This window comes from Mesocricetus auratus, unplaced genomic scaffold (genome assembly GCF_017639785.1).
Source record: "Mesocricetus auratus isolate SY011 unplaced genomic scaffold, BCM_Maur_2.0 Super-Scaffold_100021, whole genome shotgun sequence".
NCBI classification, from domain to species: domain Eukaryota; kingdom Metazoa; phylum Chordata; class Mammalia; order Rodentia; family Cricetidae; genus Mesocricetus; species Mesocricetus auratus.
This window is the reverse complement of record NW_024429202.1, coordinates 7,092,098-7,152,935: the sequence shown is the minus strand read 5'-3', so window position 1 is coordinate 7,152,935 and position 60,838 is coordinate 7,092,098. Positions and strand designations below refer to the sequence as shown.

The window sequence follows — 60,838 nt, the reverse complement described above, 5'->3', positions numbered from 1 at the left end:
AAGGGCACCTGTCTTCATGGGAGCTTAAGTAGCTCAAATTGCACAGGTCCAATTGATCGAGAAAACTCCCAAGAGTCCTCCTGTGCATTCATCAAGTCTGTCCTAGTTCACAGGTGCAGGGGAGCAGAGTGGAAGCCTATCAGCGGTGGAATTCGACTGAAATTAAATGAGAATCCCTGGTTTGCTGCAGCTTCAAGACGTGGGTCCCGGTATCTACTGCAAGGGATCGGGTAAACCAGCTGCGTTTGAGCCACTAAGAATGAAATGGAAAAGTAGTCTCATCGTTCAGTGTCCCAGAAAACCTATCCCTGACCTGTGCCGCTGCCGCACCCAAGCTGGTGTTCTAGTGGGGAAGACTGGGTTCTTACCCTCAGGGAGTTCCCACTCTGACGAGGTACACAGACTTGTATAAGAGATGATTAAAATACAATGCCATAAATTACACAAACCTCAGAGTGACATGGAGGAATATATTTTAGCTACCCTACTAGCCAACAGACTACGTTAAGAAACTGGAGGAGATCCACCAAAAATAAGCCTGCGGGAACCGGGTGTGGTGTCTAACCCTTGTAATGCCAGTGCTTGGAAGGTGTAAGAGTATCAGGAGTTACAGACCAGCTTTAGCTATAGCCAGTTTGAGACCAGTTTGAACTACACCAAGACGTTGTCTCAAAACAAAACAACAAGAAACTCACGACTAAAAAGCTTAAAAATAAGCTTGCTTGTCCCGAATGTAAGAGGCCCTTGGACTCCTCCAGTAGCACAAGTAAGTAGCCAATGAACCTTACACAGAGAGCAGTGGCCAGAAGGATGGGAAAGGAGGAGGCTGGAGAGATGGCACAGTGTTTAAGAGCACCTGGTGCTCTCCCAGAGGACCCTAGTTCGGTTCCCAGCACCCATGTTAGCTGGTCCACAACTGCCTTTAACTCCAGCTCCTGGGGATCTGGTGCCCTCTTCTAGGCTCTGTAGGCACCTGTACATGCAAACATACACACAATTTTAAATAAATATTTTAATAGAATGGGAAAGATAGGCTGGAGACAAGGCTGAGTGTTTAAGAGCACTCGATGCTCTTCCAGTGAACCTAAGTTGGCTTCCCATCACCCACATCAACTGGTTCACAGCTGCCTGTGACTCTAGCTCCTGGAATCTGATGCCCTCTTCTGGCCTCCACAGGCACTGCACACAGGTGGCGTGCACTCACATAGACACCTACACTAAATAAATAAATAAATAAATAGATATAAATGAAAAAGATGATGGGATTAGGAGATGTGTACAGTCAACAGAATTTGGTGAGTCATTGGATTGGAGGAGATGGTATAAGAGAAAGGAGGAGTTAAGGATGCCTTTCCTAAGTGATGAAAGATGGTCAGAGGACACTGGTGTCATGACGGCAGAAGAACTAAGGATTGGCCAGAGGCAGACAGATTACAATCGATACTGAATAGTAACACCTTGAGTTTGCAATTAGGAGGTGTCTGGTGATCTTAGCCTGGGAAGTGGAAGTTGATAGTGGGCTGAAGAGTGAGCATGAGATACAGACAGCAAATGTAGGATCCTGGCTCTCACACAGAAATAGCATTAGCTTTATGACTAACAGTGAGTTCAAGGCAACACACAGTGGACTGCATTTCTACTAGTATTTGCAGGGGAACAGCCTGGAAGGGAAAGATGGTTATTTGTGGGTGGACATTTGTTTTTCGTTTTTTAAAAAGATTTATTCATTTATTACATATACACCAGATTGAATTGTAGATGGTTGTCAGCCACCATGTGGTTGCTGGGAATTGAACTCAAGACCTCTTGAAGAGCAGTCAGTGTTCTTAACCTCTGAACTATCTCTCCAGCTCCTGTGGGTGGACATTTGTATGTAACTGAGGCAGGACAGCAATCTCCTTGCCCATACCCAAAGCCTCAAGATGCACTGTAGTCCTGAGGCAAAAAGCTTGCCTGTGACTGTGTCTTCTTTAAACCTACAGTCCTTGGTTCCTCCAGGAAGCCAGGGACAAAGACATACATTTAGACTGAAAATGGGATTTTTCATCTGTGTGAATCCAAGTCCCAGCACCTTCTTTTTTGTAGTTCCTGCTATAGGGTCTTGCTGTGTACCTCAGGCTGGCCTTGAACTTGAAATTCTCTAAAGAACTGGATTTAGAGATAAGTAGAACCATGTGCAGTCCTAGTACCTTTTTGTATACTGTTTTGTAATTTGAAATGAGGGGCTGGGAGTGCATCTCAGTGGGTAAATTGCTTGCCAAGCATGTGTGAGGCCCTGGGCTCAATCCCCATATGTAAGCAAGCACCGAGTTAGCCAGGTGCTATAATTCTCACACTCAAGAGGCCGAGGAGAGAGCACCATAATGGCGCATGCCTTTGATCCCAGCACACAGTAGGATCTCTGTGATTGAGGCCTGTCTGGTCTACAGATTGAGTTCCAGGACATCCAGCACTGTTACACAAGAATCCCTGTCTCAAAAAACCGAAAGAAAAGAAATCAAGAGAAATCCAGGCATGGTAGAGCACTTATAATTCCAGTACTTGAGACATGGAGGAAGGATCAGGAGTCTAGAGCCAATCTTGTCTACATAGTGAGTTCAAGACCATCCCTCAAGGAACTGAGAAGGAGCCGGGCGTTGGTGGCACATGCCTTTAATCACAGCACTCGGGAGGCAGAGGCAGGCAGATCTCTGTGAGTTCGAGGCCAGCCTGGTCTACAGAGTGAGTTCCAGGACAGCCTCCAAAGCCACAGAGAAACCCTGTCTCGAAAAACCAAAAAAAAAAAAAAAAAAAAGAAACTGAGAAGGAAGGGCTGTGAAGAGGGTGAAATCATTTTCATCATCAGCGTTTGCTGCAAAAGCCTGAGAAGGAGGCCACCCCTAGCACCCATGTGAAAAAGCTGAGATTTGGTGTCACCCATCAGTAATCCCTGCACCGACCCAGGTAGAGAAGAAAGGACTCCTCAGGTTTGCTGGAGGGCCAGTTCAGCCAAATTGGTTAGCTCTGGTACAGTGAGAAACCCTGCCTCAAAACAGCATCGTGGAGAGCAATTTCAGAAGACACATGTGTTCCATAACAGTAAATTCCCACAATAAAACATTCCATCATTGCTGGGTGGTGGTGGCACACATCTTTAATTCCAGCACTTGGGAGGCAGAGGCAGGCAGATCTCTGTGAGTTTGAGGCCAGCCTGGTCTACAGAGTGAATTCCAGGACAGGCCCCAAAACTATAGAGAAACCCTGTCTCGGGAAAAAAAATTCCATCCTGGCCAGGGTGGTGATGGGACACATCTCTGATCCCAACACTCAGGAGGCAGAGGCAGGCAGATTTCTGTGAGCTCCAGGCCAGCCTGGTCTACAGAGAAAGATACAGATCGTCATCTTGCAGGAAGCTCCTTAAGCAGGAAGATAAACCACTCAAAACAGCTCCAGGAAGTCTCTGAAACTGACAAGATTCACTAGGCCCCTCCCTCCCAGAGTAAGGAGCAAAACCCAAGAGTCCCTCTCAGAGAACTGAAGCCAAGTTGCAAAAAATAGAGTCTGACCAGATAAACTGTCTGGGAGAAGCAGAAACCAACCAAACTGCCTAGAAAAAGTTTGGACCAAATGAAGACACATGCAAAGGACACTTTCCAACCTAGTGAGCTGCCTGCAGGCAGTGTAGGCTGTTCGGGGTTCCCAGTCCTGTGAGCTGTCACCTCCGCTGGGGGTGGGCTTTGATGATGCAGCTGTCTTTGAGTCATTTCTGCTCATGTGAGTTCACCAAGCTGGAGTTTGTTGGTATCCATGCTTTGGTCTGTCGTGGGATCCCTATCTGGGGTGAGAAGACATGTATTGTGTCTTCACAGAAGAAGATTTATCACACAACAACCTGCCCTTACTTAACATCTGGCCTCCACACGAATGTCCACATATGTACATAAGTAAGATTACACCTATGCACATACATGGACACATGAACATACAAGAAGAGAGAGAACGGACAATTCCATTTGAGACATGTTGTCATGTATCCTAGGCTGGCTTCAAATTCGCCATGTAACTATTGCTTCTACCTATTAAATGGCAGAAAGACAGGAATGTATCACCACACCTGGTTTCAAAACCAGGGCCTCACCATTGCCAGACAAACACTCTACAAACTGAGTTACATCCCCAGCCCAGTTCCAGATATTTCCAGGAACTATAATCAGAAATTTAAATATTTTCTTATCTTTCTGGGGATAAAGACACCTTAATACATGTAATTCAGTTTTAATATTTAACTTTCAGATGTCTGATGTTCAGATTTTTCAAGAGTGTATACTATATAAAACAGAAGACTATCTCAAGAAGCTCAACTGCAAAGAAAGGGAGAAAGCCCAGCAATCGCAAACGCTGGGAGAAAATACAAGATTCAGAAAAAGGCCATCGCCACCATCCAAAGCATTGATTAAATGTAAGGAAACAAAAGCTCAGTAGCTGTGGATTAGAAATGTGGCATCATTGAATGTAATGGAACAGGAGAGTGAAGACGAGATGAAATCTAAGTAACAGTACAGGCTGTCCGCCCATTCCCAGCACAGAAGCCTCCAGCCCTTTCCCTCCCCTCTCTAGGGTAGAAACAGAGAGTGGGTCTCCGAGGGTTAGTAGGACAGAGCAACGGGTTTGGGGGAAGAGGTGAACTGCTCAATCTGAAAGTTCGGCTGGAGTAGGACAGTGAGCACGAAGGACCCACGCACTGATGGGTTTTGTCTACGCAGGGGGTGTGCGGCAGGTGTGGCAGCACCAAACCACGGGGCTACATTAATCACATGCAGCAATTCAGGCAGCAGCCACTGCATAACTACATACACAGAAGCATGTCTGGGGCAGTTTTATGAGCCTACACTCCCTCACAACGTTCACCGCAACCCTCAAGCCTCAGTGCCTACGGCTGAGCGGGACAAACTCCGATTTCCTCGGGAAAAAATGGATTCCTTCCACTTTTCACACCAGTCACTCTTGATCAGTCAAATATTGAGTACGTGTTACGGGGCACGATAACTGAGAGGGCGTTATTTACCCCACCGAAATGCAAAGATTAAAAACTCCTACACGCAGATTCAAAGGGCGCATGCGTCGGCGATGACGGAGGCAGCGGTCGCCCCGCCCTCTTTCCTGCCGGAAGCGGAAACGTCTCTCGCGCCGGTGAGCTTTCCGGTCGCTAGTTCCGGAAGTGGAGGTGCTGGGTTCTCAGTGGCCATGGCCCTTGCTGTCTTGCGCGTCCTCGAACCCTTCCCGACTGAGACGCCGCCGTTGGCGGTGTTGCTGCCGCCGGGGGGCCCGTGGCCTGCGGCAGGGCTGGGCCTAGTGCTGGCGCTGCGGCCGGCAAGCGAAAGCCCTGCGGGGCCCGCGCTGCTCGTCGCGGCCCTAGAAGGCCCGGGCTCCCAGGACGAGCAGCGGGGGCCGGGACCTCCGCAGCTGCTGGTGAGCCGTGCGCTACTGCGGCTCCTGGCGCTGGGCCCCGGGGCGCGCGTGCGAGCGCGGCCCGTGCGGCGGCCTCCGGCGCTGGGCTGGGCGCTGCTTGGCACGACTCCCGGGCCTGGGCTTGGGCCTCGGGTCGGGCCGCTGCTGGTGCGCCGCGGGGAGACCCTGCCCGTGCCCGGTTCGCGAGTGCTGGAGACGCGGCCGGCCTTGCAAGGGCTGCTGGGCCCAGGGACGCGGCTGGCTGTAACTGAGCTCCGCGGCCGGGCCAAACTAGGCCCTGAGAGTACGGACCACAGCCATCTCCCACCCCCGCCCGTGGCATCGTCCTTTGCCGCTTCCCACGCAGTCCGGCAACTTAAAGGAGTTTTGGGAGGGACTGGAGATGCACTGGGTGTGACCCGGAGCTGTCTCCGGGGTCTCGGACTCTTCCAGGGCGAATGGGTATGGGTGGCCCGGGTCGGAGAGTTACCAAACACATCCCAGCCGCATTTGGCTAAAGTACAGATCCTAGAACCTCGCTGGGACCTGTCGGAGAGACTAGGACCCAGCTCTGGGCAGCTGGGAGAGCCACTCGCTGACGGACTGGTGTTTGTGCCTGCTACTTTGGCTTTTAATCTCGGCTGTGACCCCCTGGAAGTGGGAGAGCTCAGAATTCAGGTCAGGAATTTCTTTTCCTTCTGCCCTCTTCCCTGTCTAACTGGATTGGAAGGCTGGCTGTAAAATTAGATCCCCCGTGCCTGAACGTCTTAAACCTTGCAATTAGTCTCTTAGCTGTGTGTACCCACTCTCTATTACCAGACTGTCTCCATAGCTTAGATGCATGGGAAGAGCTTGCATGGGTTCAGGTATGCTAATCTGTAACTGGGTTGCTACATTAGAAAGGGGTCTTGGTACCTTCGGCTTATGCTTTTCATTGACTTCCTGTTCTAACTTTATCTGATTAGATTCTACCATCCTTTACTTCAAGGCCTACATAAAAAATGAAAACTCTTTAAATCCTTTTATGATCTCAGTACCATAACTTTAACAATATTTCCTCTCCCTCTAGCCTTTTGAATCTTTCTAAGGATGCTTGTCTTAGTCGTTTTCATGATTACATAATCTGTGTACTCCTCAATCATGTATTGTAAATTCCTCCAAAGGGCTCTTTGTTATCTTTGGTACCTGGTATTTTAATATCTTATTAAATATATTTAAGAGATATTCTTGAAGTGTTTTGGTTTCTGCCTTTACTTTTAAAAGTACATACAATTTGCTTGTGGGTGGGGGACGGGACCGACACTACTGTTTAGTTTCTAAGTATATGTGTATACCTTAGGTTGGTGCTGGCTTGAAAGGAGTCCAGTAGCCACTTGAAATTAATCAACTAGCTAAAACAACACCAGTTCTTGAGTTGATTTAACCCCTCTCAGGTGCCCAGTGGTCATATGTAGAACAGAAGCTGTCCATCAGTGTGGAAGCTTGTTAGGTGCGTGACCAGTTAGTACTTTATGAGGTGGGCAGCTAGGGTGTGCATCAGTGAAAGAGCACTTGACTAGCACTTGCTAGCTTCCTAGCACCCAGACCACACCATCGTAACAGTCCTCGAAGACATCCCCACGTGAGTAACTTCCTTGTGACTGACACCTCATTCATCTGAAACAGCCCTTTCAGTTTGGTCAGGCTATATCTAATCCTGGCTGTGGTGGTTCTTATCTATAAACAGAACTTTAGAAGCTGAGTTACGGTCAACCTGAGCTACAGAATGAGACAACAAAACCATATCCTTTTCCCACAGCCCGAACTCAGTGTCTTCACAAAAGACCACTTAGTGTCAGTTCCAGTCGCTGCCTCGTGTCATCCAAAGAGCTTGTGGGGCAGGGCATGGCAGTGGTGCCCTCAATCCCAATACCGAGGAGATGGAGCAGCTTTCAAAGGCCCAGAGAGTCTCTTTACAGACAGCTTTTTGGTATACTAGGCGAGCTTGGGTGTCTGCAGTTTGAGTACCCCAAGCTGCTAGCCTTGATATTTGTAAAGACAAAAGGCAGGTGTAGACCCTGCTAGAGGGTAAAACCTGTCTCCTTGGAGGTTGTAAGCTGGTGATTGTTTTCTCCTTTAGAGGTACGTGGAAGGTTCCATCACCCCTGAAGACAGAGGAAGCTGTTCGCTGCTGTCTGGGCCTCCGTTTGCTAAAGAGTTACACATTGAGATTGTGCCCGCACCTCACTACCACACTAATGGAGATTATGACCATGCTCTTTTCCGGCACTTTCAGACACCCAGGTTAGCTGCCTACCCTTTTAAGGAAAAGAACACTCCCCTTGTCCCTCTGCTCCCATCCCATGCCTCAGGTCCAGGCACCCCACGGCTACTGCCTTAAGACAGCTGCATTATAGGCAGTGTTGTGGCAGGGAGCCTTGGAGTTTGAACATTCTAAGAAAAAGGACTATTTGTTTGGTCAAAGAGTATTCCAAAAGAGCCAGGGTGCTCTCCATTTCTAGTCTCTGATCCCGTGTCTAGTCTGGCCATTTCCCCAACTCAATCTCAGTATTGTTTCCTAGAAGATTGCTCACTAGGCCCAGAGGTGCCTGGCACACTCCTAACACTCCACTGTGAGCTAACCGAAGCCACTGATGTGTTGCAGGGTGGTCCAGGAAGGGGATGTTCTGTGTGTGCCAACGGCTGGGCAAGTGGAGAGTCTGCAAGGAAGCCTGGAGAAACTGCCCAGGTATGCAGCTGCCTCCTCATCTAGAGTCAAAAGCTGAGTGCAGTTCATTCTCCTCCCAATTTGTATGAAATAGTTTCATGCCAGAGGATATTTGGTTACTGCTGGAGAGGGGGAAAATGCACTTCCTGGTTCCTAAGTGGACATCACCAAAGACAGATTAAGAACTCTGCCCAGGGCTGGGGTGTAAGTGGTCAGGCACTTGCCTAGCATGTGAGAAGGTCTATATTTGATTCCTAGCACACGTGTGCACACAAAACACAACACTGAGTGAGCAAACAGTACTTTAATGCAGCCGGAGCTGCAGTTAAGAGTGGAGCACTTGCCTTGCTTACTGAGGCCCTGGGTTCAATCCCCAGCATATACAAGTTGGGGGGGGTGTACATCTGTACATGTAACATTTGGGAGATGGAGGTAAAAAGGTCATGAGTTCAAGGCCAGCCAGGCCTTCTGTGAAGGGAAGAAACTGTAATTGTACCCTAGGCAGTAGTCTTCTGTGTTTTCTAGACTGCTTTCCCATTTCTTGTATTTTTTTCTTTTATGTTTAGCATGTGGTGTGTGTGTGTGTGTATCTGAGTCTGAACACATGCGTGCACACATGAGTGCCACAATGCACATGTGGGAGTCAGGATTACTCTGAGGAGAAGGATCTCACCTACCTTATAGGGCTTGGGAATAGAACTTAGGTTATTAGATTTGGCAGCAAGTGCCTTTACCTGCTGCCCTGCTTTTGTTTTTTTAGGCTTATTTAAAAGATTTACTAAGGCAAAGAGAACCCTCGAGAGTGCCAGGGACTCTAAGGGAGGACTGCTCCCATCATATTAGGTAGCACGGTTGACAGAGAGGCTAGCCCAACTTTGACAGCTATCATTTGCAGGTTTTCTGCCTCATCCTGTATCCTATGCAAGTCAGATACCCTGCCAGAAATGCCTGGCTCATCTTTGTCAACATCCAGAGCTTGGCCCTTGTTGGTGCCTGGTGCTCCCTATGAGAGTAACCCTAGCCCACATCAGGAGCCTGGCTCCTAGGCTGGTACTTACCAGTCTCTCTTGCCTCTGTCTCTTGTTTAACCAGTGCCTGAGAGCTAGTGCTATGTGTGTGGTGCTGTGGTTGTTAGTGGTGGTGGTGGGGTTTTTTGATTTTTTTGTTTGCTTTTTAAGACATGGTTTATCTGTGTAGCTTTGACTGCCTTGGAACCCATTCTATAGATCAGTCTGGCCTTGAACTCACAGAGTTTCTCCTGCCTCTGCATTCTGAGTGCTGGGATTAAAGGCATATGCTACCACTGCCCAGCCATCACAGGGGTGGTTTTTTTTTTAAATTAATTAATTAATTAATTTATTTTTGGTTTTTACGAGACGGGGTTTCTCTGTATTGTTTTGGAGGCTATCGGTCCAGCCCAGCCTCGAACTCACAGAGATCCGCCTGCCTCTGCCTCCCGAGTGCTGGGATTAAAGGCGTGCGCCACCACACCCCGGCTTTATTTATTTTTTTAAGATTTATTTATTTATTATGTATATAGTATTCTGTCTGCGTGTATCCATGAAAGCCAGAAGAGAGCACCAGATCTCATTACATATGGTTGTGAGCTACCATGTGATTGTTGGGAATTGAACTCAGGACTTCTGGAAGAGCAGGCAGTGCTCTTAACCTCTGAGCCAACTCTCCAGCTCAATAGGGGTTTATTTTTGAGTCAGGGTCTTACTCTGTAGCTCAGAGTGACCTGACCTCAGATTCACTATGTAACCCAGAATGACCTTGAACTTGCCACACGTCTCCAGGTGTAGCCTCCTGAGTGCTAGGATTACCATGCCTGACTTAGTTGTTTTGTTTTGAGACAGGGGTACATATCTCTGGCTGCTTGGAAACCACATACCCATCTGCCTCTAGCTCCTGACTTCTAAAGATTTATAGGTGTGCACACAGTTTACATGGTGCCTCGATTTACCAGGGCTTCTTCATGCTAACTGCCAGCTAGTCACCCTCATCAGTTAGTAGCTTGAATGCCTCTGATTCATGGTGACACTGGTTCGGCGAGGCACACATTCTACCAACTGAACTAAACTCAAAGTCCCTGACTTGGTTTTCTGTAGAAAACCTGAAGCCACCAACACTCCATACTGTCACAGGAAAGCAGCTGGTAGAACACCCTAGACTCACCAGCAGGTTAGGTCATCCTCTGGACTGCTGCCTGTCTGTAGATACTGAGCATGGAGCCTCACGAGCAGGGCTGAGTCAAGGGCATGATGAAGGAAACCCAGGAGCTCCTTCAGTTCCCTAGAAAGGAATTCCACCATTGATGGACACTCTTCAGCCTTCCCTATGCTCTGCTTCACCAACCAATGCTACCTGGGAGTCCTCAGCTCCACTGCCTCCCCGCCCCCTGCTCCCTGGCGTTTGGAACACAACCTCAGCAGTGCTCTGGTACAGTCTAGGTGGCTGGCCTTTCTACTTCCTGAAGTGGAACACCACCCTCTGCTGAAGAAGGTGGACCCTTCCTAGTTCCCCACAGTGCTACCCCTCATTGCTTTCCTATGCACTGCTTCCAGGATATACAAACAAGATTTCTGGTGTGTTGGGGGCTGGAGAGATGGCTCAGAGGTTAAGAGCACCGCATGCTCTTCCCAGGGTTCTGAGTTCAATTCCCAGCAACCACATGGTGGCCCACAACCATCTACAATTCAATCTGGTGCCCTCTTCTGGCATGTAGGCAGAGCACTGTATATGTAATAAATAAATCTTTTTAAAAAAAAGATTTCAGGTGTGAGAGAGGTGCGAGGCTGTACACTCGGCTGCAGTAGGTACATCTTTCTGAACTAGAGCTCAGCTCAGACCCAAGCTTTCACCTGTACACACCACCTTTGCTGCTAGAGCGACAGCTTAGTAGCCGTGTGACATCTTCAGGAAAGGGGATTGCATCCCGAGGGGTCTTACAGGGGCCTAGAGTACAATCGTTCCTCGCATCTCACTGCCTAGGAATTAAAGAAGTCTCTGTCTGGGAGACTTAGTTCTAGCTGCTGTCTGCACTTACTCTCTTCCCGTTAGAGTAAGTACCTCTGATTCACAGGGACACAGGGTGTGACTGCTTAGCCCTGGTTAAGCCCTCAGATTGCATAAAATACAGATGCCTAACACACCCAGACCCACTGGGCTAGAACCAGGATGAGCCTGTAGTCTGTCCATCTTTTTTCTTTAAAAGAATGAAGTAATTATTTAAAATTGCATCTATTTGTTTATAAAATGTGTGTTCAGGAGCTAACAGAGGTCAGAAGCCAGTGTTCTACCATGTGAGTTCTAATTTAGGTAGTCAGGCTGGGTAGCAAGTGCCTTTATCTGCCAAGCTCTCGGTTTGGTCCCAGTGAGGGGGGCAGGGGGTGGGTGGGGGAGAGAGAGAGAGAGAGACAGAGAGAGAGAGAGAGACAGAGAGAGAGAGACAGAGAGAGAGAGACAGAGAGAGAGAGAGAGAGAGAGAGATTCTGAGATTGGAAGACCTTGACTACAACCTAGCCTCCCTCTTACACTCTTTTGGGAGTGGGTGAGTTTGAGACAGGGTCTCTCTGGGTAGTCCTTGCTGTCCTGGAACTTGCTATGTAAACCAGGCTGGCCTTGGACCCTCAGAGATCCTCCAGAGTCAGGGGTTAAGTGTATATACCACCATTTGAGGCCTCTCTTACCCTTTTAAAATGTACAATTCATGGTGGCATGTACCCATCATTCCACACACTTGAGAGACTGAGACAGAGGATCACTTCAAGTTAGGAATTTGAGGTTATTCTAGAAGACACAGAGACCCCTTTCAAAATAAACAAGTGTATAATTGTTTTTGTTGTAGTTACAAAATTGTGCGAACATCTTTAATTATTGAACTTTCCTAATCACAAAATGACACTACCCACTAGTAATCATTCCCTATTTCTTTTCCTGTCCCCCCAGATCCTGGCAGTTGCCAACCTGTCAAATACATGAAAAATATTTATTTCTAAAGCTTCACAGACAATTCCAGAATAGAGAATGACTCATCTCACTGAAGCATGTCTAACTCACGACCTTCCTGACAGCCTCCCCTGGACTAGAGTTAGATGGCATTTGTTGGATTACTGAATAAAAAACCAGGGAGACTTCTGTCTGAGGTCTGGGACCCTGTGAAGAGAGAGACTGTTCTGAAGCCAGGGGAAGTGGCCATAGGTTCAATACTTAGTGGTGGTGTCTTCACCTTTTGAAGTGGGTAGCTAGGACAGCTGCCTGTAGAAATGCCCTCCGGGGCCAGGCGTTGGTGGCGCATGCCTTTAATCCCAGCACTCGGGAGGCAGAGGCAGGCGGATCTCTGTGAGTTCGAGGCCAGCCTGGTCTACAGAGCGAGTTCCAGGACAGCCTCCAAAGCCACAGAGAAACCCTGTCTTGAAAAAAACCAATAAATAAATAAATAAGAAATGCCCTCCGGGGCTGTCTGAGGGTTGTAATGGGGTGCAGAAGGACAGACACAGCTACCCTCAGATGTGTTATGGTCCAGTCAGAGAGATTGGGTTGTCTGCTTTCTACCCTCCCCCGCCCCCACCACCACATCAGCCTCAGGGGACTCACCGGTGCTGCTCCTGTATGTTCTTTGTGAGGAAGCCACCTGCTCTTGGAGAGGGGCTCACGTAGACTCTAGGTCTTGGATTCCTTGGCCCTCTCTCTCTTGCAGGTGGCGGGAGGTGTTTTTTAAAGTGAAGAAAACGGTTGGGGAAGCCCCAGCTGGGCCAGCCAGTGCCTTCCTGGCAGACACCACCCACACCTCTTTATACATGGTAAGACCCTGGGCAGAAGGAGACCTGGCAAAGGGTGGGGGCACCATAGAACCATGGGCTTCCTACCTTTTGCAGGCAGGTTCGACCCTGAGTCGTGTTCCACTGCTGCCTTCAGGAAGGTCCACTCCTTGGGACAGCTTGTCTCCTCCAGGCCTGGAGGCCTTGGTGAAGGAGCTCTGTGGTGTCCTGAAGCCTCACCTGCAGCCTGGGTGAGTGACGTGTAAATCCAGGCTGTGAGAAGGGGGGCCTGCCCAGAGCACCCCTGCAGAGCAGTGTAGAGGAAAATAACTCCCAATGGTCTACCAGAGTGGGGGCCCACAAGCCTGGACCCCCAGGCCAGGCCACTGGCAGACTCCCAGGTGGCTCTCTCTGTGCCTGCTTTTCTGCTTGGGGAGCTCACGATCCATCCTGGCCTTTACCCTCCTTCCCCAAGGATGAAGTGGCCCAAGTCTAAACCCAGACCACTCCCTCTGCTCTTCAGACCAGAGCTACCAAGCTAGGCTTTCCTGGAGGCAGAGCGTCTGTGTCTTAGTGCGGTGTCTCTGCCTGAACTTGACAGACAGGGCCTCAGAGTGGAGACAGCCTGACTGGGGGGTAGGGAGGCACAAGCAGAAACAGTGCCTTTGAGATCCAAGGGTGCCTGTGTTACTGTGGTCTTACATTTGGGCAGAAAGTGGGAGATGGTGTTTATTCTCTAATTGCAGAGGAACCTTGCTCACGGGGACAGGCTGTGTGCTGCTTCGGGGCCCCCCAGGCAGTGGGAAGACCACCTCAGTCACGGCTGCTTGTAATCGCCTTGGGCTCCATTTACTGAAGGTGAGAACCCCAACCGCTTCCCCTCAGGCCAGAGTCTGCCTTTCTCTCTCTTCCTCTGTGTTCCCTCATTACCATCTAGCAGCCCTAACCCTTGAGCTAACCAGTAGTCCGGGCTAACACATAACCCATGCTGCTCAGTTACTCAGGCCCTCATATTCCCAGGAATGGATAGCAGGAAGAAAAGCTCCTGTGTGGCCAGTGCTCCTCCTTCACCCGTGCCTGCCCTCCATAGAGAAGGTGGTCTGCCTGTGACTCCTCCCGCTCCTCACTGACCGGCTGGCCTCTTCACAGGTGCCCTGCTGCAGCCTCTGTGCAGACAGCAGTGGGGCTGTGGAGACGAAGCTGCAGGCGGCCTTCTCCCGGGCCCGCCGCTGCAGGCCTGCCGTCCTGCTGCTGACAGCTGTGGACCTTCTGGGCCGGGACCGCGACGGGATGGGTGAGGATGCCCGCGTGGTGGCCACACTACGTCACCTCCTCCTCGATGAGGACCCCCTCAGCAGGTACTTACAGAGAGGCAGGTGAGGAGGGAAGGCCCCTCCTAAGTCTTTCGGCCCTAACTCCTTATTTCCTCACCCACGTTGGCTTCTCAGAAATCTCACTGAATTCTTAGGAGTCTCCAGGGGAAGCAGGGTGCAGTCTAGCATTTTCCAGGAAACACTGGGTTGAAGCCTTCGTCCTCAGTGGCCTCCCCCTGTGACACACAGATGGTGTCCCCACAACTTGTGCTGGGACTGTGGATGGCGCTTGTCCCTACCCAATCGTGACACCAACCGTCTCCACACCTCAAGAGCTGCCAGCCATGTTCTCGCTCTGCCCATTCCTCTGTCTGCAGTTGCCCTCCCCTCGTGGTGGTGGCCACCACAAGCCGCGCCCAGGACCTGCCCACTGATGTGCGTACAGCGTTTCCTCATGAGCTGGAGGTGCCTGTGCTGTCCGAGGAGCAGCGGCTCAGTGTCCTGCGGGCCCTCACTGCCCACCTTCCCTTGGGCCAGGAGGTGAACCTGTCGCAGCTGGCACGGCGCTGTGCGGTGAGGATCTGCACAGGTGCCTGACTCTGGGAGGTCACAGGTTCATTGCCACATGCAGGACTTTGGTGTCTTGTGAGACAGGAAACGACCAAAGCCTCTGCTCAGCTGGATCCAGACCCTACGGGCTCCACCAGCTACACCGTGCTCATGTGTCCTTTTGTATAATTCCCTAGGGCTTCGTGGTGGGAGACCTTTATGCCCTTCTCAGCCACACCAGCCGGGTAGCCTGTGCCAGGATCAGAGCCTCGGGGTAAGAGGAGCTCGGCGGCACAGGGGGAGGTGGCTGGTGAGGTGGGGAGAAGGTAATGAGACCTGCAGAGAGGTGGTCTTTTCTCTTGTTCTTTCTGTTCTTTCTGACAATCTTAATCCATAGCTTGGTCGGCTGGGTCTTTTTTTAAAGACAGGGTCTCGCCTTGGCTGCCCTAGAACTTACTGTGTAGTCTTGCAGGTGTAAGCCTAGCCCCATGTTTCTCTGTGAAGTTTGGCAGGTGGCTTCAGTGAGGAGGATGAGGGGGAGCTGTGTGCGGCTGGCTTTCCCCTGCTGGCCGAGGACTTTGGGCAAGCCCTAGATGAGCTGCAAACAGCTTACTCCCAAGCTGTGGGCGCACCCAAGGTGAGAACTAGGTCCTCAAGGTGGGGCCCTCGCTCCTTCCTGGCACCTCCCTACACTCCTCTGCCTCCTAGATCCCGTCAGTGTCCTGGCACGATGTGGGTGGGCTGCAGGATGTAAAGAAGGAGATCCTGGAGACCATCCAGCTCCCTCTGGAACACCCCGAGCTGCTGGGCCTGGGCCTGAGACGATCAGGCCTTCTGCTCCATGGGCCTCCGGGCACTGGCAAGACCCTCTTGGCCAAGGCAGTGGCCACTGAGTGCAGCCTCACCTTCCTCAGGTGGGCAGCGCTTGGAAGGAAATGTGGGAGGGAGGAGAGGGCAGCTGTGCACACTGCGCGTCTGATGGGTCTCACCCGCCCGTTCTGTTGCTCAGTGTAAAGGGACCAGAGCTCATCAACATGTACGTGGGCCAAAGTGAGGAGAATGTGCGGGAAGGTGAGTAGCAGGGAGGGCAGCCTGGGCCCTTCTCCAACTCCAGTGGCCCGAGTGCCGCCTCCCTCCCCCAGCCTACTGCTCATGCTCAGCCCAGCTGGGCAGTTGCCTCGGCTGCCTGGGCCATTTCCCGTGTCTCCCCTGACTTCAAACGTGTTGACACCACTCTCCTGCGAGCCTCTTTCTCAGTGTTTGCCAGGGCCAGGGCCGCTGCTCCGTGTATCATCTTCTTTGATGAGCTAGACTCCTTAGCGCCAAGCCGCGGACGAAGTGGAGACTCTGGAGGTGTGATGGACAGGTCAGGGACTCAGATGGGAATGCAGTCTGGGATCCCAGGTGGGGAGGGACATTAGTCTTCAGATGGGAATGCAGTCTGGGATCCCAGGTGGGGGGATGAGACATTAGTCTTCAGATCCGGAATGGAGTCTGGGATCCCAGGTGGGGGATGGGAGATTAGTCTTCAGATCCGGAATGGAGTCTGGGGTCCCAGGTGGGGGATGGGAGATTAGTCTTCAGATCTGGAATGGAGTCTGGGATCCCAGGTGGGGGATGGGAGATTAGTCTTCAGATCCGGAATCTGCCCTTCCAATTCAGGGCTAGTAGGATGGACACAAAAAGGGAGTTGGGTGTAGAACTTTGAGGAGGGCTGCCTTTGTGGAGAGGGACATGGGGCAGAGCTCAGCAAGGGACCTTGCTGAAGTAGCCTTCGAAGAGAAACACTGGCAGCCCGAGGGCACCAAGGGCTCTGGCCTTTGCGTCCTTCTACAGAGTGGTGTCTCAGCTCTTGGCCTTTGTCTCCTACAGAGTGGTGTCTCAGCTCTTGGCCGAGCTGGACGGCCTTCACAGCACTCAGGATGTGTTTGTGATTGGAGCCACTAACAGACCAGACCTCCTAGACCCCGCCCTTCTGCGGCCTGGCAGGTGGGTAGCCTGGGCCTCTCCCCAACCACACTGCTTTGGGCCTGTTTCTTGACCTCTGCTCTGTATATCTTTCATTCTCCTGTCTGGCAGCCCTGACACTTTCCTGTTTCTGTCTCTCTGAAGATTCGACAAGCTTGTGTTTGTAGGAGCAAGTGAGGACCGCGCTTCCCAGCTGCGAGTTCTGAGCGCCATCACACGCAAGTGCGCCTTGTCACAGGGCTGAGGCCTCGGGATGGCTAGGGAGTGTGCGCCAGTCAGTGTGGCTTTTCCGGGGAGCTGAAGCCAGCTTTAACATTTCTGTATCCGGTGACAGGTTCAAGCTGGAGGCTTCTGTGAGCCTGGTGAACGTGCTGGATCGCTGCCCACCCCAGCTGACAGGTGCAGACCTCTATTCTCTGTGCTCTGACGCCATGACAGCTGCCCTCAAACGCAGGGTTCGAGACCTAGAGGAAGGTGAGCCCACTCACTAGCCCCATATGGGAACCAAAAAGCTAGTGGGAGCCAGGCCTGGCCCTGAATTTCAGGGGGACAGCTGAGCAGGATGGGGCCTCCCCAGGGCGCTTTCCTCCTTAGGCACAGACCAGGCCTCGGTTCTTCAGCAAGGGTGGGCTCTGGCCTTACTCTTCCTTGCCTCCCCTCAGGGCTAGAGTTGGGGAGCTCAGCACTGCTGCTTACCATGGAGGACCTGCTGCAGGCCGCAGCCAGGCTGCAGCCCTCAGTCAGCGAGCAGGAGCTGCTACGATACAAGCGCATCCAGCGCAAGTTTGCCGCCTGCTAGGAGCTGCTTGCCATCCTTGTCTGCATCTGCCCACGTGGCTGGAAGTGCCTGCTGCCATGCCACCTGCAGCCTGCCTTCCTCCACATCCCATGTGAGCCATAGTGGGAGGCCCTTGTGTTTAGGAGGAGAGCCAGGCCTGGCAGCCTGGGGCATTGGTGTTGAGGCACCAGTTCTGCGACAGAAAATAAAGTCTGTAGTGCCCCCTGCTGGTGTTGTGAGAGGTTGCCGTGCAAAGGGCAAGGTTTTGGGAGTAGTAAGGTCTAGGGGAGGGGAGGGATGGACACCATGAGAGTATGTTACTTCTGAAAGAAACACAAGGCACAGGGGTTGAAAAAGGCACAGACTGTATTGCAGATCCCCACTTGCCTGCTCCCAAATCCCTGCACCCAGCCGCAGCATCCGTGTTAAGAGTTGGTCTTGTGGTGAGGACATGAGTTAGTCCCACCCCAGAGGTTGCCGTTGCCTGGGCAGGGGGCTTATCGGAGCCAAAGCCGCCTTCAGGTGGTCTTCTTGAGCACGTGGATGAAATAGCAGGGAATGTAGGCCTGGCCGGGCTTGTAAGGCTTGAAGTCGCCCAGGACGCTGTGTTGGCACTTGCCCCCGAAGGCTGCTTGGAGCAACTCCGTGAAGGATGCCAAACAGTGTGGGTAGTAAGAGAGCCGGAACTTACTGCAACAGGGCCCCCAGCCAAGCGTGAGGCCTGCTGGCCTCAGCTCTCCCTACCACCATGACCTCACTCCTGCTAAAACCATGCCATACCTGAAGCCAGGAGAGCCATCTCTGCCTGAGCCTGGCACCTGCACTGTGTAGTCCAGGGTTACCATGTGGACTTTGTTGTTCACGGCCAGCACTGACGTTGTGATGTCCTTGGTCAGGTCACTCTGTACGCAGTGGCCGCAACTACATTAGCTTCCATAAGCCACTATGGGGCTTCTGGCCTCCCAGCTCATACCTCCCACTCGGGCCAGCCTGACCTTATAGTAGATGTTCTTTCCTGGGGGAGCACAGCCCGTGCTGAGGATGTGGTCGTAGTTGCGGTGATCGATGACCAGCAGGCCCCCAGGCCGCACCATGCTGGCAATGTTCTTGAGCGCCAGCCTGTGCTCGCTCTGGTCACCTGGGTGCCAGACAGGGCCACAGACACTGTCAAATGGGGCCTCCAGTACCATCCGCCCTCCCGCCTCCCTCCCAAGTGCCAGCACTAAGGAAGAGGGGCCAAAGCAGGTCTGCCTTGTCAAAGCAGCCAGCCAGCCATCATCGGGAGTGGCGGAGACCAAGGCAAAATCCACAGCCAAGGTCACAAGCCCACCTTTGCAGTCTGGCAAGTGAGCAAAACTGTTCCCGAGGCAGATGACAGCATCAAAACCATCTCCTGCTGGCACATCTTTGTCCAGAGTCAGCCAGTTGGCTTCTTCAATGACTGGAGACCAGGGGAGGAGGACAGAGTCAGTGGCAGTACAGCAGCAGCCACCTCCACCCAGGGACATGTGGCGCTCATTAGGGACATGGAGGATGAAATGGGAGAGAGCCATCGCTGGGAAAGCTAGCTCTCCACTTACCGGCTTTCACAGGAGGAGAGACAGGATACTGTGAACAATTAAAAGTTCTACAGAACCTGTAAATGGCGTGTACCTCTAGTCCCTGCTGGTTGGAAAGCTGAGGCAGGAGAATCACTTGAACCTAGCCTAAGCAGAGCAGGCAACATGGGAAAACATAAAAATGCTGACAGTATGCTCAGTTGTCAAGTGTCTGCTCGGCATGCCCAAGATCAACCCAAGCATCAAAAACACAGCAAGCTCATCCTTAATGCCTGGCCTCTTACTCTGCTGTGGCAGCCTTCCAGTTTAGGAGGGTGACAGGAACTGTGGAGCCCAGGGCTGAGAGAAGAGAGACCCTGGGAATGTGGGGCTGGGCCCGGCTGGACCTACGTACCCCACTTGTCAAAGGCCGGCTCCCTCCTCCTGTTCCAGCGCTCCTTCAGGGCGTACTTCAGCATCTTGTCACTGGCATCCACGCTCGTCACACTGAAGCCCTCTTCCACCAGCATGATGGAGTCCACTCTGGGTGGGGTCAGAGATGAGGAGCTGAGAGGACCAGTCGGGAGAGTGTGGGACGCCAAAGGAGGCCGCCGTGCACGAGGCATTTCACCAGACATACTATTTCATAGGCCACACCTCTGCCTCCTGTCTCAGGCCACCTCCCCTGACAGGGCTTCAGTGTGCAGCCCTGGCTGGCCTGGAACTCACTCTGTAGACCTTGCTGGCCTCGAACTCACAGAGATTCATATGCCTCTGCCTACTGAGTGCTGAGATTAAAGATGTGTACCACCACCACCAGGCACAAGTATATTCCTTAAATATTTTTTTAAGGTTTTTAACCTGGTATACATAGTGAATTCCAGGATAACCAGAGCTACAAAGAGAGACCTTGCCTCAAAAACAATTTAATTTTATGTGTCTTGTTTGAATATGTGTATCATACATATGCATGTCTGCTGTCTACAGAAGCCAGAGGAAGATGCTGGGTCTCTGTAAGAGCCCAAGTACTCTCAACTGCTAAGCCTTCCCTCTTATTTATTAGAGATAGGGTCTCATGTAGCCCTGGATGGATGGCCTGGAGTGCACAGAGACCCACCTACGTAGGTCTCCCTAAGTGCTGGGATTAAAGGTATGTGCCGCCACCACCCAGCTTAAATTTTAAGTTTTAATTATATTTGTATGTGTGCTTGTGACTGCAGTGCCCGCCAAGGCCAGAAGAGATTTTATTCTCCTGGAATGGAGTTACAAGCTATTGTGAACCATTGATGTAGATGCCAGGAACTGAAGCCCTGTCCAGTGCAAGAGCAACGGAGGCACTTGGTAGCTCAATTATCTCTCCAGCTCAGTATTTTAAAAAAGAAATAATCCGGCCGGGCATTCGGGAGGTAGAGACAGGCAAATCTTTGAGTTCGAGGCCAATCCTTGTCTACAGAACCAGTTCCAGGACAACCTCCAGAGCTACAGCGAAACCATGTCTGGAAAAAAAAAATCAGAACCAGGCACTATATAAATGTGCATTTGAGAACTAGGCCTACCAAGGCTCCTGGAAATAAACTCAGTTAAGTGTCCTGTGCTGAGCCAGAGTATGGGCCCGACACTAACTGGAGCTTCCTTGGTACTAATTGGAGAAAATCACTACTTACCTCATGGTTTTTGTTGCGGTTTGAAACACATGTACCCAAAGTCTTGGTACAGCATTTGGCTGTGCAAACGTTGCACAGATGGTCTGTTCACACTGCCCAAGGCCATCACAGGAGGAACAGCGATAGGGCCAAGGATCCAGCTAGACTGGAAGTCGGGCTTTTACCCTGTCCCATGAATACTCTGCTCGCACCCTCGCCCCGGCCGAGTCTCCTTGGCCCCCTCCCAACACTATTTTGGCAGGTGCTCTCACCATGCCCATTCTACCCTAAGGGCAGGGACTCCTGGCCCGCCAGTGCTACCTGCCACGCTCCCACCCTCAAAGGCTGCCCCTGCTGGCCTTCCTGTGGTGCAGCGGTCCTGGCTCCATTTGAACTCACCCTGTACCACAGGCCACGTCCAACACCCGATGGCAACCATGCTGGCGCAGCAGCCCAAGCAGCCACGCCTTGTACTCTGCGGTGCGGCTGCGAGTGTCCCCGATGTACAGCTGCCACACCCGTGCGGCCTCTCCGTCTGCATACTGGTCCGGGAGTCCTTCTGCTGCCACCCCCAGGGAGCGGGTACGGTAAATGCTGTCCACCATCCTGACCTGTGCCTGGCTCTCAGGCCCCCGAGCTCAGCACTTATAATCCTCAGGCAGGGCAGTCCCACCTGGCCAATGGCAGGTAAGGGAGGGGATACGCCCCTGCTGGGCCCTGAGCCCCGGGAACAGAGCCAGGCTGCCTCTGCAGGGGGGATGGATGGCTCAGCCAGGCAATCCTGGACCTGGTTTTTCTCATAGTAAGATAGAACAGATAGGACGCAGTTCAGTGGCCAGGAGCTAGGAGGAGTCGAGAGAGGGTAGATCAATGAGTGGCCTTATCCAAGTGGGAAAGGAAGAAACCTTTGGAATCCATGCAAAACAATATTAGACCACGCCCAGCACAGTAGGGTGTCCCAATACTAGTAGTCCACAGAAGGAACACACCACAGAAGAGGGCCAGTCTTTCTCGGAATGATGGAGAAAGTCTTTAGGAAAGATGCTGATGTGCCCACTCAAGGACAAGAGCCCAATCCACTTGGAGATAGGTGTGTCTCTCTAGGTGACATCAGGCCCACTCCTTCCTCCATCCGTTTTCACGCCAGGAGCCTTCTGAGGTAGTTTGGGCCGTCCAGTCCCTGAGCTATACAGAGCACTATCCTAAAGGCTGGGTCGGTGAAACTGAGGAACTGGAAGAACACCACAATTGTGCTGTCATTTTTAACTTTGTAAAATAACGTGTACGGTTGCTTCGACTGCATAGATGTCAGTGTACTGCGTGTGTATCTGGTGCCCGTGGAAACAAGAAGAGGGCATCAGATCCCCTGGAACTGGAGTTACAGACACCATCATGTGGGGGCTAGGATATGGAACCTAGATCCTATTGGTGGAAGTGAAGACAGTTTTGTTTTGCTTTGTTTTGTTTTCTTCCCGAGACAGGGTTTCTCTGTATTGTCTTGGAAGCTGTCCTGGAACTCGATTTGTAGACCAGGCTGGCCTCGAACTCACAGAGATCCGCCTGCCTCTGCCTCCCGAGTGCTGGGATTAAAGGCGTGCGCCACCAACGCCCGGGCTTGTTTTGGTTTTATTTGTTTTTTCCAGACAGGGTTTCTCTGTGAAGTCCATCTGGCTGTCCTGGAACCCGCTCTGTAGACCAGGCTGGCCTCCAATTCAGAGATCCTCCTGCCTCTGCTTCCGCCTGCTGGGGCTAAAATGTGAACCACTGCTACCCAGCTGCAGCCATGGCTTTAACAGCTGAGATATTGCTCCAGTCCACCTTTTTTTTTTTTTTTTTAACTTTTTTTGTTAGTACAGAGCCAATCTCAATGGTTCTGTCCAGGCTCAAATAATACAGTCTCGGGGCTCAGTAGTCCTCAGACAGGTCTGTGACACTATGCTCAGTCAGACTGTGAAACCTGAGTGTTATGGTGCACACCTGTGATTCCAGTATTTGGAAACCTGAGGGTGAGGACAGAAGTTCAATGTTATTCTAAGTTACATAAAGTTCAAGGCCAATCTGGGCTACATCAGTCCTGCAAAGGGGAGAGAAAAATTATATTTGGGAATTTCAAGTAAATACAACGTCATTCATCAAAATACTCTTGGAGTAAATCTAACAATCCTAGACTTTTTCCAGAGCTCATATTTCTCATCTTAAATGATCATCTTTTCATTTATTTACTTAGGTTTTAAAAACTGGGGAACCAGGAGTGGTGGTGACATATCTTTAATCCCAGCACTCAGGAGGCACAGGCAGCTGAATCTGTATGAGTTCAAGGCCAGCTTGGTCTACATAGTGAGTTCCAGGACAGCCAGAGCTATGTAGAGACCCTGTTTCAAAAAACAAATTGTTCAGAAAAAAAGCATACATGGCATGGGCGTGCCTGGTTCCTGAGCTCATGGGCATGTGAGAGCTGGTTCCTGAGCTCACACTCGGGCATCCATCAGGCTTTGGAGCAAGCACTTTTACCTGAGCCATCTTGCTGGCCTTTTTGTTGTTTTAGACCAGTGATTCTCAATCTTCCTAATGCTGTGACCCTGTAATACAGTTCATACTGTGGTGACCCCCCACCATAAAAATATTTCATTGCTACTTCATAACTGCAATTTTGCTACTTTTATGAATTGTAAATATCTGATATGCAGGATATCTGATATGTGACCCCTGAGAAAAGGTCCTTCAGCTCTAAAGGGGTCGTGACCCCCAGGTTGAGAACCACTATTTACGGCTGGCTTATGTAGCTCTGGCTGGCCTGGTACTATATAGTCTAGTTTTGAAAGCAAGTCTCCTGCCTCAGCTCTCTGGATGCTGGGGTTACAGGCATGAGACACCACACCCATCTTAGATGACTGTATTCATGGGCCCCTGCATACACCTGTATAGACAGTCTCAGCTACTCCGGAAGCTATGGCAGAAGTCATGTGAGCTCAGGAGTTCAAAGCCAGCCTGCAACGAAGTGAAAACTTCTCAAAAAGAGGAATTAACCTGGACACAACGGCTCAGGCTTTAGTCCTAGAGTTGGGAGGGTGGGGCAGGAGAATCCCACACGTGTGAGAGCAGCCTGCTGCGTTCCAGCCTAGACTACAGCGTGAGACACTGCCTCAAGACAAGCATTCTCTTCCCAGTGGGAGCAGCACTTTGTGGCCCTCTGTTCAGGAGAGCTGACCGCTTCTATGAGGTTGGGATCTCTCCCCGTAAAATCCTTCTTGTGGAGGTAGGAAGGTTATCTATAATGTTGGGGAGGGAGATGTTGTTGAACCCAGTGTCAGCTTTTTTTTTTGTTTTGTTTTGTTTTTGTTTTTTGAGACAGGGTTTCTCTGTATTGTTTTGGACGCTGTCCTGGAGCTCGCTCTGTAGACCAGGCTGGCCCAGTGTCAGCTTTTTAAAAAAGATTTGCTTATTTATTTATACAGTGTTCTGTCTGCATGTATGCTTGCAGGCCAGAAGAGGGCATCAGATCCCATTACAGATGGTTGTGAGCCACCATATGGTTGGTGGGAATTGAATTCAGGACCTCTGGAAGAGCAGCCAGGGCTTTAAAGAGCCATCTCTCTGGCCCCAGATTTTTTTTTTTAATTTTGTTCTGAGACAGGGTCTCACTATGTAGGTCTGGAACTCCAGGCGGTCCTGCCTCAGTCTCCTAAATGCTGAGATTTACAGGTATCTAACCACAGAACTAGATACATTTTTTGTTTCTCTTTTTTTTGATGGGAGGGGGGCAGGAAGGATGAGGGGGAAGGTCTCACCCTGTAGCTGGCTAGCTGGCTGGCCTACATCTTGTATACAAACCAAACTGGTGTTGAACTTGTGGCAATCCCCCTGCCTCTGCCTCCTAAATGCTGAGATTATGCACTACCACACCCCACTAAAAGACACATTCTTCACAAAAAAATAATTTGCTGCCAAGCAGTGGTGGCACACGCCTTTAATCCCATCGCTCGGGGAGATAGAAGCAGGTGGATCTCTGTGAGTTCGAGGCCAGCCTGGTCTACAAAGTGAGTTCCAGGACAGCCTCCAAAGCCACAGAGAAACCCTGTCTCAAAAAAAAAAATAATAATAATTTGCTGCCAAGCAGTGGTGGCGCACGCCTTTAATCCCAGGGCTCAGGGAGACAGAGGCAAGTGGATCTCTGTGAGTTCAAGGCCAGCCTGGTCTACAGAGTGAGTTCCAGGACAACCAGAGTTGTGGGTGACATAGAGAAACGTTGTCTCAAAATAACAAAACAAAACAAAAAAATAAAACCTAAGCCAAAAAAAAATGGGGGGAGAAACGTGTAGTAACAACTCAACCGTGGGAATGGTTGGTCAGGCTTGGTAGTCAGTGCCTTGACTCACTGGGTCTCCCTCTACAGCCCCCACTGGCCTGTTTCCTAAGCGCACACCACATCTACTTTGTCTTTTTAGACAGCCTCGCAATGTAGTCACGGCTGCCAGGGCAATCGCGTGCAAAAGGACAGGCTGGGTGGATCTGAAAAGCTAAGCAGTGTGGGACCGTCTGCATTACTCCCTCCATCCTCCTCCCAGGGAAAGAGCACTTCAGAGGGCAGGCTGGAAACTTAACACTCTTTCTGTGTGCCCGAGGATCTGGCAAGTGCTCAGGGATTTAAAAAACTGCTGGAGAAATGTCACCTGTAGAATGACCAGGATGGCTGGTGAAACCACTCACCTTGCATGGCGAGGCCCTGGATTGGTCCCCAGCTCCATAGTAAACTGATGGGATCACACTGATAATTCATTGGCAAGTCACTTCTGAGGACAAGCCCCAGACACAACATGACTTCACTAGAGTCCTGCTCCTCTATTTGCAAATGGTGTTGTGTCCCACCTACTTCATCTGAAGGTCCACAAGACAGGACATGGCACATACTTGTAACAGCTGGTTCACAACTTCAGGGCCAGCCTTGGCTAGCAAGGCCTACTTAGGCCATCCTGTGTCAGAGACCTGTCAACTAAACAAGTATGCACACGTGCCACATACACGATGAAATGTGAATCGTGGAGTTCAGTAGGTCTAGTTCAGCTGGTCTCCGGGGCACCCTCCCAATAAGCACTTCAGGCTATTCTCCAGCTCTTCCCAAAGGTTTCTGATGAGGGACTCAGCCTAACTCCAGCTCCAGCTAATGCAGCTGGGGTGGGAAGTTATCAAAGTGTAGGCAACAGCAAAATTAACAGGTTTCTATAAATGGTGGGGATATCAGATCCAGCCTTTACCTATCTACACTGGCCAGGTCTGCCTGCCTGCAGGATGCGTGGTGGCAGGGGAGCTGGTGAGGGTGCAATACCAGGTCCTTGGGAGGCAGAGAACAACCCCTACCAGAGCTCAGGTTAGCCGGGCGGTGGTGGCGCACGCCTTTAATCCTAGCACTTGGGAGGCAGAGGCAGGAGTATCTCTGTGAATCTGAGACTAGCCTAGTCTACAAGAGCTAGTTCCAGGACAGACTCCAAAGTCACAGAGAAACCCTGTCTCGAAACAAAACAAAACAGCTCAGGTTAAAGTGTGCTAGTCCTCACACATCCCACACATGCCCTCAGGCCTGGACCAGACTAGGATTGGGTGGTTGGATCAACACCCCTGGACACGGAGAGGGCTTTGCTTCATCCTACTCTTGAATCAATGGTGCTCTGGACAGAGAAGTACTGAGGGTTACTGGCAGGATGATCAGAGACTGGCCACAAACTAGATGATCGAGAAGCTGGGTTCCCTGACTCCTACCAACCCCTAAACTCCAAGGGGCCAAATGTGATCAATTAGGGAGCAAAGTCCAAGAACAAGCAAGACCAGAATGCGGCAGGAGGATGGGAGCAGGTAGCGACATTCTTTACACAGCGGCCAGCAAAGCCTCTCGGGTAGAGGGAGGGGGGAGGGCAGCCAGGTGCCCAGGACACAGGGCACAGGAGGCACCAGGGAGTAGAGTGGGACAGGCCTTGAAAGCATGGGCAGCTGCTGCATGAGGGTCAGCTGGAGGACAGGGTCAGTCACCATGCAGCTCCCTCCCACACCACCTACCTTTAACCTAGTGGTTCTCAATCTGTGGGTCACGACCCTTCAACAAACCTCTATCTCCAAAAATCCAAAACTAAGATTCTACAGTATCAAGTTTCCACTTATGACGTAGCAACGAAAATAATTTTATGGCTGAGGGTCACCAGAACATGAGGAACTGTATTAAAGGGTCGCAGCACTGGGAAGGGTGAGGACCACTGCTTTAACCCAAACCAACCCTGGGCGCACTCAGCACCTGCTCCTCCTAGTAACTGGTAGGTTAAGCCTCCAATGACGGTGGCAGCATCGTCACCTTCCCAGCCCCCAGGACTGTGAGAGACAGGCAGAAAAGAGCAAGGAGGGGACTCTGGAGGCTGAAAGGACCCAGGAACCGGAACCAAAAGGCGGAAAGGTGTTTACTCTGGTAGCCCTGGGGAGGAGGGCCCGGCAGAGCACAAGTTGTCCTCACGAGTGGATGGGGGCGGGGAGCTGCTGTGGCTGCAGTTTTGCTTCCCCGTGGGGTCAGGTGTGGCGCCCCCGCTGCACGCTCTGGAGCGGCTCCAGCTCTGGCGCTCAGCCCCTTGTGCCACACCGCGCTGAGTTCATCCTGGAAGCTCGGAAACCCAAGACCTGACCAAGAACCCAGCAGAAGAGAGTGCTCAGTGGAGCTAGAGGCGGGTCTGACTGCCACGCCCAGCTAAGTCCTTCCTGGGGCTGTGTCCACCCTGCTGGAAACCTAGCGCTGGAACAGTCATCTTCTGTGTCTTGTGCTCTTCTGCTTCAAGGTCAGGGGTCTCCGTTTGGGGATGCTGGGTTGGACCCGGAGCTCGTGAGGGGGGGCTGGGTAGCAAGAGAGCTGCCTTCTGCACACCCTCCTCCTCTCCCACCCCAGATCAGTCCACTGCTTGCTGTTGCTCCAGGGCAGGAAGAGGGCACAGCCGAGAGAGGAGACCGGAAGCTGGACAACAGTCATCTCGCGGGAGCCGTGTCCCATGCTCCTGAGCTCTGCAGTCGGGGTCTTGATTGGAGGACACTAAGGTGGGCTCACAGCTCATCAGGGGGGCTGTGTGGGAGGGGGGAGGCCTTCTGCACACCCTCCTCTTCCTCAGGGCTGGCATCCCCCTCCAGGCTCCCCAGTTCTTTCCTCTGCTTGCTGCTGCTGCTGGAGCCCTTCACCCTGCCACGCTTCTTCGTGGATTTCTTCCCTCCTAGAGAGGCGATGTCCCCCTTCTTGCCAGACCAGCGCTCTGCCAGGCAACCTGAGGGAAGGGACAGAAAGGCCTGAGGGCCAGCTTGAGGGCGCTGCTGGGAGGAGCATCGACAATGCGTGCCTCCCGCAGATCTCCCCATGTGGAGTCCAGGCTCAGTTCCTGGCTCCTGCGCCTGGGCCATGACCTCACCTCGTCTCGTCAGGCTCCCCGAAGGCAGGATGCCTTATACTTTCCCGCCCTATGCTGCCCACCTCCCCGAGGGAAGGAGACAATGGAGACACTGCCCCGGCCCCCAGCCGGCCCCCACTCACTGGTGTCCTTGCCCTTCAGCACGTGGTTGGCACAGAGGAATTCAGTCAGGTCTTCCTCCTGGTGGTTCCTGTACCAGTCCTCGATCACCTCTTCAAACTCCTCCACCAGGACGTCGCACTGTGAAACACCAGGGACTGGGTACCCAGGCCCAACTCTCCCACACAGGGATAGGCAGGCAGGTACCACTCGCCCAATGAAAATGAGGCAGAAGTAAAAGGGGCCAGAAATGGTGCCACACGCCTCTCACCCCAGCACTCCTGGGACAGAGGCAGGTGTATTTCTGTGAGTTTAGTCCAGCCTGTTCTACAGAGTGAGTTCCAGGTAAGTCAGGGCTGCATACTGAGAACCTGTCCCCAATAGATGGATGGATGGATGGGGGATGGATGGATGGACAGACAGACAGGAAGGATAGATAAAGGAATGGCTCTTGGTAGCCTTCCTCAGTGTAGACTCAGCCCTACCCACCCCTGAGCGCAGCAGGCTGCAGGGCCCTTACCTGCTTCTTGAGGTCGGCTACCTCAGCAGAGGTCTCATTCCACAGTTCATAGGGGATGTCCATCACCACCTTGACCCCTTTGTGGACTAGGTTGTGCAACGTCTCAAAGGTCTCCGACATGCCCTGGAAGAGGCAACCAGGCATGGCTGCAGCCCATCTCTACCTGCTGCCTTCCTCTCTCTGGTATTTGAGATCCTGGACCAACGGCATCCATCCACCCAGGGCTTCTCCCCCTTAGCCCGACCTCTCTCCCTCTTTCAGGCTGGCCTTCTGCCACCGCCGACTACACACACCCTGACCTGTCCCTCACCACATGTGTTCAAATCTATCTGCTGCCACTCTCTGACCTATGAATTTAGATCTCTTCCCAGGAAATAAGGTGTCTTGGCTGCACCCCTTCCATGTGGCTGGGTACTCATGCATACAAATGGGTTAGTTATGGAAAAATACTTCAAATGCTTCCCTATCACCATTATTTATCCTACAAATATCAAATAAGTATTGTTGGGCTGTATTATGCTTGATTTTTTTTAACGTTTGATTTTTTTAAAATTGTTTAAGGCTGAGAGTGGCAGCTCACACCTTTAATCCCAGGATTCCAGAGATAGAGGCAGATGATCTCTGTGAGTTTGGAGCCAGCCTGGTCTACACAAATAAGTTCTGGGCCAAACAGAGTTATATAGTGAGACCCTGTCTCAAAATTAAAAAAAAAAACAAAAATAAAATAAGCTGGGTATGGTGGTATTCACCTTATTACCAGCTCTTGGGAGACAGAAGCAGGTGGATCTCTCAGAGTTGGAGGCTAGCCTGGTCTATAGAATGAGTTCCAGGTCAGACAGAGCTACGTAACAGAGAGACTCTGCCTCACAATAAACAAACAAACAAACAGATAAATGAAAACTGCTGTTTGTGTTTCATAGAAACCTGACCTGAGTTTCATAAAAAGCATTTAGTAAAAATACGGACTTGCTTTGAGGACAGAATTTCCAATGTTCTTAAATGGCTGTGCATAAACTTCCACCATGCTGGATACATAGGTACATAAAGCAGAGGTTCTCTGCACTTAAGACCACAAAATCAAAACATAAACCAACTCTGAAAAGCGTTGAAGATGCCATGCCTACAGCACCCAGCGTTCAGCCAACATTTATTTGTTTTTAGTCTTTGTGCATATTGTGTGTTTATGAATGCAACGCTGGGCGCCATTTCCCCCTTCAATCCTGTTAGGGACAGGTCTCTCTCATATGCTGCACACGGCCAACTGGCTGGACCATGAGCTGCAGATTCTCTGTGCCCACCTCCCTCGTGCTGCCTAACACTGGGATAACAGGCACATCCGACTGCATCTGGCTTTTTAAGTACTAGGGATCCAAACTCAGTCCTAGCCATCCCTAGCCTAAGAACTCTCTGATGTCTACACTTATGTGATGTACATAAAAATTTATTGGGTAAAAAGGGCTGCAAGTGTTCTTAAATTTTTGTTTGTTTTGGTTTTTCAGACAGAATCTCGACCGATAGCCTCCGAAACAATACAGAGAAACCCTGTCTCGAAAAACAAACAAACAAACAAAAAAGACAGAATCTCTCTGTGTAACAACTGTAGCTGTCCTGGAACTCACTGTGTAGACCAGGCTGGCCTCAAACTCAGAGATCACCTGCCTCTGCCTCCTGAGTGCTGGGATTAAAGGTGTGCACCATCATACCTGGCTCTTTTGTTTAGTTTTGGTTTGGTTTGTTTTTTCCGAGACAGGGTTTCTCTGAGGCTTTGGAGCCTGTCCTGCAACTGGTGCTTGTAGACCAGGCTGGTCTCAAACTCACAGAGATCCACCTGCCTCTGCCTTCTAAGTGCTAGGATTAAAGGCGTGCACCACCAATGCCCAGCTCACACCTGGCTCTTTAAAATTTTTTAAAATCAGATTTAATCATTAATTTTATTTTGTGTGTTTTGTGTGCACTATGTGTATTCTTGGTGCCCACATAAGTCAGGAACCATCATGTTACAGATGGCTCTGAACACCACATGGGATGCTGGGAATCAAACCCGGGTCCTCTGCAAGAGCAACAAATACTATTAACTGCGAAGCCATGTCTCCAGCCCCAGCAAGTGTTTTAGTGGAAGGAGCCCTCCCCGTGTCCAGGCCCACTCACCACTCCATGTTCCTCCTCGCTGTGTCTGTCCTCGGTAGGAAGCACACAGCTAAGGCGTGGCGCACTCGTTATGCGGTGAAAAGCTGGACTCGTTGTCCAGCTAGCTCTTGTCCCCAAGAATTCACTACCCACTCCCACTTTTCCCTCTTCTCAGAGATCTCTCTCTCTCTCACACACACACACACACACACTCACACTCACACACACACACACACACACACATGTTGGCCTGGCTTGTGCAAAGGCCTGGCATGAAAAACAAACTGGGAAAATCCAATCCTTGTTTTGGAGACAGAATTTCATTATGTGGCCCTATCTAGCCTAGAACTTGCTGTGTAGACTGGACTGGATTAGAACTCAGAGATCCATCTGCCTCTGCTTCTTGAGTGTTGGGGTACAGTGTGTACCCCCTTGACTGGCTTTAGTTTTTGTTTTGCACAGTCCCACATCAGACACACAACCTAGTATAACCCGTGCTCTGTTGGCTAACAATGTTTCTAATAGTTTGCGACCTGGTTTTTGGTTTTTGTACTTTGTTGCTTGCGTAGCCAAGCTGACCTCAGAGTTCAGATCTTCCTGCCTCCTAAATTCTGGGACAAACAGGTATGTTACACAGTACTTGGGCAGGAGAAAATAATTTGAAACACTTTTTATGAAAGCAATCATGGATTAACTAACTAAATCCATGTAAGTTTTAAAGACAAACCTAAGATTTATTTCTACTTGAGATACTCAGGGGTGTCAGGGGCTATGCCTGACATCCTTGGACAGAAGGAAAGTCAGGAGGAAAATGTGGGTGGCAGGCATGAAAGACACGAGACAGGGGAAGCACCTGTGTACACAGGCACCACCAGGGCCTGAGGGGATCTGGATGACTCACAGGAGGAACTGACATTCAGATTTTTTATTAATTGTTAAGACAGGATTTCATGTAGCCCAGACCAGCCTCAAACTATGTAACCGAGGTTAGCCTTGAACTCCTGACTCCTGATCCTCAGGCCTCCCACCTAGGAGGCAAGTGTTTGGGTTACAGTGCATCATGTCTGTCTTCTGGCATCTCCCTGGCACACTGCTATGAGAATCTTGTTGTGTCCCAGTGTTTCTGATACCCATGTGAGCTACCAGCCCGGGGCAAGCCCGGGCCATCATAAACATACCTTATGCCACTCCAGAGTCTGTGCTCAGCAAGAAACACGAGCAGCTATCCAAGAATGTGAGAGGAGAGAAAGAAGGGTCCCAGGCATGACCTGCCAATCACATACACACACACACACACACACATACACACACACACACACACACACACACACACACACACACACACACACACACACACAGAGCAGCAACAAACACACTTAGATTCACCAGGGCCCGGCCCCAGAGGGAATAAGGCGCAAGCACAAAGCCAACCTTGGCAAACCGGTTGCTGCCAGTCCTCTCCTTGTGCAGGCTGTAGTCCAGAAGCCTCTTGCAAATGGTCTCAGTGACTTCAATTAACCGTAAGTCCCTGCCGAGACAGCAGCAGGAGAGGAGCTAAGTTCTCCTCCCAACCTCACAGAGTAGCGGTCCGTCCCTCCAGCCCTGCTGCCCAACGCCTGCACATCTCACCAACGGGAAGGCAGAGCTGGAAGGAAGATAGGTCATCTGGCCTGGGGGCTCTGAAATGCTGGAACATAGACCAGAGAGACAAGGTTTTAACAGATCTAAAGGAAGGATCTGTGTGTGCCTGGATCAAAGCCAGTACCTTGCCCAGGCCAGGCAACAGCTCTACCACCAAGTCTCACCCCAAACCATCTATTTGTTTTTACTTAAAAAGTATCTACTTCTAACCGGCATTGAGTTCCAGGGCAGCCAGAGCTGTTATAAAGTATCCACTTTTGTGTGTCTATACACCTATGCCGCGTGTGTACAGGAGCTGGTGGAGGCCAGGAGAAGGCAGTGGATCTCGTGGTGAGCTGTCTGCTGTGTACTGGGAAATGAACCCGGGGCCCCTAGAAGAGCAGCAAGTATTCTCAACTGCTGCGCCAACCTCGTACCTCCCACTTTCTTTTTCTGTTTTGAGACAAGGTTTCTCTGCGTATCCCTGGCTGTCTTGGAATCTGCTCTGTAGCTGAGGCTGGCCTCAAAACTCACAGATCCGCCTGTCTCTCAAGTGCTGGGATTAAAGGCGTGCGCCACCACAGCCCAGCCCACCTCCTACTTTTTAAAAATATCTGTGGTTCTGGGAATCAGATCCAGGATATCATGCATGGTATACAAGTGTCTGCTATTTCCACTTTTTTCCTATAAAGCAAAAATATATCCATTTTTAAAAAAAATAGTACTTTTCACTATTAGTGAAGATATCATGAATAGGTCTTTCCCAGCGCTCCCTGGAAACAGCTTATTAGTCAATTTTTTTTTTTCAAGACAGGGTTTCTCTGTGTAACTTTGGAGGCTGTCCTGGAACTTACTCTACAGATCAGGCTGGCCTTGAACTCACAGAGATCTACCTGCCTCTGCCTACCAAGTGCAGGGATTAAAGGCATGGGCCACCACTGCACTGCTTAATCGCTTTTTTTGATATATGTTCATGGTATGTATGTGTACATGTTCGTGTGTGCATGTATATGCTGATATACATGTATGCATATGCACTCTTGGAAGCCACAGGTCAACATCAGGTGTCTTCCTTGGTCACTTTCCATTTTTGAGACAGGGTCTCTCTGAATCTGCAGCTTACCTTCTGGACTAGACACAGGCATGCAGCAAGCCACAGGCTCCCTTTTGTCCAGCCCTCCCATCTCTGGGATCAGAGGTGAGTACCACTCTGCCTGGCTTTTTATGTAGGTCTGAGGACCAAAATCAAACCCTCATGCTTACACAACAAGCACTTTCCCAAGAGCCACCCTCCAGCTCCTATGAACCATTGCTTTCTTTCTTTGTTTTTTGGAGACAGCCCTGGCTGGCTTGGAGCTTGCCATGCAGAGCACGCTGGTGTTGAACTCAGAGATTCATCTGCCTCTGCCTCCCAGATGCTGGGATTACAGGGATGAGCTACCGCACCGAGCAGACCACTTCTTTCAAGTCTTTACATCTCTCAGGTCATGACTTCCTCATCTCCTTTGGGATCTGCCAGACCTGTCTGTGCATGGCAAAGCTTATCTATCTGGTTAGAAGGCTTACCCATCTGGTTGGAAGGTTTACCTACCTGGTTGTTGTATTTTTTTAGTAAAATCAACATGGAACAGAACTCCCATGTGTTGTTTGAGCTAACTGAAAAGCTAACCCTGGAGGTAGGTGTCCCATGTGCTGCCCTCCCTTTTCATTGTGTTTTTCTGAGTGTCCTCAAGGCTTCTTGTCTGGGGATGGGCCGGTCCCCCATCCCCGGCAGGGAGGAGAAAACAATAAAATGGGCATGCAGAGAGACTCATCTCCCAGCTGGTTCTGGACCCTGTGCCTTTGAGCACAGCTAGAAGATAAAACTATTTCCAACAGATGCTATCACTGCCTATCCCATGACAAATGCCTGCCATGGAAGAGAAGTCGGAGTTCAGCCATGACTGGCTTACCACGGACAAAAAGCTCAACTGGGAACCCCAGCTGACTGTCTCAACTCACTGGTTTCTGGCGGATGGTGGTGAGAGCTTGATCTGATTTTACCTCCATCGCTGTTCTTTTCCTTGGAAGCTTCGCTTGAAGGGACACTAGTCTGTAGGGACTTCTGATGGGGACTCTGGCTGGCTGCTTACAGGTGTTCCCCACTCACTTTCTTCTGGATGTTTTGACACCTCATTTAATGCTGTCTGTCTGTCCATCCTTCTTCCTAGTCATTTACCTATTGGCTATTTATTCTTTTACTGTGGCTAGCTGTATACTTATTAATTCACTCATTCAAAACCAAAAATATGGCCAGGTGTGGACACAGCACTGGGGAGGCAGAGGCAGGCAGATCCCTGAGTTCCAAGCAAGCATCGTCTACAGAGTGAGTTCCAGGACAGCCAGAGCTACACAGAGAAATCCTGTCTCAATGTCTTGTTTAACAACAAAACTCTTGCCACATAATTAATGGATTAATGGTCTGTCATCAGGCTAAATCTCTATAGGCATTCTCAGAGGCTAACCTTAATCTAGATAATCCCTCACAGACATGCCCGGGGGCCCATCCCCCAAGGAATTCAGAGTCTGTCAAGTCAGTAATTGATACTAGTCATCATGCCCAAGTATGGCAGGAACATAAACTCATCATCCTTCCTCCCAGATGCCAGGATGACTGGTTTGAGAAGCCATGCCCAGCACGTATCTTTTTGTTTACCCGGACTTGTGTTCTGTCTCTATGTGGCTCTGGACAGCCTGGAACTCTCAGGGTAGACCAAGGGGGCCTCAAACTTGCAATACTCTTCTGCCTCCACCCTTTCCAAGTGCAAGGACTATGGGTATGCCCACTGTAACTAGACACGTGCCATTCTGATGGCAAAGCATGTCTTTTTTGATTGAAGTCAAAAAAATTGTTTTATAATTTAGGTGTTGCTTCCCAGCACTTGGGAGGCAGAGGCAGGTGGATCTCTCTGAGTTCAAGACCAGCCTGGTCTGCAGAGCATCACCACCTTTAATTTCTTTCAACTTTTATTTTATGTGTGGGTGTTCTGCCTGCATGTCTGTCTGTGTACCATGTGTGTGCAGTGCCTGAACAGATCACAGGAGGGAGTTGGATGCCCTGGAACAGATGGCTGTACACTGTTATGTGGTGCTGGGGACTGAACCCTGGACCTCTGAAAGAGAAACAAGTGTTTTTAACTGCTGAGACATCTCCCCAGCCCCCATCATGTCATTCTGAAAAGATGACTAACTGACAGAAGCTGGTTTTGTTTTTTAGATTTTTATCTGGTAATTCATCTGATGCCCACCTTTCATCCCACCACTCAGGAAGCAGAAGCAGGAGATCTCTATGAGTTCAAGGTCAGCCTGGTCTTCACAGTGAATTCCAGGACAGCCAGGGTTACAAAGAGAAATCCTGCGCCAAAATAGTTACTTAAGACAAAACAAAACAAAAACTTTGGTAATCTCATGTTAACAATTTTTTGTTTACTTGTTTTGTTTCACCTTTTGAGACTGGCTGTCCTGGAACTAGATCTATCATCGACCAGGCTGGCCTTGAACTCAGAAATTCACCTGCCTCTGCCTCCCATATACTAGGATTAAAGACACATGTCATCACTGCCCAGCAATATTTTGTATAAAGTACACTGGTGGTGAGAGCTGTGGCTTCAGGGATTCACCAGGGATCTGCCTGGTCACAGTCTCACTTTCCTAGATGAGGAATTTGAGGCCCAGAGAAAGGATTTATGAAGCTCACCTAACCTATGGAGGCAGAATCAGTGGACAAATTTGAGTCCATTATTGTGACCAAAGTCTTTGTTGTCGATTTGCCTGGATAGAAGGAAAATGGGACCCACAACCTCATTCCTTATTCAGCCTTCATTCCCCAACCCCCACCACACAAAACCACAACAAAAGCAGGCCAGGCGCCAAGTCCCATTCACTTACGACTTTGTGTACTTGACTCCAGAGGCCTTCCGGTCCAGAATGCCATAGCCTGTGTCGATCACTTCCTTGGTCTTCCCGGTTTCTTCAAAGGCTGACTTCAGCTCCACTGCAACATACTTGCACACTGGAGAAGGGAAAGGAGGGGCAGCCCGCTGAGTGCACAGAACTAGGTTAGTACGCAGCCAACCAAATTCTGTTTGGAGGTTACTTCCAGGCCACAGACAGAGTTCATTACTGCATGTCCACTCCCGGCCTATCTAAACACCTTAGCTGCCATCACCTTACAAATAGAAAGAAAGAAAACACAGCAGCAGTATCTCTAATCTGAACTATGTGGGAAGCTGAGGCAGGAGGATTGTAAATTCAAGACCAGCCTGGGCAACACAGGCAACAAGGAAAAATCTCAAAACATAGCCAGGTATGGTGGCACACACCTTTAATCCCAGCACTCAGGAAACAGAGGCAGGAGGATCTCTGTGAGTTAAAGACCAGCCTTCTGTACATAAAATCCAGGACAGCCAGGGCTACACGGTGAGACCTGTATCTCAGAAAATAAACAGTATGTGGGGCTGGAGAGGTGGCTCAGCAGGTAAAGGGGTCGCTACCAACTCTGGTGAGCTGAGTTCTGTCCCCAGGCCCAGAGACTCAGGTAAGCCATATTCTGACCTCTACAGGTCCACTGTCCTGAGCTCCACAGGGACACGGCAGTATCTGTCCCATCCACCCCTCCAGCCACCCAGCAAATAAATAAATTAAACACAATTTAAAATAAAATATTCGCCGGGCGGTGGTGGCGCACGCCTTTAATCCCAGCACTCGAGAGGCAGAGGCAGGCGGATCTCTGTGAATTCGAGGCCGGGCTGGACCGATAGCCTCCGAAACAATACAGAGAAACCCTGTCTCGTAAAAACCAAAAAAAAAAAAATAATAATAATAAAATAAAATATTCATGCACGGGACTGGAGAGATGGCTCAGCAGTTAAGAGCACTGGCTGCTCTTCCAGAGGACCTGAGTTCAATTCCCAGTAACCACATGATGACTCACAACCATCTATCTGTAATGAGATCTGTTGCCCTCTTCTGGACTGCAGGGATACATGCAGACAGAACACTATACATAATAAATAAAAAAATCTTAAAAAATTCATGTACATTATGCTAACAGAATAGGAAGAAAGGTTTCATTCTTCTACTGATATTCACAACTGTTAATGATCTGCCCTGCAGTACCTAATATTTAAAATCATCTCAACAGTTACACATTAAGAACAACTGTCCACTATCACCTACTCCGGGTGAGCATGACTTCTGTACAGCCACTCAACAGTTATGACACTCAGGAAATGAATGGGCATCTTCTTGATTTCCAGTGTCCCAGTTCTCCCTGGCAGCCAAGTTACTGTGCTCCAGAGAGGTCTATGTTTGTGTGCTTCTATTTTCTTATGCCTACCCTGCTCAAGCAGTTATTAAGCAACTGCTGTGTGCTGAGCACTGGGGACAGGGACATGGAAAACAAGGTCCCACCTTCTATGCTCACTGTGAAAGAGCAAAGGGTGTTAACAATTAACTAGGTGGTAGCCACCGCCTTCAGCGTGTAATGCACACACGGCCCTGGGAAAGGGGTTGACGCCCTGTAGAGGCTTCTATGGCCCAGTCTCCTGTGTTCCATTAAGTCTTCTCCCCAAGAATGTTTTGAATTAGGCCACGTGCTCCTGCCTTCACTGGGCCTCTGAGTGAGACAGAATGCTATGATCCTGTAAGACCCAGCTTAGACCCCCGGGTCTTCAAAGGTGCCCTGTACATGTTGGATGCTTGCTAATTAATGCTGATGGAGTTTGTGTGGGATCCTCTGAGTGGAATTTTGTCTGCAGGTTAAGTGGCATTTACACTGTTTTTTGTTTTTAGTTTTTTTTTTTTGAGACAGGGTTTCTCTGTAGCTTTGGAGCCTGTCTTGGAACTCACTACAGAGGTAGACCAGGGTTGGTCTCAAACTCACAGAGATCCACCTGTCTCTGCCTCCTGAGTTGCTGGGACTAAAGGCATGCCACCACTGCCTGGCTATCTGCACTGTCTTATCACCAAGAGTGGCGTTGAAGGTCTGTTTGGTGGAATTTTACTTAACAAGCACGTTAACACAGAGGTCCCTATTATAAGCTGGTGGTCTCAATGTACCCAGGTTCTCACCTCTCTGCTTCTCCTTCCTAGACCATCTGGGCTCCCTCCCCACACCTGTTCTGCACATCATCATTGTCCTGGCCCCTCTGCTCCATTCTCCCGCAGCCTCAGCGTGTGGTATTCCGGAAGGGGGAAACGTGAGGGTTTCCAACATTCTCTCTCTTATGCCCATCAAGTACACCAGCTTTCTCACTCTTCCAAAGGTCACTTCTTCAAGACCACCCCAGGGGAAGGAGCCCCCGCAGAGTCAGACTTGAAGGAGTCTCAGGGAACAGACCCAAGACCCTCATGGCTATCCACCCACTTTTCTGGGCAGGTTCTCCTTCATCTGTGCTGAGGCCTGTTCCACTCAGACTTCTAAGCCCGAAGGCAGGTCTGTGAGCCAGATAACAGTCATCAATTAATAACAAAGATGCAATAATAATAAACATAAATAAATACAGTATTAAGAGGCGCCTAAGGGTCAAAGTTTGCCAAACCACTCTGAAAATTCCTTTGTTAGGCTTGCATGGTCTCTAAGATCCTTGCCAACCCTGTTTCTGAGTCTCTGAAGATGTCCTAAGGAAAAGAAATGAGCTTCTTGTGCTGTGAATAGTAAAAAGATGAAACAAAAGCCTCAGACTAGAGGAAAGTAGATGGGAAAACACCCTTCCTTCCCCCGCAGCACCCTGGCACAGGTGAGACCCCTCCCCCTACAGCACCCTGACACAGGTGAAACCCCTCCCCCCCCACAGCACCCTGGCACAGGTGAGACCCCTCCCCCCCCACAGCACCCTGGCACAGGTGAGACCCTTCCCCCCCCACAGCACCCTGGCACAGGTGAGAACCCTTCCTTCCCCCCACAGCACCCTGGCACAGGTGAGAACCCTTCCTTCCCCCCCCACAGCACCCTGGCACAGGTGAGAACCCTTCCTTCCCCCCACAGCACCCTGGCAAAGGTGAGACCCCTTTCTTCCCCCCCCCACAGCACCCTGGCACAGGTGAGAACCCTTCCTTCCCCCACAGCACCCTGACAGAGGTGAGACCACAGGTGAGACCCCTTCCTTCCCCCCCACAGCACCCTGGCACAGGTGAGAACCCTTCCTTCCCCCACAGCACCCTGACAGAGGTGAGACCACAGGTGAGACCCCTTCCTCCCCCCCCCCGCAGAACCCTGACACAGGTGAGAACCCTTCCTTCCCCCCCACAGCACCCTGGCACAGGTGAGACCCCTCCCCCCCACAGCACCCTGGCACAGGTGAGAACCCTTCCTTCCCCCCCACAGCACCCTGGCACAGGTGAGAACCCTTCCTTCCCCCGCAAGGCAGGGTTTCTCTGTAGCTTTGGAGGCTGTCCTGGAACTCGCTCTGTAGACCAGGCTAGCCACCTCAGCCTGGCTAGGAGAGACCCTTTACCAGATACCATTCTAGTGTGGTCAAGTATCTCTGGAGAGTCTACTTAAAAAACAAAACTTCTAAACCAAAAAAAAAAAAAAAAAAAAAGCCAGTTGGTGGTGTAGCACACCTTTGATCCCAGCCCTCAGGAGGCAGAGGCAGGTGGGTCTGTGAGTTTGAGGCCAGCCTGGCCAACAAAGCAAGTTCCAGTATAAATTCCAAAGCTATACTGAGAAACCCTGTCTTGAAAAAGACAAACAAAAACAAAAAACAAAACTTCTGCTGGGTAGTGGTGGTGCACAACTTATAATCCCAGTACTTGGGAGGCAGGAAGATCTCTATGAGTTCAAGGCCAGCCTAGTCTCCAGAGAGAATTCTGGGATAGCCAAGGCTACACAGAGAAACCCTATCTCAAAAAATCCAGAAACAAACAAATGTACAAAAATCCTGTATATTCAGAGACTCACTTAAAAAACAAACCCTGTGTATTTATAGTATGTGTGTGTGAATGAGTGTGTGTACGCATGTGTGAGCACGTGCGCCCGCGCATTTGTGTGTGTGTAAGCACATGGAGGCCAGGGGTGCTTTCTTTCTTTTGGTTTTTCGAGACAGGGTTTCTCTGTGGCTTTGGAGGCTGTCCTGGAACTCGCTCTGTAGACCAGGCTGGCCTCGAACTCACAGAGATCTGCCTGCCTCTGCCTCCCGAGTGCTGGGATTAAAGGCGTGCGCCACCACCTCCGGGCTATAGGTGCTTTCTGATACTGTTCTGCACCTTACTTTTTTCAGACAAGGTTTCTCACTTGAACCTGGAGAGTTGGGCCACACTGGACTGTTAGCAAGGCTTTAGGGTCCTCCTGTGTATGTCTCCCAGCGCTGGGATTACAGGCACACACACACTGCAGCATCTGGCTTTTTATATTTGTCTTGGGGATCCTAAGTCAGGTTCTCAGACACGTGTGTGGCAATCATGTTACCCACTGAACCAGGTCCCCGCCCCCATTCTCACTTTTAACTGCTCAAATGGAAGGATTATACGACTCAAACCGACTGCCCCGCTTCTAGTGCTTAGGGAACATCTGGCCTGGCGCAGATCTGGCTTGGTGCAGGCTTTGAATTAACATAAATTTCCAGAATACTTTGGGGGATGCTTAGAGCTAGGATGAAGAGAGGAGGGGGATGAGGGGTCTGAGAAAAAAACGGAAAGTTAAGAGCAGGACAAAAGGGAGGCCTCAGATTCTGAACAGATCTCTAAATTCCTGCCTGCCTGCACGCCTGTGTCTCTGGAGTGCCAGTCTTCTGAAATTATAAAATCTTCCCCCTTCACCTAAATCTCTCCTGGGCTCTATGTTTCCCCAAAGTGACCTCTTGACTCTCTGAACCTCCTTTCTCCACAAAGAGACAAACGTATATATCCCAAAAGCTTTTTTAAAATTTGTTTGCCGATAAATATTTGCAACTAAGTCCCTGTCCTCAAGAAGCAAAAAAAGCCACACACACACACATTAGGTTGCGGTGGGGGCACAACGGGGAATGTTCCAGGTTCCTTTTCTGAGTCATATGGACCTTTTCAGTTCCTCAAACTCGCCCTTTGGTTTCCAGGCCTGCAGGGCCTCTTCGTTTGCCTGTTTCTGTGGTTTACACGGAGTGGGTTTTCTGCACTTTCCTTTTCCCGGCCAACTCTTAATTTCGCGGCAGGCCTCCTATGTGAAGCTTTCCCTCCACCCCCATGCCCAGGCTAGATAAGCAGCTACGACTCAGCCGGCCCCAGAGCACGGACACCTAGCTCCCAGCACCTAGCAGTGCCAAGCACTCAGCAGGGACCAGCGAGACCCCAGCCCAGGACCCTTCCCCACAGGCCCCGCCCCATCCCGCCCCTCGGCCTGGGTACGCCCCGCGGCCCCGCCCCCTCACCTTCGCATTTGCTGGGCAATCGCACCCAGTCGGTCTCCTCCGCCCGGACGCGGCTCGGGCCCAGCTTCAGGGCAGGCAGGAGCAGCAACGACAGCAGCAGCAAGGGAAGCAGGAGGCGGCGGGGCGCGAGCTCGGACATCGACTCCATGGCCCAGCCGGACCCAGAGCTGAGCGGACCCGGTGGCGCTTCCTCTAGCAGCGCGCGCAGAGCAGCTTCCCCCGGCCGCTTCCGGGACTGCACACGTGCCTCCGTGTAACCACGGCAACCGGGAGCCCCGGCCCGCCCCCTCTCCCCCAGCCGCTGGCAGCTTTCGAAGGGGACCAGGGCCCGCGCAGAAGCAGCCAGTGGGTTCGCTGGGCGTTTGCTTTTTAGCGAATGAGAAAAACGATCTCTTTTTTTCCACCTCGGCCAATCAGAGAACGGATGGTGGCCGCGCCGACCTATAGCGATCGCTCCGCCTTCTAACGGAGACTTGGAGAGGCTGGGTTTGGCCGCTCTAGTCCTGGATAACGTGAAGCTACTCTTTCATAGTTTTAGTTTTGGGTTTGTTGTTGTTTGTTTTTTGAGACAGGGTTTCTCTGTGTAGCCTTGGCTGTCCTGGAACTCCTTCTGTAGACCAGACTGGCCTGGATCTCAGAGATCCACCTGCCTCTGGAGTGCACCCCCACACCCGACATCATGCTTTTCTCCCTTAAAGTGTAAAACATTTTTTACTTATTTTGTGTTGGGAATGACTGGAATCAGTTGCCGCCTTCCACCATGTTGGTCCAGGGTGTTCTTTGCTGCAGCTTTGAGTGATGAAACATGATCCACCAAACTCAATAAACCTACATGAAGCTTATTGGGAAAGGGGGCAAAGGGAGGGATAGGCGTTAATGGAAAAGAGAGAGAGAGAGAGAGAGAACAGGCAGGAGGTGTGCTTGCGTATATAGGGAACGGGAGTGGTTTAGAAGAGTCTCAGCAGTTGGGGCCGTTGAAACTGGAGTCATGGAGCTGCCGTTGGTTCAGCTCCGCATGGCCCCAGGTCCACATGGTTTCTGCATGTAGAGTCCTTATGCAGCCACCTAACGCATGCACAACGCAGCCATGCAACCTTTGACAGCTGTCAGCGAGGAGCGATCACCTGTCAAAGATGGATCCCAGGGCGAGGGAAAGTAGCCCAGAGAAGAGCAATCCCAGGGCGGGGAGAGAGCCCGAGGAATTGAGAGGCCCTTCGACCAGGAAAGTTTCCCTAAGGAGAGGGCACAGGCCCAGGAGAGGGCTGGCACGGAGTGACAGGCAGGTGGGAGAAGGCACAAGCCCAGGCAGGAGGGGGCTGGCACGGAGTAGCAGGCTGGGAGGAGATCACAGGGCAGGAGGAGAGGAGTTGGGAGCAAGAGCAGGGCCAGGTTGCCCAGGACCTAGGGAAGGTGGGAAATTAAATAGGGGGTGTCAGGTAGGGCAGGAATACGGGGAGGGGGCCAAATCGTCAAGACTGCTTCCAGCTGACTTAGAAAACATTGACCATCTTGGGCAGAGAAGAAGAAGTTGGGGTGCTGCCATGTCCTGGGGAGCTGGTTGTTTCCTTGCAGTCCAGGCTGTATGGAACTCTCTGGCACCTTTACATTCACTCAGGAGGCACAGGTGGTTGATTTGAGGGCACCTGGACATGCTTGATGGACTTTGGGTCTCCACATCTGTGACTACCGGCTGACTTTTCCTCAACAACAGCTAATTGGTTGGATTAGGAGTTATTGGGGGGCACAGAGAGGAGATTGATGAGCAGGATGTAATTAGTAGAAGCAGAGAGCTCAGATCAGCCTGCGGGGAGGAAGAGGGGGCACGAAGGAAGGAAAGCATATGGGGTTCCCAGTCTGGTACAGTGTGCTTGTAGGGGTGGAGCCTCATTCTTCTGACATCAGTGACAAGGGAGTGGACCTCAGTGTCCTCTGAAGCTTAAGGGATCAAGATCCTGCTGCAGTGTGTGAGGGGTGAGCTTCAGGTGAAGTAAAGGGTTCCAGGTGGGAGGCCCTCAAGCTTAGCAGCTGTTGGAGTGACAAGAATTACCTGGAAGGGGCCCTGCCATTTAGGGGGAAGGGATGAGGGTCATTGGTCTGGAGGAGAGAGGAGGACCTGGTCCCCGGTGTTAACTGGGGATGCACAAGGGTTTGTACATGGTTGAGATAGGGAATGGTCAGTAAAGTTCCACAGGAGGGAACGGAGATGGCGAAGTAAGGGTGATCAGGGAGAGGAGAGGGTTTAGGTGAGAGACCAGGTGTTAGAACCCGCTGCCCATACATGAGTTCAAAGGGTGAGATGGAAAGGGGTTGTTTGGGGACAGCCCTAAGCCTGAAGAGGGCCAGAGGCAAGAGCTTTACTCGGTCAAGGTGAAGTTCCTGTGACATTTTAACAAGGGCGTTTTTAAAGGAACGGTTAGTTTGCTGTACCTTCCCTGAGGACTGGGGGTGATACGGGATATGAAAATGCCAAGGGGTGCTGAGAGCTTTAGATAGGGTTTGGGATGTCTGAGAGGTGAACTCAGGACCCCTGTCTGACCAGAGAGAGGCCGGAATCCCAAACCGGGGAATAATTTCCCTGAGAAGGATGTCAGAGACTGTCTGGGCTTTGTTGTTAGTGGTTGGAAATGCCTCTGCCCACCCTGAGAAGGTATCAACTAGTACCAGGAGATATTTGATTCATCTGACTGTGGGCATGTGGGTAAAGTCAAGTTGCCAGTCAGGCCCTGGGAGACAGCCCCTGGCCTGGTGTGGGGGAAAGGGGGGATTACGATACCTGGAGTTAGGGCCTGACATCTGACAGTTTTTACAAGGGGCAGTGATAGTTCTTAAGAAACGTCAGTCCTCAGGAATGGGTTGGAGGTGAGCCTTGACAAAGTGAGACCGAGCCTGACTGTTGGGGTGAAAGAGCTGGTGTAGACAGGACGGAATTTGTCGAGTGTCAGGAGTGACTGTGAGGATGTGGGTTGTAGTGTACGAACTCCCTGCGGTGCTGAGGTGAGTCGGATCTTCATCAGCCCCATTGTTGCCCCTAGAGATAATGGAGCTGTCAGTCTGAGACCGGCAGTGAATAATCCCTACAGCTTTGGGGAGGTGGAGGTCTTTAGCATGGCCGAACTATAACCTGAGTTCGTTATGGAACCTCCTTTTGCAGTAAGTAGCCTATGCTCTTTCCAGATAGCAGCATGGGACAGGAGGATGTGAAAGGCATATTTGGAGTGTGTGTAAACATTTAGAGATTGTCCCTGTGTTAATTGGAAGGCATGGGTGAGAGTTATAAGTTCAACCTGCTAGTTAGTAGTGTGGGCGGGGAGTGCCTGTGCCTCCACAACCCTGGTATCTGACACTGTGCCATAGGCTGCTCTGCGGGTCCCCCATGTAAAAAGGAGCTGCCATCTGTGTACCAGGTATAGGTGGTCTTAGGTTGTGTGTCTTCCCATATGTGTGAAGGATGGGGTAATAGTTTTCTAGGGTTTCAAAGCAGGAAGAATGAGATGGGGAATAGTTAGTATTAGGCTGAGATAGAGGATTTGAGATATTGAGGGGTGGGCAGGATTGGAAAGTAAGTGTGGCATCTTCTACCAGCGCCACCTGGAGAGAAAGACCTCGGGAAGGAGGTAGTGTTAGCCTCTATAAGTTAGGAGATGGGACAGGTTGTGGTGGAAAGCAGTGATGGGTGACCCAAAGGTGAGTTTCTCTGACTCACGAATGAGGAGCTCAGCAGCAGCTAAAGTGCGTGTGCAGGGTGCCCACCTTGGGGAGTTAGGTCTGGTTTCTTTGACAGTTATGCTACAGATGCAAGGAAGGCCCCAGCTGCTGACTTAGAGCTCCAAGGGCGTGTCCCCCCTTTTCTGTAACACAGAGGGAGAAAGGACGAGTTAGGTCTGGGAGATGCAGGGCTGGGGCCTGGAGAGGAGCCTGTGTGAGTTTCTGAAAGGGCTCAGTAATGGGGTTAAGGAGGGGCTCACATGGAGAGCCAAGAGCTGCCTCATATAGGACGGGCAAGGGGCCCTAAGAGCTGCTAGGTGGCCAATTGACTTATTATCTAGGGGCATTTTTAGGCCATTTCTTGGTACAGAGGTGAGTCTGGGTGCCTTCACAAATGGCATTAAGTGAAGGGGTTTCAGGTTTTCTAACAGGCATCCCAGTAGAGTGATGGGCTTATCTTCTTTGTTGTTTACCTCTCCTGGAGAGGCAGAGAGCACACTAGTGACTCAGGTCGTTCTTGCAACTCCAAGATCGAGGGCCAAGGGCTAAGCCCATCAGAAAAGCAGTAATCCATAACTGCTGAAGGCGTGAAGCCAAACACACCGCTTCACAACAACAACAACACTGGGCATCAAACTCTGTTCCGTAGGCTTGATGGCCACTCCTTACCCACTAAGGCAACCTTCATGGTTTTCTTTGCAAACCATTTACTATCACAGCCACTCTCCTTAACACTCACGTAGGGACTCACAGCAGCCCTGATGCCCAGTGACCTTGCATTCGTCCTTATGAACACCAGAATAAGTGATTTCTCTGACCAGAAAGCTATTTGTTTGATGACAGAGCGACCCCTTGTTATCTCCATCCTACATCTCTGTGAACCTTGTCTATTGGGAAGCTCAAATCAATTCATTAATTTTTTTGCTTTGTTTTTTGAGATAGGGTTTATCTGTGTAGTCCTGGAACTCACTCTGTAAACCAGGCTGGCCTTGAACTCAGAGATCTACCTGCCTCTGCCTCCCTGGAATTAAAGGCGTGTGCCTTCACCACCATGTAGGGTTAAAGGGACAGGGAGAGAACACCCTGTTCCCAACTGGAGCCTGAGACCAGGGTCAGGGAAAGAACACCCTAACCCTGACTTGACCCCAGGTCCAGGACCAAGAAAAAGAATCCCACAAATTCCTGAGCTTGACCCAAGATCAGGCCACAACAATCCTACCAATCCCAGGCCACCCTGGAAAGCTCTGCACCCCTACACCCAGGAAACCCTATATTAACCCTGCCTTCTGCTCCATTCCCTACTCCATTCTCTATGGAGCAGAGACATCCACTGTCCTGACTTTACCTTCCAGTCTCTCCCTCTTCCTGCCCCTCCCTCCCTTCCTCCCTCCCTCTCTCTCTCCCTCCCCCTCTCTCTCCCTCCCTCCCCCTCTCTCTCCCTCTCTCCCTCCCTCTCTCTCTCTCTCTCTCTCCCTCCCTCCCCCCTCTCTTTTTTGTTTTTTTCAAGACTGTAATAGAAAAAATTAATAAAAATCTAAAAAACTTACACCACTAAGTCCATACAGGGAAAAGGGAATTTTTGATCTTGAGCTACCTAAGACAGCACAAAAGAAAATAGCTGGACAAAAGCATCTGACCCCCTGACAGAGTATGTGACTAGAAGCCTGAAGTCCAGTTAACACATCACCAGCTGTGTCAACATTCCTTTGTCCCAAAGAGGACCAGATACCACCATTTAGTGGTAGTAACCCCCCTCCCAGGGGGTAATTAACAAACTCATGACCAAATGCCCCCTGCCCTTTCCTGTTCAATTGTATCTTGCTTAAACATATAATTGCTAGCCAGGCATTGGTGGCACACACCTTTAATCCCAGCACTCGGGAGGCAGAGGCAGGTGGATCTCTGTGAGTTCGAGACCAGCCTGGTCTGCCAAGCGAGTTCCAGGACAGGCTCCAAAACAATACAGAGAAACCCTGTCTCGAAAAAAACAAAAACAAAACAAAACAAACATAGTTATTGCCTTTCCTTGTATAATCTCCAGGCTTTCAGCCTTATGGACTTTCCCTATACAACACCCCCTTAACTGTAAACAGGCATCTCACTCACTCCTGAGGATCCTTTGCCTTTGCATTCGGTGGTCTCCTTGGTGGTGGTCCTTCTGGGGTCCTGAGGACTGGGCATAACAGTTTCTCTGTGTAGCCCTACCTGTCCTGGAACTCATCTGTAGAGCAAGCTAGCCTCAAACTCTCAGAGATCTGCCTGAGTCTGTCACCTAAGTACTGGGATTAAAGGTAGGCGCCATCACTGCCCGGCTCCCTCCACCCAGTCTCTTGTGTGAGGTTTGTTGTGCAGTATGACTCTGTGGTATTTCTTGGCTTCCTTGGCTCCCAATTGCCAGGACACCTTTCCCTGTAACACACTGGGGAGCCTTCCCCTGCATTGCCGCAGAGCTGTAACACACACACCCTGACTTAAGGAGGGATTTAAAATGAATGTAGCTCAGTGGTAGGGCCCTTGCCTAGCATTCATAAATTCCTAGTGTTCCCTCGCCAGTCTGGCATTCAATCCCTAGGCTGGCATAAACCTAGAGGTGGGTGGTGATGCAAGCCTATAATCTCAACATTCAGGAGATAGATGCAGAAGGATTAAAAATTCAAGGTCATCCTTGGCTGCATAGTCATGGGGTGCCGCCTGACCTACAGGAGGCCTGGTGTCTCCAAAACAAAAATGCCTTGAAATGTATGGAGCAGGGGCTGGAGAGATGGCTCAGAGGTTAAGAGCACTGACCACTCTTCCAGAGGTCCTGAGTTCAATTCCCAGCAACCACATGGTGGCTCACAACCATCTACAATTCAATCTGGTGCCCTCTTCTGGCAGAACACTGTATGTGTAATAAATAAATAAATTAATTAATTAAAAAAAAAAGAAAAAAAAAAGAAATGTATGGAGCAGATGGATAGCATCCCAGCATTTTTACCATGCTACCTCAGCCTCTTCTGCTGTTTGTTTCTTTGTATTCTGAACGCCTAGAAGGCAGGAGCCTGGCATTGAACATTTACGTTCCTTTCTGCCTCTGCATCATCAGGGTGCCTGGCATTAGGGGGTCTTTGTTAAGAAGAGAATTCCTGGGGGCTGGAGAGATGGCTCAGTGGTTAAGAGCACTGGCTGCTCTTCCAGAGGACCCAGGTTCAATCCCAGCACCCACATGGCAGCTCACAACTGTCTGTAACTCCAAGATCTGACACCCTCACCCAGACACACATGCAAGCAAAACACCAATGCACATAAAGTAAAAATAAATAATTTAATAAAAGAAGAGGATTCCCTAACTGAGCATATGCCTTGGATGCAGTGTGGTTGCCTTGTGTGCATGAAGTCCTAGGCCCGATCTGGCACCAAGCACAAAAGTGAGCCATATGCGTTATGTGTGATGGTTCGTGCCCATAATACCAGCACTTTGGTTCCAAGTCTTGGAAGGTGAAGGCAGAAAGAACAGAGCTCTTTGGAAGAATCAGAAGGACCATGAGTTCAATGGCAGCCTTGGTTCTAGGACTCTCTGGGTTCTTGGCATTGCTTTAAACCTTAAACTGACTCTGAGCTCAGCTTCTCTGGGAAGCTGTCAGCAAATGCAGCTTAAATAACTGTTTTATCCCTCAAGTTTGAGGATGTTTGCTAAGTTTATGAAGTTATCCAAGTTCACCCTGTCCTTTGCTGGCCGTAGTGTCCTGTGTAAAAAAGCCCTTATGTCTATAAGACCCTCCAGGAGAGTATGGCTTGGCTCCACCCCCAGGCTTCTATAACTTATAAAAACCATTCCTATCCCCTCGAGGCAGGAGAGTGGCCAGCCTGTAAGTGTTACACCTGCGAGGGGAAAGACTTCCCCGGTGCAAATGTTAGGACTTTGCTGGCATGGAGGTGGGGGCGGATGTTTGGTGGCAGCCTGGAGAAGACATGCCCGGCCCTCAGGTCTCCAGGAGCCAGGCTTGCAACTGTCATCTCCACAAGCAACAGGGAAAGCCTGACCTGCCACCCAAATTCACATGAATAGCCAACACAGGCCCTGCCCTAAAGAGAGGAAAAAAAAGAGAAACAAAAGCCAAGACAGGCCAGGCGTTGGTGGCGCACACCTTTAATCCCAGCACTCGGGAGGCAGAGGCAGGCGGCTCTCTGTGAGTTCGAGACCAGCCTGGTCTACAGAGCGAGTTCCAGGACAGCCTCCAAAGCTACAGAGAAACCCTGTCTCGAAAAACCAAAAAAAAAAAAAAAAAAAAAAAAAAAGCCACTACGAGGCCACAAAATCACACCAATCCTTGAGTTTGCCCCAAAACCAGGCCACATAATCCCTCCAATATCAGACCACCCTGGAAAGCCCCACCCCAAAGAAACGCAATAAAAAGCCTGCCTCCTGCTCAGTTCTTAGCTGCTTCTCCGGAGCAGAGGGCCTCCCTCCTGTGTCTTTCCCTTTAATGTCTCGTGTGAGGTTTGTTGTATGGTGTTTATTGGCATTCCTTGGCTCCCGACTTACCAGGACAACTTTCCCTTCAGAGCTGTAACACGAGCAGTGCTGGTATCAGGGCACTTTGGCTAGGTGGGGCTATGGCATGTGGGGCTTCACAATGCACAGGACAGGGACAGCCTCCAGGGTGTCTCCACGTTCTCTAGGCTCTTTTAGACTTGGCTGGCTCAAAAGCTGGCTACTGCCCTGACTCACAAGACTGGGAAGTCCTCCTGGAGGTTCAGTCACAGTGGTGACTTAAGGGACTGAGCAGGACAGGGTTGAAAGTGAAGGAAACTCAGCTTCTGGACCAAGGCAGCCGAGGGGACATTTACAGAGGCAAAACATTAGCTTTGACTCATAGCCTTCACTAATTGCTGGAAAGGGGCAGTGTTTAAAGAAATGGAGGCTACAGCTGGATGTCTCCCCGAACTTGGCTATGGAGGACGATCAATTTCTGTGGACGAGGAGGGGACAGCTTCATCTCCAGAAGCTGCTGTGGCACTGTTCCCCAAAGATCCACAGGAAGAGGCAGGAGATGAGCTAGGGAGATGGTTCAGCACCCATGTAAATTCCTGCAAGAATGGTATCCCACCCATAATTACAGTGTTTTCTGTGGAGATAGGATCCTCAGAGCCAGTCAACTAGTGGGACTAGCTTTTATCTGTGATCTGTGAGCTTCAGTTTTATTTGAGAATTCAGGGTTCAACTGAGAAACCCTGCCTCAACATATATATATATATATATATATATATATATATATATATATATATATATATATGTATTAGACATGAATTAAGAGTTTCAGACACTGGGCAGTGGCAGCAACACCTTCAATCCCAGCAATTGGGAGGCAGAGGCAGGAGGATCTCTGTGAATTTGAAACCAGCCTAGGCTATGGAGTGAGAATCTGTCTTTTGTTTTGTTTTTCTTTTTAATGTGCGTTGCCTGCATATATGTCTGTGTGTCGGTGCCAGATCCCCTGGAACTGGAGTTGTAGACAGTTGTGATCTGTCATGTGGTGCTGGGAATTGAACTTATGTCCTCTGGAAGAGCAGCCAGTGCTTTTAACTTTTGAGGTGTCTCTCCAGCCCCCAAGACTCTGTCTTGAAGAAGCAGAAGCGGAAGAAGATGCAGAAGGAGGGAGGAAGGAAGGAAGAAAGAAGGAAAGACTCAAGAGATGGAAAGAGGGTCTCCTGGAGGCCTATGTTAGTTACCCAATACCCACATTAGGTGGCTCACAACCATCTGTAACTCCAGCTCCACCTGTGGCCTCCATGGGCATCCTCTCTCTCTCTCTCTCTCTCTCTCTCTCTGGAATCTCATCCTCTATCCATGCAGGGGCTCTCTTTAGGGAATAAGGAAAAACCAACAAGGTCAAACCTCTTTAGTACCTGACTCCCAGCTGATGCTGAGTTAATATCTGTCAAATGAATAATGACCTGTAATTAATAGCGTGTAGGTTTGCAATTACTGTCTTGTGCTGCTAGCATTGGATGTGACCCTGATGCCCGGGAACCTGGCTCCCCACGCTTCTGTCAAGCCTGCACAAGACTAGCAGGTAAGCACTACCTCCCTGGCTCCCTGGCTCCACTTTGCCCTCTCAAAAGGCTGTGCCAGGGTAAGGAAGCAGGGAGGGCCCTTGTCCAGTGACTGACAGTAGGGAGTAGGAAAGTCTCTACAACCCCTCTCCAGTCCCCAAGCCCACTGGGCAATTTCTAGGTTCCCACTCTTCCTCCAGGAAGCCTTCCCAGATCTCCGATTCCTCTTTATCTGGCACACCATTTCCCCCAGGCACACAAATGAAAAGCTTTACAACGTGTTTGTGTCATCTAAGGTCTTCTGTATTGTGCCTGGTTACACACACTGGGGCACATCCATCCTCCTACCCGTAGTGTGACAGGAGAGATAGGCCTTTTCCTCCCAAAATCTCAGGCTGACAAGGGAGGCAGAGCCCAGTCCCAGATAGACACATTTACAGGGAGAGGCAGACCGCATACAGGAAAAGAAAAAGTTCCAAAACGTGAATAAGGAACACCAGGGCTCGTGAGCTGCGGGCCCAGCCGGCCTCCTCCTCCTCGAAGCCCTGGCTTGGTGTTCCTGCCCCAGGTGGCAGAAATAGCCATCTTGGGCTCAGCAAAGAGCCTCAGCGGGTTGGATAAGATCAAAGCTTGAAGTCTGTTACTACTATGTCCAAATTCGGCGGGTGGATGGCAGGGGCTTGCGTGGGGGCGGTGGCAGCAGGTGCTGGCCAGCCAGTATACAGAAGCAGCTGCAGGTCAGTAGTACATCCAACAGCAGCAGTTTGAAGAGAAGCAGCCTCAGGGCACTCAGCCGCAGGACCTGACCCAGTGTCCCTGCAGAATAAAGAGTGGGAGAAGTCCCCAGGAGCCTTAGACCTCCCAGAGGATAGGGAGGACCTGTCCTCTCTGTTGACCAGTCTCCATCTGTTCCCTCCTCCAGGGAAAGTCCTTCCTGATGTCTAACTTTAGTTTCTACTGGCAATAACAAGGGCCTCCCACTTTGCCCTCACTTTGTTTTATTTGGTGAGAGAGGCAGGCACTCAGGAAAGGGCATCTGATGCAAAGAGTAAATCGCTTAGAATATCTGGGCAAGAAACGGATGCTGGTTGTGATTCCCAGCCCAGTGTTCTACCTAGGGTAGTTAAATAATGCACAGGCTCTCATACTGAGACCGCCTGCCACCCCCGACCCAAGGAGCCATCAGGCCCCCCATCTGTGCTACTCCGCTGGAGCCCAGGAATAGGGATGGCATCTGAAAACCCCACCTTATCCCAGGAAAGACTGAAGCCCAGGCTAGCAAAGCAGTCCCTTAACTGGAGACGACTGTTTCCAAACTGCAACCTCATGGGCCCCCATCCTACCCCGACCCCATTGACCACTCACCCCTGAGATGCTCCTGAAAGCAGGTCCTGGCTGTGGAAGTTTCCTCTGTGAGCCAAGAAGGAAGTGAGTATTATGGGATGAGTGGGCCCCTCCCAGTCCCAGGCTCACTGCTTGGCAAGTCCTGAGGAGCCGCCACACCTCTCCACTGCCTGACAGCTCTGTGTGTGACATTTTATTTATGATCCAAAAGATAAACCTTGCCTGAATATCAGGGTGCAGAGCTAAGCTACTAGTTAGCCACACATACCTAAGCTACTAGTTAGAGGACAGGCAGTGGTGCCCACACCTTTAATCCCAGCACTCGGGAGACAGAGGCAGATGGGTCTCTGTGAGTTCAAAGCCACACTGGGCTACATGAGAGTGAATCAGTCTAAAAGAGAAACAGAGCTCACACCTTTAATCGCAGCACTAGAGAGGAATGTAAGGCAGGCGCTCAGCTCAGTGCAGTCTCGGGGAGTCTGAGGTCTGGTGGACAGCATTGCAGTCACACGGAGGACAGCGTCGCCCCTTTTGGTTTGAGCCTTGGTAGAGGTAAGAACTCACTAGTGGCTTGGTTGCTTCACTTTCCTGATCTTCAGGTTGAAACCCAGTATCTGTCTCTGGATTTTTATTGTTTGTGCTACAGTTCTGTCTCTAAGAGGCACCTCAGTCCCTTCCCACAGGGAGCCCATTCTCTTGCAGCTTTTGCTGGAAGGCAGAGCACTTTTTCCAGAAGCAATCCTCTTAGGGAGGTAATAAAATTGAGGTGACTCAAGTGGCTTAGTCATGACAGTGCTTGCTCTACAAGCACAGGACCTGAGTTCAGTGTCCATGCTAAAAAAGAAACAGAAACAGGACATGGAGGCTCATATTTATAATCCTGTGCTGGGGAGGTAGGGTCAGCCAGACCCTCGGGACTCACTGGCAGGCCAGCCTCCTCTGCTTGGCCTAGTTGGTAAAGTGCTTTCTTGGGCTGGTAACATGAACCAGGAAGTGGTGGCACACACCCTCAATCCCAGCACTCAGGAGGCAGAGGCAGGTGGATATCTGTGAGTTTGAGACCAGTAGGGCCTACAGAGTGAGTTTCAGGACAGCCAGGGCTTTTACACAGAGAAACCCTGTCTCACAAAACCAAAAAACAGACAAAACAACAACAAAAAGTATATATTGCTTTTCCAGAAAGACCAGTGTTTGGTTCCCAACCCTTTTGTTTGTCACAATGCAAGTAACTAATTCCAGCTCCCAGGGATCAACTGTGTCTAGTCTTGTCAAGCACCTGCACTCACATGATACTTACACATATGTGCATGTGCGCGCGCGCACACACACACACATACACACCCAACACACACACACATGCATACACACACATACACCCCACACACACCCAAATTACACACATACATACCCTACACATACACACACACACACACACACACACTTCAAAATAATAATCTTTAAAAATTTTTAAATGAGAGCTGGAGAGATGGCTCAGAGGTTAAGAGCACTGGCTGTTCTTCCAGAGGTCCTGAGTTCAATTCCCAGCAACCACATGGTGGCTCACAGACATATGTAATGAGATCTGGTGTCCTAGCATGCATGCGCATAGTCAGGACACCAAATACATAATAAATAAATAAATATTTTTAAAAATTTTTAAATGTAAGTTGGGTGGTGGTGGTGCCATTAAAGTTATCAATATCTCTTAGCTTTCGCTTTGGTTTTTGACAGTTTCATGTAGAGCAAACAGGCCTTGAACTCACTTGTCTAGGACAGCCGTGACTCTCCTGTCTCTACTTCTTCGAGTGCTGGGATTGCAGGCTCAAAAGGAAGCCTGAACCGTGTATCACAGCTGTCAATCCCAGGAATCATGGTCTCAAACCCACCCTACCCGGAGCCAGGGTCTTCCCTCACACGTCCTTGATGCCCGGAGCCAGGGTTTACCTCACGTAGCGTCCTTCATGCCCCTGCCTGGAGCAACCCTTCCCTCCCCACTCTATCCTGGCTCCAGGACATGGGAAGGGACAGGTCCCCAGGCTTCATCCCCACCTGACAGCTGGAGGGGGAGTGTGCTCCGACTCTGGCCCCCGGCCCCAGGCCTGGTGTGGCAGACCACGGACTCCCAGGCTTCCAGCTCTTCAGAGGGTAAGGAAAGCTGGGCGAGGCTGGTCCAGGTGCCATCCGGGGCTGGGGAGGGCCCGTAGGTGAAGGCGTCTAGGGCACTGCCGTTGCCAGCAGAGAACCAGATGGGGCTGTGGAGGCCAGGGGGTGCCGCGTTGAGGACCAGGCAGACCACCAACGTCTGCCGCCTTCCATCCACCCTCAGTGTGATGGGTGGGGCCAGAGAAGGAAAGGGGATGCCTGTAAGAGAGGAGAGTTTCTGTGAGGAGAGTTTCTGTGCGGCAGTCAGCTTGTGTCCCCGGACTGGAACTCTCTGGAAGGTTGGAGCTGTGGGCTTCTGTTGTCTCAGGCTCCCCTCACTCCATTTCGGTCACCACTGTATTCTGCAGCCCACCCTCCTCCCTCCTTGAATTTACCCGTCCCATTTCCCTTCTTCCTTCTATGAAGCTTTTCTTTCTTTCCTCCCTCTTTCTTTTTGGGGTGTGTGTGTCCATGCAGTGTATGTGTAGTATGTATGTTTGTATGTGTGCAGGTGTGTAGGTAAGAAAGCCTATTCATTCATGGGGGCCAGAGGAGGACATGTCACCTTATTCCCTTGGGGTAGGGTCTCTCACTGCCCCTGGAGCTAGGCCTGCATCTAGCAAGCCGGATGACCCTCCCGTCTCTGCCCTCCCCAGTGCTGGGATCACAGGCACACGTGCACAGCTTCCTGAGGGTGCTGGGAATCTGAAGTGAGGCCCTCATGTTTGTGCAGCAAGTACTCTGACTGACTGATCCATCTCCACAGCCCTTGGAGCCAAGCTTCATCCATCCTCCCTCCTGTCTCTCATCCGTCCTCCCTCCTGTCTCTCATCCATCCTCCCTCCTGTCTCTCATCCTCCCTCCTGTCTCTCATCTGTCCTCCCTCCTGTCTCTCATCCTCCCTCCTGTCTCTCATCCTCCCTCCTGTCTCTCATCTGTCCTCCCTCCTGTCTCTCATCTGTCCTCCCTCCTGTCTCTCATCTGTCCTCCCTCCTGTCTCTCATCTGTCCTCCCTCCTGTCTCTCATCCATCCTCCCTCCTGCCTCTCATCCTCCCTCCTGTCTCTCATCCGTCCTCCCTCCTGTCTCTCATCCGTCCTCCCTCCTGTCTCTCATCCGTCCTCTGTCGTTCTTCCTACTGTCTACCCATCCAGCCTTTCTGAGCGCCTGTCTGTCTATGCCAGGTGCTGGGTACACGACACTGAGAAAATCATTGCCAGGGCTTTCAAGGAACTCTGTCCCGTGGGAAAGACATTAGCGTCATCAACAAGTGCTTACAATACCCAGTTGTGCTGCCTGAGGAGACCTGGTGCCTCTGGGGAGGACAGACCTGGCATGAGAGCAGAGGGAACTTCAGATATACCTGGAACTTCCCTTCCTGGGAAAACTATGGAAGCCTGGTGTGGTTGTCTATGTAAGCTTGGGAGGCAGAGGCCGGAGGATGGCTGGGGGAGCTGTATAATACGAGGCGGAGATCTCAGCTGATTGTTTAACGGGGGAGAAAGCTGGGAAGACGGCTCACTGAGTGAAGGCGTGCTGCCAAGTGTGAGCTCCATCCTAGAGCCCTCATAGTAGAAGACAAGCCGGCTCCTGAAAGTTTAACTGCCACACGTGTGCCCCACACATGCCTGCATGTGTGGAATTTAAAAAGTAATATAAACTAAAACAAAGGAGGCAGAGCTGATGGAAGTCCCAGGGTTCGAACGCGGCTGGCAGGCTGGCGGTTAGTGCCTTTGCACACCGAGTCTCTCACCCATCCTCTCCGTGTACTGTTTTCAGTGAAGAGGACACATTCGGTGTATAGTTAGACGTTATTTAATTTTAGATAGGATTTTTTTTTTTTTGGTTTTTCGAGACACGGTTTCTCTGTATTGTTTTGGAGGCTGTCCTGGAACTCGCTCTGTAGACCAGGCTGGGCTCGAACTCACAGAGATCCGCCTGCCTCTGCCTCCCGAGTGCTGGGATTAAAGGCATGCACCACCAACGCCCGGCTTAAATAGGATTTTTAAAATACAAATAGAATTTCAAATATTAACAACTGGAAATAAATTCACACTATGAACTCCGTGTGGCCCAGTTAAGGAAATGCCCCAGGGTACTAGGGAGTCTTGTGGAAGGTGAGTTACAGGTATTAGGAGACCAGATAACTGGTCTAGTGACACGAGCAGATACAGTCAGCTTTGAACTTGAGCCTCTGTGGCCACAAATCCCATAGTCTTCTTGGCCTTAAAAAAAAGTCTAAAATTTTGTCATGACACAGGGAATCAAGTCTAGGACAAGGCCTCAGAGAGAGCTGAGGTTGGCCCCTGACTCAATCCCCTTCATTGACTGAGATTCAAATGTCCAGACAATATAGTAGCCCAATGGAATCTTTGTGAAGAGTATAGATATCATGATGCTTTGCCAGGCAAGCTTTGGAAATATTATGTATGGTAACATTACTAAGTCTTGCAAACAAAGGGACAGCAGGAGCCCAGGAGAGAGCCTCAGGGCCCTCAGCCTCCTGAACCGATGCAGCTTCCATCTCCACTAGGAAGACCCCCAGATTTCCCCTCACCCCAAGTACTTCCTTCCCAGAGCTCAGTCCCCGTGACACACTTGGGGTGAATTTAGATCAAATAGACCCCCTGACTCAAAAGTCCAAGGCTGGGGCTGGAGAGATGGCTCAGCTGTTAAGAGCACTGACTTCTCTTCCAGAGGACATAGGTTCGATTCCCAGCACCCACATGGCAGCTCATTACTGCCTGTAGCTCCAGTTTCAGGGGACCCAACACCTTCACAGACACACATGCAGGCAAAACATGAATGCATGTAAAATTAGCATGTCCGAGGCCTTCCTTCCCTCATCATATATGTGCAAACTTCAGATGGAGCAGAATTCTCTGGCCTTGATCCTTAGCTGACTGGACTGCTTGGCAAGTCGCTGACACATTGGGATCTCGCCTGAGTTAGACGTGAGCTTGAGACACCCTGGTCCCTGTTGGAAGAGGGTGCTCTGGGGGCAGGAAGGGCAGTGTTGCCCACAGTGCGACACCCTCTATCACACAGCACAGCCCTGGCTCCGTGAACCTCCCCACCTCTGTGGGTTCCCATCCAGATGTCTCCTTTTCTCTTTAATGATTTGGTTCCAGGACTGAACCTAGTCCTCACACACAACAGCAAAGCAAATGCTCTACCACTGAGCTATACCCACAGTTCTCTTCTCACCCTCGAACTTGGGTTCTCCCGTCTCAGCCTCCCGAGTAGCTGGGGCTATAGGCCTACACCACCAGGCTGGGGATGCTTTTACTTCCCTGTGCTTCCAAGAGGGAACCAGGCCCTGCTGACACTCCATCTGGAGGAAGACCTGAGGCCTCAGAACCAGGTGACCATGGATCCCATCGCCATTGTAGAGGCTCTGATGGTACGGGGGGGGCATATGGGTGCAAAACGGACTTACCTGTGGGCAGGGCTTGACCCCCGAGGGCCAGGAAAAGCAGCAACCATGTCCTAGCCATGGCCCACTCAGGAAGAGGCATGACCGGGCTTCAGGCCTGAGGTGTGGGCGGGGGAGGAGGCCTCCTCGATTCCCTCCCAGGCCACAGGCCCAGCTGCAGCCCTGATGTGTGGGCTGGGGGAGGAGACTTCCTCGACTCCCTCCGAAGCCACAGGCCCAGCTGTACCTCAGCTGCTCTGCCACTAGCTAAGCCGGTGCCCAGTCCTTGCTGGGGAGGAGGGGTTTCGGGGAACTCAGGTGCCACTCCCATCCCGGGAGCTGGGTGCCCACCCCAGGCGGGTGGCAGGGTCTTTCAGCTCTTCATGTCATCCTCCAGTTGCTTCGACTCGTGGATGAGGCAGCTGAGCCTCAGAAAGACTGAGTGGCCGGCCCAAGGTCACAGCTGGCAGAGCCAAGGTTGAACATTTTGTTGTTATTGTTTCTTGCTTTATATGGGGTGTGTTTTGCTCGTATATATGTACCATGTATGTGCCTGATGCCCAAGGGAGATCTCTGTGAGTTTGAGTACAAAGTGAGCTCCAGGACAGCCGATGGGAGAGCCTCACTCAAACACACACACACACACACACACACACACACACACACACACACACACACACACACTCACAAACACACACACTCACACACACTCACAAACGCTCACACACATGCTCACACACAAACGCTCACACACATGCTCACACACAAACGCTCACACACATGCTCACACACAAACGCTCACACACACACACTCACACACAAACGCTCACACACACGCTCACACACACGCTCACACACATGCTCACACACACACACACATGCTCACACACAACTGTTTTTAATTATGTGCATGTGTAAGGTATTGGGTCCCTGGAGCTGGAGTTACAGCAGATTGTGAGTCACCTGCTATAGGTGCTGGGAACTAAACTCAGGTCCTCTGCAAGAGCTATGTGTGTTCTTAACAGCTGAAACTAATGTGTGCTCTTGACAGCTGAGCCGTCTCTCCAGCCCCACTGTTGTTCTTTTGAGACAGGGTCTCATGCAGTCCAGATGGCTTCGAGTTTGCTATGTAGCCAAGGATGGTCCTCCTGCTCCCACCTCCCAAGTGCTAGGTTATTTCTTCAATTTATCTATTTCCTTCGGCAGTTTCCCACATGTATCCACCAAGCTCCCCTCCCCACTTCCCTGCATTCCCAGCTGTCCTCCCGTAGTCGTTATGACTTGTCCCTTAGTGGTGACTTAGAGTCCAGTTAGTGGTGATTGCCGGAGTCTTGACTGATCTTGTGGGAATCGTGTGCAGGCAGTCCCAGCTGCAGTGAGTTCATGAACGCAAAGCCATCCTCTGTCTAGAAGGCACTTCACTGCACTCCTCCCAGGCTTCGCCTCATAGACTCTCCCAGCTGTCCTCCGTGTTTCACGAGCCTGGGGGAGGGGTGATGTAGATGTCCCTGTTGAGCACTCAACAGCCCCTCATCTGGACCAGTTCAGAAGTCTGCATCAGCTACTGCCCCTGCAGCAGAGGCTTCTCTGGCCACGGTGGTGGGTAGGATTCTGTTTTTGAGACAGAGTTTCACTGTGTAGCCTTGGCTGGCCTGGAACTCACTCTGTAGACCAGACTAGCCTGGAACTCACAGAGATCTACCTGCCTGTGCCTGTAGAGTGCTGGGATTAAATGCATGCACCCCCATGCTTGGCTGCAGTTACTTTTTGCCATGGGGACTTGCTGTGTTGTCCCCAGTGGCCTCAGAGAGTCTGAGCAGGAGGCTGGTAAAGTGCTTGCCTGTCAGGGATGAAGCCCTAGGTTCCATCCCCGGTCTGCATAAACCAGTAAGGTGGTACGCTTGTGACCACAGCTCTGAGGCGAAGGCAAAACCATCAGAAGTTCAAAGTCATCCTCATTTACAAAGAGAATTTGAGAGCAGCCTGAGCTATATGAGAGCCTGTGTCAAAAACACCCAGCAAACAAGAAACAAATTCTTGTCCTCCAGAAGGATAGCAAAGCTCCTAATCACTGAGCCCTTTCTCCAATCTTTCTTTTTCTTCTATGTTTTTGAGACAGGGTCTCAAGTTATTGCCCAAGATGGACCCAACTTTCCATCCTCTTGCTCCAAATGCTGGGATTACAGGCCCTTCCCATCAAGGCCAGTCGGTTTCCTAGGTCTGGGTACCGCCTAAAGTGGGTGGACATGGCGGGTATCTAATTACATGGTGGAGAATTCAGCAGAGGAGACAATAGAAAGTTTTTACTAGCTGGCCAGTGACTGACTGGGTCTTC

General features: G+C 50.8%; 4 protein-coding genes and 1 long non-coding RNA gene across 6 annotated transcripts; 2 read left to right on the top strand and 3 right to left on the bottom strand.

The window, feature by feature from the left end:
- Positions 1-5,179: 5,179 nt before the first annotated feature.
- Positions 5,180-17,732, top strand: Pex6 (peroxisomal biogenesis factor 6). Its single transcript, XM_005072363.4, has 17 exons — positions 5,180-6,105; positions 7,547-7,710; positions 8,072-8,155; positions 12,837-12,939; positions 13,015-13,148; positions 13,644-13,755; positions 14,047-14,255; positions 14,588-14,783; positions 14,957-15,033; positions 15,264-15,396; positions 15,468-15,673; positions 15,769-15,830; positions 16,017-16,125; positions 16,632-16,748; positions 16,872-16,949; positions 17,062-17,201; positions 17,390-17,732. Exons 1-17 carry the CDS (start codon positions 5,224-5,226, stop codon positions 17,524-17,526), a joined length of 2,943 nt encoding a protein of 980 aa, XP_005072420.1. The 5' UTR covers positions 5,180-5,223; the 3' UTR covers positions 17,527-17,732.
- Positions 17,733-17,853: 121 nt separating this feature from the next.
- On the bottom strand, positions 17,854-22,227 carry Gnmt (glycine N-methyltransferase). The gene is made up of 6 exons (XM_005072365.4): positions 21,086-22,227; positions 19,459-19,586; positions 18,836-18,946; positions 18,501-18,643; positions 18,286-18,407; positions 17,854-18,195 (listed from the first exon to the last, which is right to left on the bottom strand). Exons 1-6 carry the CDS (start codon positions 21,289-21,291, stop codon positions 18,024-18,026), a joined length of 882 nt encoding a protein of 293 aa, XP_005072422.1. The 5' UTR covers positions 21,292-22,227; the 3' UTR covers positions 17,854-18,023.
- A 4,643-nt stretch (positions 22,228-26,870) lies between these two features.
- Cnpy3 (canopy FGF signaling regulator 3) lies at positions 26,871-42,166 on the bottom strand. Of its 2 annotated transcripts, XM_005072366.4 has the most exons (6): positions 41,863-42,104; positions 36,404-36,527; positions 32,288-32,384; positions 28,730-28,852; positions 28,233-28,350; positions 26,871-27,969 (listed from the first exon to the last, which is right to left on the bottom strand). In XM_005072366.4, the coding sequence occupies exons 1-6, from the start codon at positions 42,008-42,010 to the stop codon at positions 27,755-27,757; spliced, it is 825 nt and encodes a 274-aa protein (XP_005072423.1). In that variant the 5' UTR covers positions 42,011-42,104; the 3' UTR covers positions 26,871-27,754. The 2 variants fall into 2 exon arrangements, 1 of the variants encoding a protein (XP_005072423.1); XR_002383185.2 differs by lacking the exons at positions 26,871-27,969; positions 28,233-28,350 and adding an exon at positions 32,486-32,543 and having other exon boundaries at positions 41,863-42,166.
- On the top strand, positions 33,384-34,106 carry LOC121133386. The gene is made up of 2 exons (XR_005870217.1): positions 33,384-33,674; positions 33,816-34,106. It is a non-coding gene; the product is annotated as an uncharacterized LOC121133386 (long non-coding RNA).
- A 9,718-nt stretch (positions 42,167-51,884) lies between the features above and the next one.
- Ptcra (pre T cell antigen receptor alpha) lies at positions 51,885-58,736 on the bottom strand. The gene is made up of 4 exons (XM_021228584.2): positions 58,528-58,736; positions 54,997-55,308; positions 52,969-53,013; positions 51,885-52,419 (listed from the first exon to the last, which is right to left on the bottom strand). Exons 1-4 carry the CDS (start codon positions 58,604-58,606, stop codon positions 52,250-52,252), a joined length of 606 nt encoding a protein of 201 aa, XP_021084243.1. The 5' UTR covers positions 58,607-58,736; the 3' UTR covers positions 51,885-52,249.
- Between the last annotated feature and the right edge of the window lie 2,102 nt (positions 58,737-60,838).

Coding starts and splice junctions, on each gene's coding strand:
- Pex6 (XM_005072363.4), top strand. CDS start 5,224: ATGGCCCTTGCTGTCTTGCGCGTCCTCGAACCCTTCCCGACTGAGACG. Junction 14,784..14,956: donor AGCTGGCACGGCGCTGTGCG/GTGAGGATCTGC, acceptor ATAATTCCCTAG/GGCTTCGTGGTGGGAGACCT. Junction 15,397..15,467: donor AAGCTGTGGGCGCACCCAAG/GTGAGAACTAGG, acceptor TCTGCCTCCTAG/ATCCCGTCAGTGTCCTGGCA.
- Gnmt (XM_005072365.4), bottom strand. CDS start 21,291: ATGGTGGACAGCATTTACCGTACCCGCTCCCTGGGGGTGGCAGCAGAA. Junction 18,408..18,500: donor GAAAGAACATCTACTATAAG/GTCAGGCTGGCC, acceptor CACTGCGTACAG/AGTGACCTGACCAAGGACAT. Junction 18,196..18,285: donor GATGGCTCTCCTGGCTTCAG/GTATGGCATGGT, acceptor GCCCTGTTGCAG/TAAGTTCCGGCTCTCTTACT.
- Cnpy3 (XM_005072366.4), bottom strand. CDS start 42,010: ATGGAGTCGATGTCCGAGCTCGCGCCCCGCCGCCTCCTGCTTCCCTTG. Junction 28,853..32,287: donor GCAGCAACCGGTTTGCCAAG/GTTGGCTTTGTG, acceptor TGCCTCTTCCAG/GGCATGTCGGAGACCTTTGA. Junction 27,970..28,232: donor GCTGAAGGGCAAGGACACCA/GTGAGTGGGGGC, acceptor CCCTTCCCTCAG/GTTGCCTGGCAGAGCGCTGG.
- Ptcra (XM_021228584.2), bottom strand. CDS start 58,606: ATGCCTCTTCCTGAGTGGGCCATGGCTAGGACATGGTTGCTGCTTTTC. Junction 55,309..58,527: donor GGGTCAAGCCCTGCCCACAG/GTAAGTCCGTTT, acceptor CCTCTCTTACAG/GCATCCCCTTTCCTTCTCTG. Junction 52,420..52,968: donor CTTTCAGGAGCATCTCAGGG/GTGAGTGGTCAA, acceptor TTTATTCTGCAG/GGACACTGGGTCAGGTCCTG.